Below are 72,089 nucleotides of genomic sequence, written 5' to 3'. Positions count from 1 at the left end.
GGGTCGCAGCGATGGCGTCCTAGCCTTCCTTGGCAGTTCGTTTCTGGGAAAGCGAAAATTGCATCTCGGGCGGGACTGCAGCAATGAGGGCATCTAGCGCTCGTCGATCCTTGTAGTAGTCGATGTCGCCGTACCGAACTGCTTCCCACATGTGGCGAACCAGGAGCGGTACCCTGATCACCGTAGCCCACTCGACGTAGTTGGTCTTGGTGAGGGTAGGCCACCCACCGCCGGGACCGATGTCCTTGACAATGTCCTAGACCCCACGGTGACCATGGTACCGATCCAAGGAGGGAGAATTGTGCCGCCTGTAGAGGCCGCGATCTCCGTCGACCCGACCGCCGCCATCCGGAGGACTATCGGCGCATCCTCGCCCATCTGGGCTGCCGTCGCGAGCGTTCTCGCCCGGAGCGCCATCGGCACGTCTGCGCCTATCTAGGCTGCCGTCGCGTGCGCCCCCACAGGGGGGCTGCCCATTGAGCCGCCTGCTCTTGCGCTGCCTCCCTTGCCAGCTTGAGCTCGTCGTTGGTGCTGCCGTCGCCGGAAACAGAGCTGCCGGCGCTACTGTCGTGCATAGCCTCGAGCTCCGCCGCCGCCGCACGTGCAGCATCCGCCGCCTCCACTGCTTCTACTTTCGTTCTCGCTGCTGCCAGTTCCGCCGCCGCCAGCCATGTTGCCCTCGCCGCTGTCGCTGCAGCCGCCGCTGCTGCTCGCTCGCGTTCTTGTGCCACGGCGACCTCGACCTCCTGCTGGCGCCACGCACTCAAAGTGACCAAGCGTAGGGACATGGTGTGCTAAAGAGGGGTTGCTGCGTGTGGAAGAGGCTATCTTAGACGAAAGGCTGCTCGTCCGAGCAGGAGAGGAAGCAACAATTGGAGCTCTTGCTTTCGACTGAGTATAGGGAGATGCACGGGAAGGAGATGAACAAGAGATGTTTAGGCTGCAAGATAACTTGGCTCCAAGACCAATTGTAAGCAATGGGACTCTTACTTTCATCGAGAGGATGACACTATGGGTTGGGACGATTTTCTGTTTATTTTTTCAAATACTACACAATGTCATACCCTTAGAAGGGTTGAGGACACATATTTATAGCCCTAGGGGCTGCACTACACACTACACTACATACTGCAGCACACATGTGTTGTCCTCTAGATACTAAAGTGCAGTTAAAAAGACCGCAACTGCTGTCCTACAACAGTCAAAAGTTTGCCGCTACTGCTGTTCTGCAGCAGTCTCTGCAGCAGTGCAGTCAAAAGACTGCAACTGCTGCTGTCCTGCAACAGTCAAGACTGCAGCTGCTGCTGTCCTGTTCACCATAAAACAGAGATGTTGTCCTCCACACGAAGACCACATGACTTATTTCATCATCAGGAGCCGAAGACGGAGCAACCGCAATCATGCCCCACGGGGCACTTTGTGCGCAGAAGATGCCACCGAGAATGACGACGGCATTGAGTCTCTCTCAAGGGACTTGGTCGGCGTCAACATTTCACCTGAAGTGCCTGCGCCAACATTTCTGGCACTGCCTGCTCTAACGTGGGAGTCACCACTCCCCCACGACGTTGAGCAAGGGGCGTAAGCAGCACCTGCCCTCCCACCCGTGGGTCGGGAGGAGCCAGATGCTCCCTAGAGAGACATGGGAGGAGACGGAGGAGAATTGTCTGTGTTCAACCCCATCCCCTTCCAACCACGTTTCGACACCAGTTACGACGCTTAGATGTACATTGGGCTGCCATTTCCCTCCGGGTGCCTGGACTTCGAGGAGGAAGATGACCCAAACTTTGCCCTAGACTTCTCCGGGCTAAGGGATCTCGAGTCCATGCTACAATTCTTGTACGCATGTGACGAGATGCTCTCCGAAAGCTCGGAGGGTTACAACTCCGGCAGTGAGGGCTATGATACGACTTTGGAGTGCTTCCACGTCGACTCAAGGCTCCCCGAGGAAGGTGATCACCTTGGCATGCTGCAAGAGGGCGACCAGCCTCCATCACACAACCCAGACAGGACCCAAACCCCACTGGGGAGCCATGAAGCCCACCTCGAGCAACTCCGAGAGTTGCACGGCAAGCTCGGGGAAGAACAGCAACGCCTGCAGCAACTGCGACAGACTTTGGAAGGAGAGGCTGCGGGCAAAGCCCTTGACGGAGGCGTGAGGGCGAAGGCACGCGATGTCCCGCGTCGCATTGAGGAAGATGCCGCCGCCGTCGAACCCCTCGTCCTCAACCGAGCAAGCCAAAGCCTAGCAGCGGCTGCGCTTTTACTCCGCACCATGCCGGAGCCCTCCACCACCGAGGGACGTCGCATCCACGGCGAACTTCGGGGGCTTCTGGAATGCGCCACGGTCCAGCAGGCTGAGAGTTCGGCCTCTCGGCTCCAGGGACCCGCTTCGAGCCTCCAGCCAGGGCCCTCTCGTTTCGAGAGGGAAGCCTCGTTGCATCTTGCACATACCAGGTAGAGGGCACCCATGGTGCATGACCGTCTCCGAGACAATCGCCAAACCCAGGCGGTCCATGACCGTCTCAGTGGACGCACGCGACAGTGCGAAACATTTGGCTACCGCCCCCGGCGGGGCGGACGCTATGATAGCCGGGAGGACCGAAGTCCTTCTCCCGAGCCACCAGGCCCTCAAGTCTTCAGCAAGGCCATCCACATGGTGCCATTCCCGCCTCGGTTCCGGGCCTCGACTACTATCACCAAGTACTCGGGAGAAACGAAGCTGGAGCTATGGCTTGTGGATTATCGACTCGCCTGCCAGCTCGGGGGGGGGGGGGGGACGAGTGATGACAATCTCATTATTCAGAACCTCCCTCCCTTTCTCTCCGACTCTACCCGAGCATGGCTCGTGCACCTCCCGCCGGCGCAAATCCACGACTAGGAAGACCTAGTCCGGGTCTTTGGAGGGAACTTCCAGGGCACGTACATTCGTCAAAGAAACTCTTAGGACCTCTGAAGCTGCCGATAGAAATCCGATGAAAGCCTCCACGATTACATCCATAGGTTCTTAAAACAGTGCACTGAGCTTCCTAACGTCACTGACTCCGACGTCATAGGGGCTTTCCTCTGCATTGAGTGTGGTTTGCCCTGTCATAATTTGTGTTGGGATTGTGGATTATTCTGACATGCCTGGGGTGGAATCTTCCTCCGAAGCCCATAGCTATCTCAGAATACATGTATGCCTCCTCCCTTCTCTGGCGAAAATCATTGTCAGCTCGGATGTATTCATCCATCTTCTGGAGGAGCTTTTTCAGAGTTTGCAGTGGCTTCCTAGCAAAATACTGCGCCGTCAATCCTGGCCGGAGCCCCTTGATCATAGCTTCGATGACAATCTCATTTGACACCGTTGGCGCATGGGCTGTGAGTCGTAGAAATCTTCAAACATATGCCTGCAAGTACTCTTCATGGTCTTGTGTACACTGGAACAAGGCTTGAGCAGTTACTGGCTTCGTCTGGAAACCCTGGAAGCTAGTTACCAGTATGTCCTTTAGCTTTTGCCATGATGTGATCGTTCTCGGGCGAAGGAAAGAATACCACGTCTGAGCTACACTCCTGACCTCCATGACAAAGGATTTCTCCATGACAGCCGTGTTGCCACCATATGAGGATATGGTTGCTTCATAACCCATGAGAAACTGCTTCGAATCCGAATGCCCATCGTACATGGGAAGTTGTGGTGGCTTGTAAGATGGTGGCTATGGGGTAGCCTGCAACTCTGCTGCTAGAGGGGAAGCATCATCAAAAGCTAAGTTACCATGATGAAAGTCATCATACCATTCATCATCATTGATTGGACTTTCTTGACGAAGCTCTCTGTGCTGAGGCCTTCGTCCTTGGTCATCTTGGGTGATGTGACACATTTCTTCAGCAGCTTCATCGATCTTCCTTTGAAGGTCGGCTAGTCGAACCATCTTCTCTCTTTTCCTCTGCACTTGTTTATGTATGGCTTCTAGGTCTCTGATTTCCTGGTCCAACTCCTCTTCCTGTGGTGTTGGGCTAGTAGCCTTCCTTTTCTGCATCCGAGCTTCTCTCAGCGAGAGTGTCTCTTGGTGTCCAGTGGCTGCAGGGCAGCCCCTGATGTTATTGCCTTCTTCAACGGCATGATGAAGGTGAATGCTTGCCAAAGGTTGTGGAAGTGAGTTCACTGGAGGTGGGCGCCAATGTTAGTCACTTGTTCTCGAATGATGTGGATCAAGAACAAGGCAACATAATTGTTAAGAATTAAGGACCTTCGTCCTCCAATACATTATTTCCTCTCGAATATAATGATCTTCAGACGAAGGTCATGGAGAACATATTTTCATCATTTAGTGCATGAATGAGAATATATGAAGATAATGAATGTAATCTATTACATCATTCACATTTATATTTCATAATGTACACATGAACATTAGCATAATTTATATTACATTGATACCTTCGGCTTGTTTGAAGGTGCTACTGTTCATCTATTTATAGGCACGTGACACAGTCTAGGTAAAAGTACATTTATGTCCTTGACATTTACTTATGACCATAACATAAATCATTGAGGACTAGCTAGCCTTTTTCCTTTCCGGTCAACATCATGTTTGGTCTTCATCACCATTTTAAGCTGAAGTTATTACTCTTCGGCTATAGCTTCGGCGTCCATTCTTATCATATTCGGATTATATCTTCACATCGTATGCCTTTGTCATGGGAGAAAACCTCCATCCTAAAGACAAAGTTCCATGTAATAATCCATATCATGATGAAAACATATGGTTAGTCATATTTTTTAGGACCTTCGGAAGAGGAAGGCCCCCAACACTATACTCAATTATTTAACACGACAAAGGATGGCAGGTTGTTTTGTTAAAAAGATAGGGTCTCTTATGAAATTTTTCTAGGTCGTCTGATCTTGTTCCGGTGGTTCAGATTAGATCAATCATTAAAGCGAATTGGAATACTATGCTAGCTGTTGGATCAGAGATCAACCGTCGAAATGTTTAAGACGCCCAATCAACCCTTGTTTGCCCATCCCTTGATCGACGACTGAGAAGAGCCCTAACCGAACCGGTATCCTAGTTTTAATCCTACCTGTCACTTTGTTGATCGATGACACAGGAGCGGCTTCCTTCTAACCACAGGGGAGTGGTGGTGCCACCCCCAGCCCACGGTGGAGACCTCGCCTGCGGACAACAGTCCGACCGCCCAGGACTCCCACATCAATTATCGAAGGCCCCACTCGCAATTTGGACAAGGGCGAAACAACGAGCGAAGAATCTCATTGGTGATTATGTAGCAAGGGCCCTCGACCATGGCGACCCGTGACCCACGACGGTCCTTCTACTTCGGTGAGCAATTCGCCGAGCGTTGAACTCCCTCGGCACCCGAACTCTCTAGAGAAATGCCCGCCAATCTTCACTAAGCACCCCGAGCCTAACTCCGAGGGCGCGACAGTGATCACTCACGAGATTGCCCTTGGCGACGACGCTTTCTCCCTCAGTTTCGCCCGACGAGCATGTTGGTGTTTTTGGTTGGGGGGCTCGACGAGCGAGGATGTACGCACACATATATAGCTGAGGGGGAGAAGGGATTCATATGACAAGCACCAACAGCTGGCGAGATCCACGGGCGCGAGCCGGTGCGATCCCCACGGTGTCGAACAACCCGAGCAGGAGTCATTGTGACGAAGGGGATAGTGTTGACTCTACGGTCCCACCGGACAGCCATAAGAAGAGCTCCAGCGCGCGTGGGTGGCCGACCGGTGGGACCCACATGTCGGCGCCAATCACAGAGAGGGTTGTGCGGTGGATCAACTGAGATGGGCCAAAAGGTGGTAGCAACAACCCATCTGGCTTCTTTCTCTTTCTTTCTTTTTTATTTTCATTTCCTATGTTCTATTTTCTATCTCAATTCCAAATTCAAATTTGATTCTGGTTTTTGAATTTCAACTTCAAGTAAGATGCACATTCAAAAACCCAGAATGATGCATGATATATATTTATATTAATTACTTTACCCATTTTCTTACACAAATGTTGTAACTATGCAAAACACATATTATTCGTTTTAGGAAAGCATTATTTTGAATGTGTAGTTACCTTACAAGTATATTCAAAAGTTCACATCAATTGGTTTTGAAAGAAAACATTTTCCAATGTCTAATCTTTATTAAGATATAATTTAACTAATATTATTTTGATTATTATTATTTTTATCTCTAAAGGATTTCCTTAAATCACAAGTTTAGGATTTTGGGTGTTATATAAACCTTATCTTGACTCCTAAAGGGCGGCATACCCTTAAGAGTCTTTTCTTTTGTTAGGGTAAGACTTGCAAAAGTACACTTCGTATTTAGGGTTTTCGAACTCATGTTAAAGTAGGTGAAGAGACTACGGAGTTTTGCTGCTTCTGTTCCTAGATCGTCCGTAAGTAGAAGGAGAAAAAATAAGTACGAACTGATGGAAGGTGTCTACCTTCCCGTAATGTAATAAGTAGAAGCACTCAGACCCTTATATTATAATAATCACTCGTTTTATATTGTACCTATTAATGTAAATTAAGTTATTGTAACTCTTTCCGCTTTTACTGCGATGTGGTGTAATGTGTGTGATATGGGATGTACGCTCTTGGGAGATGTTGGAGAAGATGCAGGAAGCAGGTCCTGTCGAGCTATTGGGTGCATCTGCATGACTGTCTAAGGTCCTTGGGACAAGGATAACTGTAAGTGGACCTAATATCGTGGAAGGTTCCGTCACAGGATTGGCTCGAGAAATTCAGTCCTACGTGGGCACATTGGGCAGAAAAGTGGTTGATCATTCCTTATCAAGGATCTTGGCTTCAGTTGTTTGGCCTACGTTCTTCCCGAGGACAGTGTGCTGTGATCGAGCTCTATCAGTTGCAACAACTACCTGACAAGGAACAGTCTATCCAAGATCAGCTGCCGGATGAGCTATAACTCTACTTAATAGGTTTCATTCAGTGGTTGTCTTGCCCACTGGTTTGCCTCCTCAGCGAGATTGTGACCACCACATTCCATTGTTGCCCGGAGCCCAACCTTTCCACCACTTGAGACCCTATCGGTATACCCCAGCCCTGAAATAAGAGATTGAGCAACAGGTGGCCGAAATGCTTTCTTTATGCATCATTCAGAAAAGTCATAGTGAATTTTCCTCACCTGTAATATTGATCAAGAAAAAAGATAATTCATATCGATTTTGTGTGGATTATAGGCATCTCAATGCCCTCACAGTGAAGACCCAGTTTCCTGTTCCTATCATAGATGAGCTACTCGATGAGTTGCATGGGGCTACCTAGTTCTCCACACTTGATCTTCGAGCTGGGTTCCATCCGATATGTATGGCGCCCCAGGATCAACACAAGACAACCTTCCAAACACATCATGGGCAGTTTGAATTCCGCGTCATGTCGTTTGGGTTGACAGGAGCACCTACGACCTTCCAAGGAGCAATGAACAAAACCTCGGCTTATCTTTTGAGGGACCGTGTATTGGTCTTCTTCAACGACATCCTTATATATAGTACTACTTGGGAAACACGTCTTCACCACCTTGAGTTGGTCCTGCAGCTGCTTTCTAGAGATTCTTGGCAAGTTAAGTTGTCGAAATGTTCCTTTGGACAACAACAGATTTAGTATTTGGGTCATGTGGTCAGCCAAGCAGGGGTGTCTACTGATCCTTCTAAGGTGGCCACGATTCAGTCTTTGCCAGCTCCTCACAATGGCAAAGAATTGAGAGGATTTTTGGTGTTAGCAGGATACTATAGGAAGTTTGTAAAGAACTTCGACCTAATTGCTAAACCTCTTACTAAATTACTCAAGAAATATTGTATTTGTGTGAACAACAGTTCAACAATCAGTCTTCCAAGCACTTAAAGAGGCCCTCTGTTTTGCACCGGTCTTAGCCCTTCCCAATTTCAACAAGCCTTTTTCAATTGAAACAGATACTTCGCAAAGGCATAGGTGCAGTCTTGCAACAAGATGGCCTTCCTTTAACATTTGTTAGCAAAGCTTTGTGACCTACTAATCTGGGACTTTCAACATATGAAAAGGAGTATTTAGCAATCTTACTGGCAATCACCCAGTGGCGTTCTTATTTGCAGCATGCAGAGTTTTTTATATATACAGACCAACGAAGCTTATCTCATTTAAATGAACAACGTCTCCACACACCTTGGCAGCAAAAGGTCTTCACTAAGCTCCTAGAACTGCAATAAAAAGTGATTTATAAGAAAGGAGTGGATAATAGTACAACAGACACTTTGTCCAGGAGACCACATTATGCTGAATTCTGTGCCTTGTCGGTGGGGTCTTCAGCCTGGTTGCAAGAAGTAGTGGATGGCTATCAGCAAGATACTTCTTCACTGGAGTTGTTGGCTGCTCTAACTATTGCTGAGCGCCCCTTACAGTTTGAACAATGGTGTTATCAGATATAACAACCGAATTTGGTTGGGGAATAATGTTGCTGACCAAAACTAAGTGCATGTTGCTTTACATTCTAGTGCTTTGGGGGGACACTCAGGCTTTCCGGTCACTTACAGCAGGATTAAACAACTGTTTTGTTGGCCTCGCATAAAGAAATTCATCAAGGATTTTGTTGCTGCTTGTGATGTCTTTCATAAGGCCAAACCATATCGGTCCAAGTACCTGGGCCTCTTATAGCCCTTGCTTGTTCCACTACAAGCTTGGCAGTCCATATCTCTTGATTTTGTGGAGGGCTTGCCGCGCTCACGGACCTACAATGACGTATTGGTCGTTGTGGAGCGACTGACGAAGTATGACCATTTTATATCGCTGCAACATCCTTCCACTGCGCTCAATGTCGCTCAACTTTTCATGGACGCAGTATACCGTTTGCATGGCACGCCAGAATCCATGGTGTCTGACTGTGATCGAGTGTTCGCCAGCACATTATGGAAGGAGCTCTTCAGGTTGTTAGGTGCATAATTGATGATGACCTCTTCATATCATTCGCAAACGGACAGTCAAACCAAGCGGATGAATGAAAGCTCCCTTGTGGGTTTTGGTGGTTTGGATGACAACCCAATTAAAGGACTAACATGTGTGCTAAGTGTTGAACAGATGCTTAATGCAAAGTTTATAGGGTTCAACATAAGTGAACAAGTGTGATAGTCCAAAGACTGGAATATCTATAGATAATGGACATCACAAGTAAGATGAACATTGCTTAAGTGAGACTCGGTGTGCGTAACTTGGAGACAACTGATCAAGCCAAGGATGGAGGCAAGAAGAGCTTTGAGGTATCGAGTGCACGGGAGAAGGTCAAAGAGGCCGAGGAACCCAAAGCCAGGGGTGAAGAAGAAGACTTGCAAAATCAAGGTTGATCAAGTTGAGAAGAGATATGGTGCATCGAGGATCATGACTTAAGGACATGACTTATAACTAATGAGGTAATACTGTGGTTGTGTGGTGTAAGTCACAAGGCTCAAGATGAAGCTCAAGAATCAAACAAGGTAACTAGAAGGAAGAGCAGTGTCAAAGCCAGAACCTAGAAGCAACCCGAAAGAGTTTAGTTCACTTTGATATTTAGTTTGGGTTGTTATTATGTTTGGATATATTCTATGGGACCTTTGCAGGGTGTGAGAGCTCAAATATGTCAATCTAGATCAAGTCAAGTTGACTTGATGGTTTAGAGTCCAACATCGACCTCAAACGTGCCAAAATAGGTAAAACGATGAAAAAGGTTAAGTATGTAAGGTTTGAGTGTTCATCTATGTTGCATACACCTCTTACTACAAGTTTGATGCTTTGGTTTGCTCTCTAACTCTTTCTGTAGAAAAAGTAACATTCTGAGCTCTTCTTGAGGAGAAACGGAAAAGCTAGGAGAAGAACGGGAAAGCGGTAAGTTTCTAGGACTAAGTCAATTGGATTATACTCTAAATGTGTTTGTTTAAGTCTCAGGAAAATCATCCCAAAAGTTGAAATCAAATAGAGAAAGAATGGAGGAAAAAGCACTTAGTGTGTTGTTGGTTGGTGCACAGGACAGTGAATAGGAACTGCCCGGTGCACATGACAGTGAATAGTAACTTGTCCGGTGCACATGATAGTGAATAGTAACCTGTCCGGTGCACATGCCGGTGAATTGTAACATATCTGGTGCAGACAGGACAGTGAATAGTAACTGTTGGGGGTAATGCTTCGTAGCCGAAGATCCTAAAGAAAGAGAACACCTTCGGAAGATCCTCTCAGGAGCAAGCGCCGAAGCTATTACTTATAGAGCTTCGGCATAATGATAGATCTCAAGACGAAGGGTCGGACCGACTTAAAGATGGATTGACTTAAAAACCCATGATGTTTTGTGTCATTATTGTAGTCGATTGTAAAGGACATAAATGTAATTTTACACAGGCTGCACCCTGTGCTTATAAATAGGTGAACAGTACCCCGACACTGTTCACGCGATCTTGTAATCGTTAACGCATTACATTGGAATTATTTTCTGTCAAAGGCAAATGTATAAACGTACCTAAATATTATGCTTCGACATTTAAGTTTATATTATGAAATATATGAATAATGAAATTTGTTGTTCCTATAATATTTAATATTTTATATTTTATCTTGTATTGATGAACGTTTAACCACGAAGGTATCGCCTTCGGGGTACTTTGTCTGTGCCCTTCGTTCGAAGTTCATTAAATCCATGGGGATATAGTGTTTCGGCGAACGAAGGGCATTGTCATTTAACATTTTCTGTGTTGCCTTGTTCTTAATTCATAGCATTCGAGAACAAGTCCCCAACATTGGCGCCCACCTCCGGTGAACTCACTTCCACTTGTTTGAGCTGATGGCTTCGTTCAACAACCAAGCTGGAGCTGCTTCGGCTCCAAAGCTGGTACTCCTGATAACAGGCGGTTCATGTTTAGAGCCAGCTAATAAGAAGCAGAAGAAGGAGGCACAGAGAAGGGTACAACATGTCGGGGTGCAAGGACCCTTCATCAAGTCAAGATGGTCCCACATCCCAATTACCTTCTCCCAAGAGGACCTTCAGCTCAAGGATTACCCTCACAATGATGCTATGGTTATTTCTTGTGTTCTCAAAGGATTTCTGGTCCACAATGTTCTGGTTGACACAGGCAGTGCAGCGGATATTATATTTGCTAAGGCCTTCAGACAGATGCAAGAGCCCGAAGATAAGATCCATGATGCTACACATCCCCTTTGTGGCTTCGGAGGAAGGCAGATTGTAGCACTCGGCAAGATCATGATGCCAGTAACCTTCAGATTTATCAACAATACAAGGTCTGAACAAGTTGTGTTTGATATTGTTGACATGGAATACCCTTACAACGCAATCATTGGTCGTGGGACTCTCAATGCTTTTGAAGCAATTCTTCACCCAACATATCTTTGCATGAAGATACCTTCGGATCAAGGACCTATTGCTATTCATGGAAGTCAAGAAGCTGCCAGAAAAGCCGAAGGAAACTGAACAGATTCAAAAGCAATCCACAATATAGATGGAGCCAAAGCTTGTGAGCAATACAAGTATAGAAGGGAGAAGGCTGCTTTGGCTGATCAGCCGAAGCCCATGCTTTTATGTGAAGATATAGCAGAGCAGAAGGTATTGCTGGGGTCTCAATTGTCTGAGGAGCAGGAGAAAACCTTAACAAGGTTTTTGTTTAACACTAAAGATGTCTTCGCATGGTCGGCCAATGATCTCTGTGGTGTGAACAGGGATGTCATTGAGCACTCGCTCAATGTTGATCCATCCTTCATACCCAGAAAGCAGAGACTTCGGAAGATGTCTGATGACAAAGCCGAAGGTGCTCGGAACGAAATGAAAAGACTTCTTAGTGCTGGCGTCATTAGAGAAGTAAAGTACCTAGAATGGTTAGCCAACACTGTCATGGTGAAGAAGGCCAATGGTAAATGGAGAATGTGCATTGACTTTACTGATCTCAATAAGGCTTGTCCGAAGGATGAATTTCCATTACCAAGAATAGATTCTCTAGTAGATGCAGCAGCTTCGTCAGAGCTCATGAGACTACTAGACTGTTATTCAGGCTACCATCAAATCTGGATGAAGAAAGAAGATGAGCCAAAAACTAGCTTCATAACCCCCAGTAGTACATATTGTTATCTTCGGATGCCTGAGGGGCTTAAGAACGCTGGAGGAAGCTTCAGCAGAATGACAGCGAAGGTCCTTCATTCTCAGATAGGCAGAAACGTGCTAACATATGTTGATGATATCATAGTAAAAAGCACGAAGCAAGAAAATCACATTGCTGATCTGTAGGAGACATTCGCTAATTTTAGGCAAGCTGGTCTGAAGCTGAATCTAGAAAAATGTGTCTTCAGAGTATAGAAGGGGAAATTCCTTGGTTGTTTGGTTTCAACAAAAGGAATCGAAGCTAATCCAAATAAAATCGAAGCTATCCTTCGGATGGAGCCGCCAAGCACAAAGAAAGGGGCTCAACGGCTAACAGGAAGATTGGCATCTTTGAATCGATTTATATCCAGATCAGCGGAAAGAAATTTACCATTCTTTGAAGTGCTGAAGTCAGCCGAAGTTTTTCAATGGGGATCAGCTCAACAAAGAGCCTTCGAAGAGCTAAAGCAGTATCTGATAGATTTAACAACCTTAACTCCACCAGCGCCAGGGGCTCCTCTGCTGCTGTATGTGGCAGCTTCGCACTCTGCAGTAAGTGCGGCGCTTGTTCAGGAGAAGCTTGAAGGACAATTGAAAAAGCAGGCTCCAGTATACTTCGTCTCCGAAGTTCTCAGTTTATCAAAGAAAAACTATACAGAATTAGAGAAGGTGCTGTATGCCGTCTTAATGGCCTCTAGGAAGCTTCGACATTATTTTCAAGCATACCATATAATTGTTCCTTCATCACAGCCTTTGAAGGATATTATGAGAAACAGAGAAGCTACTGGAAGGATTGGAAAGTGGGCTGCGGAACTCAACGAGTTCAGCATTGATTATGTGCATAGATCTTCGATTCAGTCCCAGGTGCTAGCAGACTTCATCGCTGATTGGATGCCACGGGCTCAGGAGGAAGAAGCAAGTAAAGATGTCGAAGCTTGGATAGTGTTCTGTGATGGCTCATGGGGAACCTTCGGGGCAGGTGCAGCTGCCGTTTTAATTGCACCTTCCAAGGTCAGAACATGCTATGCAGTAAAACTTGATTTCAGCTGCACAAATAATATTGCTGAATACGAAGGTTTGCTTTTGGGACTTCGGAAGTTGAAGGCAATGGGGATAAGAAGGGCGGTTCTCAAAACCGATTCCCAAGTTATTTCTGGACATGTTGACAAAAGTTGCAAAGCAAGAGATCCGAAGCTTGAGAAATATTTGGATACAGTTCGAAGGCTTGAAGCTTCCTTCGAAGGGTTTTCTGTCAAGAATATTCCACGAGGAGAAAATGAGCATGCTGATCTGCTAGCCAAGTCAGCAGCACATGGGCTGCCTTTACCTTCGGAAGTATTCTTTGAAACAATAAAAGCACCTTCGGTTGACCTTCTTGAAAGAGCAGTGCTCAATATATCTCCTGTTTATAGCGAAGATTGGAGAACTGAGATCATGTCTTTTCTCCAGGGCATTTTCCTTTCAGATGACGAAGCTTATCAAAAGAGAATAGCGGCAAGAGCCCGCCCATATGTAATAATAGAAGGGGAGTTATACAAGCATGGAGTCTGTTCTCCATTACTCAAATGTTTATCCAGAGCTGAAGATATAGAGCTGTCGGCGTTTCGAGACCGGGGGGGGTCCCTAAGCCGACGAGTGAGTGTGCCGCGTGCCCCAGCCCAGATGGGTCGAGCGCGTGGGCGAGCGCGAAGGGGGGAGAGCGAGGTGGCCGGAGACGGGTCGTGAGAGAGGTGGAAATCCCGCGGCCTTCGTGTTCGTCCCGCGCCCAGGTCGGGTGCGCTTGCAGTAGGGGGTTACAAGCGTCCACACGGGTGAGGGAAGCGAGCGGCCCCAAGAGAGCGCCTGTCGCGTCCTTGTCCCCGCGCGGCCAACCTTCTCTAAGAAGGCCCTGGTCCTTCCTTTTATAGGCGAAGGAGAGGATCCAGGTGTACAATGGGGGTGTAGCAGAGCGCTACGTGTCTAGCGGAGGGAGAGCTAGCGCCCTAAGTACATGCCAATGTGGCAGCCGGAGAGATCTTGGCACCCTGCTGGTGTGATGTCGTGGCTGTCGGAGGAGCAACGGAGCCTGGCGGAGGGACAGCTGTCGGAGCGGTTGAGTCCTTGCTGACGTCCCCCTGCTTCCGTAAGGGAGCTGAGAGCCGCCGTCGTCACAGGGCTAGCGGGGCGCCATCATTGCCTATCTGGCGGAGCGAGCCAGATGGGACACCGGTCTTGTTCTCTGCGGCCCGAGTCGGCTCAGGGCAGGGTGATGATGGCGCTTCCTGTTGACGTGGCGGGCCTGTGCCCTAGGTCGGGCGACGTGGAGGCTCCTCCGAAGCCGAGGTCGAGTCTGTCTTCCATGGCCGAGGCTGAGCTCGAGCCCCTGGTTCAGGCGAGGCGGAGATTGTTCGGCAGAGGCCTGGGCGGAGTCCGAGCCCTGGGGTCGGGCGAAGCGAAGTTCGTCGTCTTCTGGGGCTGAGCCCGAGTCCGAGCCCTGGGTCGGGCGGAGCGGAGTTCACCGTCTTCCGGGGCTTAGCCCGAGTCCGAGCCCTGGGTCGGGCGGAGCGGAGTTCGCCGTCTTCCGGGGCTTTGCCCGAGTCCGAGCCCTGGGTCGGGCGGAGCGGAGTTCGCCGTCTTCTGGGGCTTAGCCCGAGTCCGAGCCCTGGGTCGGGCGGAGCGGAGTTCGCCGTCAGCCCGAGTCCGAGCCCTGGGTCGGGCGGAGCGGAGTTCGCCGTCTTCCGGGGCTTAGCCCGAGTCCGAGCCCTGGGCCGGGCGGAGCGGAGTTCGCCGTCTTCCGGGGCTTAGCCCGAGTCCGAGCCCTGGGTCGGGCGGAGTGGAGTTTCCTATGGCGCCTTTGGCAGGGCCTGACTGCCTGTCAGTCTCACTCTATCAAGTGGCACTGCAGTCGGAGTGGCGCAGGCGGCACTGTCCTTCTATCAGACCGGTCAGTGGAGCGGCGAAGTGACGGCGGTCACTTCGGCTCTGCCGGGGGGCGCGCGTCAGGATAAAGGTGTCAGGCCACCTTTGCGTTAAATGCTCCTGCGACTCGGTCGGTCGGTGCGGCGATTTAGTCAGGGTTGCTTCTGAGAGAAGGCAAGGCCTCGGGCGAGCCGGAGATGTGTCCGCCGTTAAAAGGGGGGCCTCGGGCGAGACAGAAATCCATCGGGGTCGGCTGCCCTTGCCCGAGGCTAGGCTCGGGCGAGGCGTGATCGAGTCGCTCGTATGGACTGATCCCTGACTTAATCGCACCCATCAGGCCTTTGCAGCTTTATGCTGATGGGGGTTACCAGCTGAGAATTAGGCGTCTTGAGGGTACCCCTAATTATGGTCCCCGAGAGTAGCCCCCGAGCCTCGAAGGGAGTGTTATCACTCGCTTGGAGGCTTTCGTCGCACTTTTTTGCAAGGGGACCAGCCTTTCTCGGTTGCATTTTGTTCCGGTGGGTGCGCGCGAGCGCACCCGCCGGGTGTAGCCCCCGAGGCCTCGGACGAGTGGTTTCACTCCTTCGAGGTCTTAGTGCCTTGCGTAATGCTTCGACTGGTCTGGTTGTTCCCTCATGCGAACTGGCCGTAGCCCGGGTGCACGGTCGGGGCCCAAGTTCTCGGGCTGGTATGTTGACGCTGTCAACGGTTTGGCCGGAGCCGGGTTTGCGAGAGCAGCCCCCGAGCCTCCGCACAGGGCGTGAGGGCGATCAGGGACAGACTCGGCTTTTTTACATACGCCCCTACGTCGCCTTTCCGCAAGGAGGAGGGGGGGAGTGCGCCATGTTACCCTCGATGGGCACCGAACATGGTGTCTCCGGTGAGCTGCAAGCGGGTAATCCGAGTGGACGTCCGTGCCCCGTTCGTTGGGGGTTGGCTAGGGGCCCAGAGGCACGCCCAAAAGTACCTGCGGGTGATCTGCCGGACCCGGTCCCCTGGCGACGGGGTCCGAGGGCTCGATGCCTCCCTCCGATGGGATTCCGTTACAAGATCGCTCCCGCTGGTCTCGGAAATGTCCTAGGGTACCTCGGGAGCGCAGCCCGAGCCTTGGTTATGTATCGAACGTACCCCTGGTCATCCCTCGCTCGACGTCTGAGGCGACTGTGAACCCTTCGGGGGCCAGCCTTCGAACCCCTGATCAGTAATGGGCGCGGAGCCCGAGTAGCCTGAGGCGGCCGTGGAGCCCTTCGGGGGGCCGGCCTTCGAACCTCTGACCAGTAGTGGGTGTAGGGCCCACACGATCTGAGGCGACTGTTGAACCCCTCGGAGGGCCAGCCTTCGAACCTCTGATCAGTAGGGGGGGGGGCTCGGAGCCCGGTTCCTTCACAGGGAAGGATCCTTTTCGGGGTATCCCCCTTTCCCGGTCCCTGTTGCAAGAGATAGAGAAAGAGGAAAAAAGGAAAAGGATACGAAATCGAACGACGTGGCGTACCTTTTTTAGCGCGGTTATCACGGCGAAGGTGAAGCGTCGCCCGCTTCTCCTGCCAGAAGCGCCGCCTGTCCCGCCGCGGAGTTAATGCGACGGGGCGAGTGGTCGGTAGAGCGGTCGTTGCGCGTGCGCGAGCCGTTCGAGGAACGACCGTTTCGCTTCGCGTTTTTTGAATCCTGCGTCCGGTCCGGGCGGAGCGCTAGAAACGGTCTCGCCCCGGTCTTTATATACCCGGGAGAGGGTCTGGCGACGGTTCTTCGCTCCGCTTCCTGCCTCTTCCTTTAGGTTTTCGCAACCCGAGAGACTTTAGCCAGCGAAGAGGAAAACCGCCCTTCCTGCCCCTTGCGCCGCCATCCCTTCCGTTTTGGTGATGGCTGATCGGGTGACCATCATCTCACCGCGCGATCCGTGGCCCTTTTCCACGGTGACGGCGAGCGATCTGGAGGAGCTGGTCGGCGAGGGTTTGCTTCGCCCTCTCACCGATGAGCAGCGACCAGAATGGATTGCTCCCATGGGCGGAGTCGCTCCATCCCCTCCGCCGGGGTACGTCGTGAGCTTCGTCTCCTTCCACGAGCGGGGGTTCGGTGTGCCGATGGGTCGCTTTATGCGGGCAATCCTGTTCCACTATGGGGTGGAGTTGCACAACCTCACCCCCAACTCCATCTCACAGGCCGCTATCTTCGTAGCGGTGTGCGAAGGGTATTTGGGGATCACCCCCCATTGGGATTTGTGGACCCATCTCTTCTTCGCCGAGCTCTTCGCCTTGCCGACGGGGGAGAGGAAGGTCCGTGCAGCGGTGCGGGCCGGCGGCTGCACTCTCTTGCTGAGGCAGTCGCGGGCGTCGCAGTACATTCCTGCCATCCTCGCGTCCTCGAACAAGGGGTGGCAGCGCCGGTGGTTCTACCTCCGGAATGACGGTGAGTTGCTCCCGCCGTTCTCCCAGCGAGTAGTCACCGCCGCCACCGACGCCTGGCGTCACGGGACCCCGCACGAGAGACAGAAGAACCTCGAACCCCTTCTCTAGGCCCTGAAGGCGTTGCGGGAGGGGGGACTCACCGCTGCGGGAGTGGTTGCCGCCATCCACCGTCGGAGGGTGCTTCCCTTGGCGGAGCGGCGGCTGCCGCTTTGGGAGATGACCCCGGAGGCTGACTGGGAGGGGTCACGAATGTCCCCTGATCCTCTTCCCTTTGACGCCCTCCAATGGCGGGTGTCGGCTGCGATGGGGAAACCGGACTCCCACGCCTACTCCCAGCTTCGGATGCGCCCCGACCAGGGGTGCGTAACTCTGGTGAGCGTTCGCTCCTTCCTTCTTCATACATCGGGTTGCTCCTGGTTCTTATGATCGGGTTTCTTTCTCCCCTTCTTTAGGAGGTGGGGTGGCACAAGCCCTCCCTGCCACGGGTCCCGGAGGACGCGGTGGACCGAGCAGTGCGGCGGGTCACCGCGAAGGAGGAGAAGAAGAAGAAGGACACGGAGAAGGCCCGGGCCCGCGAGCGGAGGCGGGCTCGGGACGCCTTGGAGAAGCGCCGTCGCCAGCAGGAGAGGGAAGGACTCCCGAGGGAGCCGTCGCCGGAGACGCCCGACGACGACGATGACGATGATGATGATGAGGAGGACGACATGGCCGCCCGTCTCGGCCTCAGCCCCGGCTTGGGGTGTGGCCAGGAGCCGTCGAGCCAGCCCCCGAGTGGGCCGACTCCGTCAGTCCCCGGAGTTGGGGCATCGGGGGCCCGGCCCGAGGCACGGGGGCGACCCGAGAGGTCACCTGACCCCTCGGACGGAGGAGCTGAGGTGGCTCCGGAGGGCCAGGTCAGGGCGTCTGCTCCCCAGGGGCCGCCGCTCGTACCGGCAGCGCATGGGGGTCACCCTCAAGTCATCACGACCGCGCCCGGGCAATCTGCTCCCCGGGCGTCCAAAGCAAGGGTGGCGCCGAAGTTGCCGGCGAAGCGGACCTCGGCGGCTGTTTCGGGAGCTGGGATTCAAGAAACCTCCCCCCAGGCGCGGTGGATCATGGCCCGAAGTGGGTGAGTATCTCGGAATGTCTTCGTCTTGGCTTCCCATTCATATGTCTGGGCCGTGATTTTCCTTTTCTTCTCTCTTTTTTTTATCCAGCAAGCGAAGCCATGGCCAGACCGACCTGGCACCCCGGAAGGCCCTTAAGACGGCGCCGGACTGCGCGGCCAGCGCCGCCCCGGGCCTTGTCGTTCAGCCGACCCTTTCGTAGGGCGTTTCACCGCATGGGGCTCGGGCGTCGCCCGTCTCAGGGGAGCGGGTTCCCGAGGCTGGCTCTTCCGCCGAGGCGGCCATCGTGATAGGGGAGGCGGCTGATGCCGGCGTGGTCCCGAGCCCGCCTGTCGTGTCGGCCATGCTTGCGCCCGCCGCTACCGAAGCCGCCGCCGTCCCAGTCGGAGAGCGACCGGTTGCTGCCAGCGTCGGGATGGCTGATGCGTCGGCGCCCAGTGCCTTGGAAGAGGTGGGCGTGGACGCGCGATCCGCCCAGCCGGGCGGCAGCCTCATCGCTGTACGGCGGAGCCCCGAGGCCCGGCGCCAGTTGCTCCGATTCCGAACCCGCGAGGCCTCGGACCCTGTCTTCGTTCTCGACGATGAACAGGAGGACCAGTCCTGGGATGAGCTCCGCGAGCGTGCTGAAGCAACGGTGGGGTCGCTCCGGTCGTCGCTGGAGGTTCTCTGCAGGGACGTCCCCAAAATCCTCCAGGTAGCGGTTTCAGGCATACCTTTTCCTTTCTGTGAGCGAGACGTTCATCGTGACGCCCTGTTTCCTTCCCCCAGGATCTGACGGACCGGAGCGTCGCCAAGTCGTCGTTCATCCGCCGCGAGGTCGATGTCTGGGGCTCACTGCGATCCCTGAGGACCTCGCTCGCCGGGGCTACTGCGCGCCTTTCTCAGCAGGATGCCAAGGTAGCGGACCTCCAGTTGCTCTGCGCTGACCTGAGAGCCGAGGCGGCAGCAGCGCGCGCGGAGGCGCAACGGCAGCGGTCGGAGTTCGTCCAGGTCGTCGAGGAGCGGGACCAATCTCGGGGCCGGGCTGCCGAGGCCGAAAGCCGGGCTGAGGCCCTCGCGGCCGACCTAGCCGCAGCCCAGGTCGCGGCCTCGGAGCAGCGTGCCCGAGCCGGAGGTACGCCTTGGCCGTCCCTGGTTCTTGTTCTTGTCGGTTTCCTCTGCTTGTGCTTGAGGTCTTTCTTCTGGTTGTTCGCAGAGCTCGAGTCCGCCCTTGGCGAGTCCGCCAAGGCGCTCGCCGAGGCGCTTGCCGGAGCTGCCGAGCAGAGGGAGGCCGACCTCGCGGCCATGTCCGAGGCCGTCTCGGACGTTTATCGGATCCTTGGCTTCGGCGACGTCCCTTCAGGAAGCTCCCCTCAAAGCCGCCTTCAAGCCTTGGGTGATCACGCGCGCGGCAGAGTCCGCGAGGGCTACACCACGGCGTCAGGCGGGCCTTCGCCGTGCTCGCTTCCCATTACGTCGTGGACCTGGAACGGGTTAGTGAGGGGTATTGTCTCCCTGACGAAGACGAAGCTGCCCTGGCGGAAGTTCAGCGACTCGACGCGGTCGCCGCGGGTCCGAGCGCAGCGCTGGCGACCACCTTTGAGGCGGAGATCCTTCCCCCTGCGCCGTCGCCGGAAGCCAAGATGGACCTTACCGACGGCGGGGACGGAACTGAGGGCGCGACTCCTTCCCAAGGCGGCGCCTAACTCTTGTTGGAATAGTTTCTGTTGAATGTGTGTCTCACTGCGGCCGCTAGGGCCTGAACACTTTGTCTTTCTTGCATGAAGTCGTACTCTCCTTTCTTTCAATCTGCGTGTCCGGCCTAGCTTGTCAATAATAGGGTGGCTTCCCGAGTTGGGTCATTTTTCGTGGCAGGTGATGAGTGAGGTGTCCCCAACCCGGAGGCACAGGAGTTCCTCGGCTCAGTCGGCCTCGCCACTTACATGTACCCATGTTCGCTCCTCGGGACCCTACTTCTGACATAGCCGGGAGAACGCAAAAGCCCCTTTTTGATCGAAAATTTTTGATGCGGAGAAGTACACCCAATCTCGACGCAAAGGGGTTCCCCCTTTCTAGCCCCCGAGGGAGGGTCGGGCTCTGCCGAGGCGAGGCCGACCCTTCCTTGACGACTGAGGCGCAGAGGCTGCCTGACGGATCGGGCTCCAGCCCGAATATCCAGCGAGTGCTCAGTGACATCCCTCGATATGCCGGGCATGTCCGAGGGACTCCACGCAAAGACGTCGGCGTTTGCGCGGAGAAAGTCAACGAGCACTGCTCCCTATTTGGGGTCGAGCCCGGAACCGATCCGGATCTGCTTGGAGGTGTCGCCACTGGGGTCGAGAGGGACGGCCTTAACCGTCTCCGCTGGCTCGAAGTTGCCGGCATGACGCTTCACGTCTGGCACCTCTTTGGAGAGGTTCTCCAGGTCGACAATGAGGGCCTCGGACTCGGCGAGGGCCTCGGCGTACTCCACGCACTCCACGTCGCATTCGAACGCGTGTTTGTACGTGGGGCCGACGGTGATGACCCTGTTGGGGCCCGACATCTTGAGCTTTAGGTAGGTGTAGTTGGGGACGGCCATGAACTTCGCATAGCATGGCCTCCCCAGTACCGCGTGGTAGGTTCCTCGGAACCCGACCACCTCGAACGTCAAGGTCTCCCTTCGGAAGTTGGAGGGCGTTCCGAAGCAGACGGGAAGGTCGAGTCGTCCGAGGGGCTGAACGCGCTTCCCAGGGATGATCCCGTGGAAGGGCGCAGCGCCTGCTCGGACGGAGGACAGATCGACGCGCAGGAGCATGAGGGTCTCGGCGTAGATGATGTTGAGGCAGCTGCCCCCGTCCATCAGGACCTTGGTGAGCCTGACGTCGCCGATGATGGGGTCGACGACGAGCGGGTATTTTCCCAGGCTCGGCATGTGGTCGGGGTGGTCAGCTTGGTCGAAGGTGTTGGGCTTGTCGGACCAGTCTAGGTAGACTGGCGCCGCCACCTTCACCGAGCAGACCTCCCGGCGCTCTTGTTTGCGATGCCGAGCCGAGGCATTCGCCACGTGCCCACCGTAGATCATGAAGCAGTCGCGGACCTCGGGGAACTCTCCTGCTTGGTGATCTTCCTTTTTGTCGTCGTCGTGGGCCCTGCCACCCTCGGCGGGTGGCCCGGCCCTGTGGAAGTGGCGCCGAAGCATGACACACTCCTCGAGGGTGTGCTTGACGGGCCCCTGATGGTAGGGGCACGGCTCCTTGAGCATCTTGTCGAAGAGGTTAGCACCTCCGGGGGGCTTCCGAGGGTTCTTGTACTCGGCGGCGGCGACAAGGTCCACGTCGGCGGCGTCGCGTTTCGATTGCGACTTCTTCTTGCCTTTCTTCTTGGCGCCGCGCGGAGTAGATGCCTCGGGAGCCTCTTCCGATGGGCGGCCCTGGGGCTGCTTGTCCTTTCGGAAGATAGCCTCGACCGCCTCCTGGCCAGAGGCGAACTTGGTGGCGATGTCCATCAGCTCGCTCGCCCTGGTGGGGGTCTTGCGACCCAACTTACTCACCAGGTCACGGCAGGTGGTGTCGGCAAGGAACGCGCCGATGACATCCGAGTCGGTGATGTTGGGCAGCTCGGTGCGCTGCTTCGAGAATCGCCGGATGTAGTCCCGGAGTGACTCTCCCGGCTGTTGCCGGCAGCTTCGGAGGTCCCAGGAATTCCCGGGGCGCACGTACGTGCCCTGGAAATTGCCGGCGAAGGCTTGGACCAAGTCATCCCAGTTGGAGATCTGCCCCGGAGGCAGGTGCTCCAACCAGGCGCGAGCAGTGTCGGAGAGGAACAGGGGGAGGTTGTGGATGACGAGGTTGTCGTCGTCCGTTCCACCCAGTTGGCAGGCCAGGCGGTAGTCTGCGAGCCACAGTTCCGGTCTTGTTTCCCCCGAGTACTTCATGATAGTAGTCGGGGGTCGGAACCGGGTCGGGAACGGCGCCCGTCGGATGGCCCGACTCAAGGCCTGCGGACCGGGTGGTTCGGGCGAGGGACTCCGATCCTCCCCGCTGTCGTAGCGCCCCCTCGCCTGGGGTGGTAGCCTCGGCGCACCCTTTCGTCGAGGTGGGCCCGACGGTCGCGACGGTGGTGCTCGTTGCCGAGGTGGCCCGGGGCCGCAGGCGCGGTGTTGCGCATGCGCCCGGTGTAGACCGAGGCTTCCCGCATGAATCGGGAAGTCGCGGCGTGAGGTTCCGAGGGGTATCCCTGCCTTCGGGAGGCAGAGCTCTCGGCCCGTCGGGCCGCAGCGCCTTCCAGGAGATTCTTGAGCTCTCCCTGGATTCGCCGACCCTCAGTGGTTGATGGCTCCGGCATCGCACGGAGGAGCATCGCTGCGGCTGCCAGGTTCTGACCAACCCCGCTGGATGCGGGCGGCGGCCTGACCCTGACGTCGTTGGCGACACGGTGCTGGAAACCTTGGGGCAGGTGACGTATTTCTCCGGCCGGGGGTTGGCCCGCCCATACCTGCCCGACGTCCCGACGGATCGGCTCAAGCGCTCCCGCTCCCTCGTCGAGCCTGGCCTGCGCCCCGCGGACTTGCTCGAGCTGTGGGTCGTGACCCTCCGCCGGAACGGGGACCACAGCTAGCTCCCGCGGGATGTCGGCGCGAGGCACCGGCCTAGGAGGATCACCGTCCTCCGGCATGCCAAGATGGTTGCCTTCGGAGGGATCCCCTAGCTCGACGTGGAAACATTCGCGGCTTGGGCCGCAGTCCTCATCGTCAAGGCTGCGGCTACCGTCGGAACAGTCGGAGAGGCAGTAGTCACATGCGGTCATAAAGTCCCGCATGGCACTGGGGTTGCCAAATCCGGAGAAATCCCAACAGATGCTGGGATCGTCGTCTTCCTCGGACCCAGAGGGCCCGTAGGTCGAGACGTCCGTCAACCAGTCCCAAGGCGACCGCACACGAAACCCCAGAGGGGTTGCACTCGCCTCAACGAGAGCGCCCGCCAAAGCGAGGTCGCTAGGCGGGTTGAGGCCGAGTCGAAATGATGTAAGGTGGGCATTAGTCGGTACCTTTTGGTCGACGAGGAGCGTCATAGTCGCGTCGGGGACTGGTTGCACCGTCGTCTCAGATACGAGGGCGACGTCCTGCAAGCTCTCCGCGAGCGCGCTGGCGTCGTCCACTTGCTCAGGATTGGTGTGTCGCGGGGGGACGGCGCTCGCCTTCGTCTCGAACGCGAGGTTGACGCCCGGCGTGCCCTCCGTTGGGGCGCTGGGGACGTCGATTCGCTCGACAGCCGACGAAGCGCGGCCTCCCGCTTGGCCTTGGTTGCCCTGTGTCCTTCTCCGTTGGCGGGGGAGAGGACGGGGCGAGCTCAAATGTTGTTCTTCCACCATGCGGGGAAGACGTCGTCGATTCCGCCACCGGCGGGCGGGTTGTCGGCCGCCATTGTCGTTGTCGCGCGGCGGTGGAAGGAGTATCATGTCGTAGCTGCCGTCGAAGGACATGAACTCAACACCCCCGAAACGGAGCACCGTCCCGGGCCGGAGAGGTTGCTGGAGACTGCCCATCTGGAGCTTGACGGGGAGCTGTTCGTCAGCACGCAGCAGGCCCCTACCTGGCGCGCCAACTGTCGGCGTTTCGAGACCGGGGGGGGTCCCTAAGCCGATGAGTGAGTGTGCCGCGTGCCCCAGCCCAGATGGGTCGAGCGCGTGGGCGAGCGCGAAGGGGGGAGAGCGAGGTGGCCGGAGACGGGTCGTGAGAGAGGTGGAAATCCCGCGGCCTTCGTGTTCGTCCCGCGCCCAGGTCGGGTGCGCTTGCAGTAGGGGGTTACAAGCGTCCACGCGGGTGAGGGAAGCGAGCGGCCCCAAGAGAGCGCCTGTCGCGTCCTCGTCCCCGCGCGGCCAACCTTCTCTAAGAAGGCCCTGGTCCTTCCTTTTATAGGCGAAGGAGAGGATCCAGGTGTACAATGGGGGTGTAGCAGAGCGCTACGTGTCTAGCGGAGGGAGAGCTAGCGCCCTAAGTACATGCCAATGTGGCAGCCGGAGAGATCTTGGCACCCTGCTGGTGTGATGTCGTGGCTGTCGGAGGAGCAACGGAGCCTGGCGGAGGGACAGCTGTCGGAGCGGTTGAGTCCTTGCTGACGTCCCCCTGCTTCCGTAAGGGAGCTGAGAGCCGCCGTCGTCACAGGGCTAGCGGGGCGCCATCATTGCCTATCTGGCGGAGCGAGCCAGATGGGACACCGGTCTTGTTCTCTGCGGCCCGAGTCGGCTCGGGGCAGGGTGATGATGGCGCTTCCTGTTGACGTGGCGGGCCTGTGCCCTAGGTCGGGCGACGTGGAGGCTCCTCCGAAGCCGAGGTCGAGTCTGTCTTCCATGGTCGAGGCCGAGCCCGAGCCCCTGGTTCGGGCGAGGCGGAGATTGTTCGGCAGAGGCCTGGGCGGAGTCCGAGCCCTGGGGTCGGGCGAAGCGGAGTTCGTCGTCTTCTGGGGCTGAGCCCGAGTCCGAGCCCTGGGTCGGGCGGAGCGGAGTTCGCCGTCTTCCGGGGCTTTGCCCGAGTCCGAGCCCTGGGTCGGGCGGAGCGGAGTTCGCCGTCTTCCGGGGCTTAGCCCGAGTCCGAGCCCTGGGTCGGGCGGAGCGGAGTTCGCCGTCTTCCGGGGCTTAGCCCGAGTCCGAGCCCTGGGTCGGGCGGAGCGGAGTTCGCCGTCTTCCGGGGCTTAGCCCGAGTCCGAGCCCTGGGTCGGGCGGAGCGGAGTTTCCTATGGCGCCTTTGGCAGGGCCTGACTGCCTGTCAGTCTCACTCTATCAAGTGGCACTGCAGTCGGAGTGGCGCAGGCGGCGCTGTCTATCTGTCAGACCGGTCAGTGGAGCGGCGAAGTGACGGCGGTCACTTCGGCTCTGCCGGGGGGCGCGCGTCAGGATAAAGGTGTCAGGCCACCTTTGCGTTAAATGCTCCTGCGACTCGGTCGGTTGGTGCGGCGATTTAGTCAGGGTTGCTTCTGAGAGAAGGCAAGGCCTCGGGCGAGCCAGAGATGTGTCCGCCGTTAAAAGGGGGGCCTCGGGCGAGACGGAAATCCATCGGGGTCGGCTGCCCTTGCCCGAGGCTAGGCTCGGGCGAGGCGTGATCGAGTCGCTCGTATGGACTGATCCCTGACTTAATCGCACCCATCAGGCCTTTGCAGCTTTATGCTGATGGGGGTTACCAGCTGAGAATTAGGCGTCTTGAGGGTACCCCTAATTATGGTCCCCGACAAGAGCTGATGAAAGAAATACATGCAGGGTTGTGTGGATCTCACATCGGATCTAGGCCCCTGCTGGGTAAAGTCTTTCGTCAAGGATTTTATTGGCCGAAGGCAGCTTCGGATGCAGCAGAACTAGTCCAAAAATGCGAAGGTTGTCAAAAATGTGCAAGAGATCAGAGACAACCTTCGTCTCTAACTCAGTTAATACAGCCCACTTGGCCATTGCAAAGGTGGGGCCTTGATTTGCTAGGCCCACTTCCACCAACACAAGGGAATTTAAGATATGTTGTGGTGGCAGTAGAATATTTTTCTAAGTGGATTGAGGCGAAGCCCTTAGCCACAATAACTTCGGTTACTGTTCAAAAGTTTTTCTGGCAAAATATTGTGTGTCGCTTCGGAGTGCCGAAAGCTATCACTGTGGACAACGTAAACAGTTTGATGCCGAAGCTTTCAAAGAGTTTTGTGAACAAATTGGCACGAAGATCCATTTTGCATCGGTTCGGCATCCGGAGTCAAATGGACTTGTTGAAAGAGCTAATGGAATTATAATGACAGGAATAATGAAGTTAATCTTCAATCAACCTAGGGGGAAGTGGCCAGACGAATTAATCAAAGTGGTGTGGAGCCACAACACAACAATATCAAGGTCAACAGGTTTTACACCATTCAAATTGCTGTTTGGTGACGAAGCAATAACCCCAGAAGAAGCTAAAGCAGGATCAATAAGAACAATGGCTTCGTCAGAGGACGAAGTTGATTATTCTATGGCAAAGGATGCTATAGAAGGCATCAGGCTTCAGGCTGTGGAGAATATCAATAAATATCAAGTCGAAACAATAAAATGGCGTGACAGAAAAGTTCGGTTAAAAAATATTAAGCCAGGACACTTGGTACTTCGGAGAGTTGCCAACCCAGATACAGTAGGCAAGCTACAGTTGAAGTGGGAAGGACCTTTTCTGGTAGTATCTTCGTCAAGACCCGGATCCTACAGGTTGAAGGATATGGACGGCAACGACATTCCTAGATCTTGGAATGCGGATGAGCTTCGACGGTATTATGTGTAGCTTGATGTAATTTTTTTATTCTTTCCTATGACACCCTTTTCCTTTCCAAAGGGGGAGAAAGGTTTTTAATGGGGTCGTAGCATGTAATTTCTCTTTTTCTTATATCAGCTCTACAAGAGCAATATCCCCCAAAAATGTAAATGTAAAAACTGAGCATGCACCATCGAGTGCAAAGAGAAAAAGAAAAACAGGGAGAAGCTCGAAAGACATCCCTAAGCAGATGCAGGGCACGACGAAGCTACAAAAAGCCGTTCCTAACGGAGCACAGCGTAAGTTTTCTGCTCAAAAGTCGTTCCTAAGGAAATGCAGAGCTTACAACGAAAAGTCAATGCTGATTCCGCCGAAGTAAAAGGCGAAGCGCGAAAAGTCAATGCGATACCGCCAAAAGTAAAAGGCGAAGAAGTTCAAAAGACGTTCCTAAGGGAATGCAAAACTTACAGCGAAAAGTCAGCGCTGATACACCGAAAAATAAGCGGTGAAGCCGAAAAATAAACGGCAAAGATTTGTTATTCCTAAGGGAATAAGAGTTTTGATTGTGGTTTCGTATGTATCTTTGAACATTCATTTGCACGATACATTACATCATACATTTGCATTCATAAACATTCATTTAGACATACATAGGATCATCATCGTCATAACATACACACTTGCTTCGGCTTTAAAAGAGAAGGCTTCGGAAAAAAGGAAAAAAGAGGCAACTTTATGCTTCGCTGTGTACGAAAAGAAGGGAAGGTGTTTTTCGCCTTCGGCTCAAAAATGTTAACTTTGTCCACACCAAAGCACTTTATACATTGACGAAAAGGTAAGATTATATTACAAGGTATGGATAAAGTCCACGAAGTGAGATTTAATTACATCATACTTTATACAAGTTGTTACAGAAGTTTTTTGAGCTATTTCTACAGACTACTCGAGCTTCGTCAACATTCATGGAGCTTCGTCTTTTTACTCCGTAGCTTCAGCTTCAGCTTAGTCATCCTGTATGTAAGTATTATAAGCTAAATTCAAAATTCAAAGGAAAAGGTAAGCATAAGGTATGATTTTGTTACCGACTTAAGGTGGCTTCGAGCTTCGTCACCAGCTTTGCTTCGTCCACCCTTTGTCCACACTAATTTTATAAATCTATTTGCAATACTTCAGGCAAGGTTGGAAATATTATCTAAGTCTGCTGGTGACAAGCTGAAGTTGGGTCTATTGATAATCTTCCCGTGTTCACAGCCAGACTTCAGAAAGGCAACAACTGTGCCCCGAGAAGCTACCAGGGCGCAGAAGTCGCCATGCCCAGCTATAACTTCGTCAAGATCATTAATTTCACCTTCAATATGCTCGAAGGCACCAGGCAGGTCTTCAGCCGAAGGAGTAAACTTCTCGCTGCTGGCTCCAACAAAATAAAACACCTGTTTCAGCCGTTGAATGCATCGTTTGCTGAATTCCAAACATTTATTCTGAAGGATTGACAAAGATTCTTTCAGCTCTGAACTTTTTCGGACTTCGGCCTCAAGTTTTGCATCAAGCTTCAGCTTTTGTTGTTCGAAGTTTTCTGATTGAGAAAGAAGCTTCAAATTTAATTCTATTATTTTGGCTTCAGCATCCGCTAATAAGCCTTCGGTTGTTTGAAGTTCGAAGTCTTTCTTCTCGATAGCAACTGATTGTTCCTTTATCTTGTTTTCTAAGTTCTCAATTATAACTTCATGCTTTTTATCCTCTAAGTCCTGTTGCATTTTTAAAGCCTTCCTCAACAACATACTTTGCAAACGAATAACCTTCATTAGAAAACATCTATGTTATTAAAAATCATAAAAAGTTAGAGAAAAGTTGTTTACCTTGAAATTGGAATAAAATAAACTACCGACAATGTGTTGTCGTCGGTAGCGGCTGATATCTGCTTCGAGCTTCGGGAAACCGATACTCTTTGATAGAGTACCGATAACCTTTGCGCCGGTCTGATCTCGTATGCAGCCTAACCTTTCATCATCAATACCACCGAAGAGAAGCGCTCCCGGCCGATACCCGCAAGATATAGCGTATTCCTCTAGTTCTTCTTTTTCTGCTTTTGTCAGCTCTTGGCCAACTAAGTTTTGGAAGTTAAAAGCTTCATCTTCCGAAGTATTTTCGATCATTTCTTCCTTCTCGGGTTTTGCGGCCGTAGTCTCTTCGGTGGCTGCGACAGCTTCTTCCGCGACCATGTTTAGTAGCATTTTGTCTATATCAGCAGCCATGCCTTAAGTTTATATCTTTGGATTTAGCATCTTCGGCTCTGGCCTCTTCTGCGGCAGCTTCCGAAGGTACAACTTCAGTAGCTGTCATACTTCCAATAGCTGGCATCTTCGAAGCTGAGGCTCCTGGTGGTGTTGCTTCAATGACTTCTGTCACAGTAACGATTCTTTGCCTCTTTGGCCTAGGTGCTTTCGTTTTTGTGGGCTCCTTTTCCTTCTGAAAAAACTTCGTCAGATGTAGTCCCAGTGGACTTAGTTTGACAGGAAAAGTTTCAGTCATTACCTTTAAGATTTCCTCTACTTCAGCAGCAGAGGATGTCGCAGAAGTCCTTTCTTTTTCATCGATTGATTTTTGCTTCAGAGTCGAAGCCTTTCTTTTCTTCGGAGCAACTGCTTTTTTCCTCAGACTCTTGTTTTTTCTTCTTCGGTTGATCTTCATCGTCCTTATTCAGAGCACTGGCCACTCTCTTCCTTTTTTGGCCCTCGACACCCTTGTCCAGCCGCTCGTAGTCAGGATATTCAAAACCTATAGCATCCATCACTCGGTTTAGCCTTCATTTCGGACGAGTGCCGAAGGCCGCAGTCATCAATTGGTCCTCTTTTTTAGAATAATTTCCAAGTATTTCGTTGCACATTACTTCGATTGTATCTAGCCATTCTTGGCAGGGCACTTTGAAATGTTTCTTGAATTTGTAATGGTAGGGTAGCCGGATAAGTTCTCCTTCTTTCTTTTTTCCTTCAAGCTTCGGCATGACCCACTCTTTTATAGTTGGGAACACTTTGAAAGCCAAAAATTCCTGCACTAAGTCCCTAGTGCCAATGTGCTCTGTGATAACCCTAAATTCAGCCAACGCAATTTGGGTTGGACCCTCTGGTGTCATATTGCACGGGGGTCTGGTCTCTCCGAAGATCAACTCCAATGGACTCTGAACCAGCTTCTCCTTATCATCGTCAACTTTGACGTAGAACCATTCAGATTTCCAACCAGCTGGCCATTTGCTTCGGTAACTGATCACGCGAAATTTCGTAGCCTTGCGGTAGGCAAAATTGTAGCAGCCAAAGTTTTCATGTAACCCGTCTCCTCTAGCCTTGGTTTGGTAATGCAGCTCATGTACTCGGCAGAAACCTTCGGCAAATGGTTCCACCCCTTGGCTTCAAAGAGCCCAAATGTAAACGCTAAGCCTAACGATAGCGTTAGGAGTTAGCTGATGAAAGTAGATTCCAAACTTCTTCAGCACATCAGCAACCATTTTATTCAAAGGGAATCTCAAACCAGCTTTGAAGAAACTTTTAAAAACTACCACTTCATCTTTTCCTGGCTTTGGAGTAGTTTCCTCCCCACCAAAGCGAATTAGCTCTTTCTTTTCTTCATTAAATAGCCCAATTTCAGCATCTTAGGTAGGTCACCTTTGGAGATGGTGGATTTTCCGAAATCCAGATGGCTGGGTTTGCTCGGCACCGCGCTGCTATAATCATCTTCAAACCCGGTTTCCTCAACTTTAGCTTGCTCTGCTTCAGCGGCAGGGACGTCCTCCGATGTTACCAGCCCAGACCGCTTCATTGCTTCGGAAATCGGAACAGTCTCAGTAGCTTCGGTCTCATCTCTCTCACGATCAACCCTAGTAGTGGAGCGAACTCTGGCCATTTGATTATGACTGTCTTGAAATTTTTGTTGATTGACTTTTTTGATTTTGCCGAAGCTCTTCCTCTTGTGACGAAGTAGAATAAAAAACGAAGTCTCGTCTGAGCACGATGATTAAGCTTCGGCTATGACTAAAATTTTGGCAGCAAAACAGTGCAATAGCAATGAATGCTATGGTAACTTCACACCTACCCGTCTGTTTATATAGTGCCGCAGGTGGGAAGGTGAATCGTCAAGGTCTCCCGCACCGAACAAACAGTCACCCGCACTCATTGAACGGTGGGCCACTGGGTCAGAGAAGGTGAATCACTGAGGCGCGAGTAACTGCTGCAAGATGGGGCCACCGCGCGCGCGATGATTATTTTAATCGTTTCTCGCCAACGAGCTCAGGGAAGGTGTTTTTCGGATCTTCGGCGTCTCGAAGCCTAGAAGATTCTTTCACGGATCAAGCTCGTTACGAAAAATGATCTAGCACCGCGAAGGGGCTACTGTTGGGGGTATGCTTCGTAGCCGAAGATCCTAAAGAAAGAGAACACCTTCGAAAGATCCTCTCAGGAGCAAGTGCCGAAGCTATTACTTATAGAGCTTCGGCATAATGATAGATCTCAAGACGAAGGGTCGAACTGACTTAAAGATGGATTGACTTAAAAACCCATGATGTTTTGTGTCATTATTGTAGTCGATTGTAAAGGACATAAATGTAATTTTTGAAAGGGAAATGTGCCCTTAGGCCATTTCTAAGTATTTTGGTGATTGAGTGCCAACACAAGTGCTTAAATGTGAATCTATGCCCATGGATGAACAAAGTGCAAATCAAGAGCAAAGGTATGTTTCTAAGTCTTAGTACATTGGTTTTGTGTACTAATATACTTGTCTAAGTATCAGAAACAGAATGAAGAAGAAAAGAGAAGAGTTGGCTGTGTACAGCCAAGAGGCTGTTTCGGTCTGGGGCACCGGACTGTCCGGTGGTGCACCGGATAGTGTCCGGTGCGCCAGGCTGGCTCGAGCGAAGTGGTCGCTCTCGGGAATTCGTCGACGACGTACGGCTAAAATTCACCGGACTGTCCGGTGTGCACCGGACTGTCCGGTGAGCCAACGGTCGGCCGGGCCAACGGTCGGCCGCGCGATCTGCGCGGGACACGTGGCCGAGCCAACGGCTAGAAGGGGGCACCGGACTGTCCGGTGTGCACCGGACATGTCCGGTGCGCCAACGGCTCCCGCATCTGCAATGGTCGGCTGCGCTGTTTAAGGGAGGAAATCGGGCACCGGACAGTGTCCGGTGTGCACCGGACTGTCCGGTGCGCCCGACGACAGAAGGCACGGATGGCCTTCCAGAATTGTTCTCAACGGCTCCTAGCTACCTTGGGGCTATAAAAGGGACCCCTAGGCGCATGGAGGAGAACACCAAGTATTCCTACAACATTCCTAAGCACCAAGACATCGATTCCACGCATCTGGTTCATTGTGATAGCATCTAGAGCTCTTGTTGAGTTGTGAACTCATTGAGTTGTGTTGCGAGCTCTTGTTGCGACTTGTGTGCATGTTGTTGCTCTGATTTTGAGTCTTGTGTGCGTTGCTAGTTTCTCCCTTACTCCGTATTTCTTTGTGAATCTTAAGTGTAAGGGCGAGAGGCTCCAAGTTGTGGAGATTCCTCGCAAACGGGATATTGAAAGGCAAAGCAAAACACCGTGGTATTCAAGTTGGTCTTTGGACCGCTTGAGAGGGGTTGATTGCAACCCTCGTCCATTGGGACGCCACAACGTGGAGTAGGCAAGCGTTGGTCTTGGCCGAACCACGGGATAAACCACTGTGTGTCATCTCTGTGTGTGATCTCTTGTGGTATTGTGTTTTGTTGAGACTCCTTTCTAGCCACTTGGCAATTATTGTGCTAACACTTAACAAGTTTTGTGGCTATAAGGTTAAGTTTTCACAGGATCACCTATTCACCCCCCCTCTAGGTGCTCTCAATTGGTATCAGAGCCGTTCTCTTCAAGAAAGGGACTAACCGCCCGAAGAGATGGATCCTAAGGGCAAGGGGATGGTGATCAACGACAAGGAGAAGGAGACCTTCGTCAACGAGCTCAATAATGACAAGCCCACTGACTCAGGCTCGGGCCACAAAAGAAAAGACGGGAGGAAGAAGAAGACAAGGCGCATCAAGGAAATTGTCTACTACGACAGCGACGAATCTTCCTCCTCCCAAAAGGACGACGACAACGACTACAGGAAGACGGTCAATTCGAATTTTTCATTTGATTATTCTCGTATTCCACATAGTTCGAATTCGCATTTGCTTTCCATTCCTCTTGGCAAACCTCCACACTTTGATGGGGAGGACTACGGATTTTGGAGTCACAAAATGCGTAGTCATCTATTCTCTCTCCATCCAAGCATATGGGAGATTGTAGAGAATGGAATGAAGTTTGATAGCTCGGATAGCCCTATGTTTATTAATGAACAGATTCATAAAAATGCACAAGCTACTACTGTGTTGCTAGCCTCTTTGTGCAGGGACGAGTACAACAAGGTGAGTGGCTTGGACAACGCCAAGCAAATATGGGACACCCTCAAGATTTCTCACAAGGGAAACGACATCACCATGCTCACTAAAATGGAGTTGGTGGAGGGCGAACTTGGAAGGTTTGCAATGATAAGGGGCGAGGAGCCAACCCAAACATACAACCGGCTCAAGACCCTCATCAACAAAATAAGGAGCTATGGAAGCACGCGATGGACGGACCATGACGTCGTCCGACTATTACTAAGGTCCTTTACCATTCTTGATCCTCATTTGGTGAATAATATTTGTGAGAATCCCAGGTACACCAAAATGTCGCCCGAAGAAGTCCTAGGAAAATTCGTCAGCGGGCGAATGATGATTAAGGAAGCAAGGTACGTGGACGACGCCTTGAATGGACCGATCAATGAGCCGCAACCTCTTGCTCTCAAAGCAACAAGAAGCAAGGAGGCGCTACCTAGCAAGGTGGCACAAATTGAGGCGGCCGGACTTAATGATGAAGAGATGGCTCTCATCATCAAACGCTTCAAGTTGGTGCTTAAGGGTCACAAGGGGCAGCCAAGCAAGACCAAGACAAAAGGGAAGCGCTCATGCTTCAAATGCGGTAAGATTGGTCATTTTATTGCTAACTGTCCCGAAAATGAAAGTGACCAGGAACACGGGAGCAAGAGGGAAAAGAAGAAAAATTACAAGAAGGCCAAGGGCGAGGCACATCTAGGAAAGGAGTGGGACTCGGATTGTTCCTCCTCCGACTCTGACAATGAAGGACTCGCCGCCACCGCCTTCAACAAGTCATCCCTCTTCCCGAACGAGCGTCACACATGCCTCATGGCAAAGGAAAAGAAGGTATGTACTCGAGACGGTACTACTTATGATTCCTCTAGTGATGATGAATCTAGTGATGATGATGAGATAGATTACTCATGCTTATTCAAGGGATTGGATAGAAATAAAATTGATAAAATCAATGAATTGATTGATGCATTGAATGAGAAGGATAAACTCGTAGAGAAACAAGAGGATTTATTGTATGAAGTGCATGATAAATTTGTAGAAGCTCAAAGATCTCATGCTCTAGAAGTTAAAAGAAATGAAATGCTTTCTCGTGAATTATCTTCTTGCCATGAGACAATTTCTAAATTAAGGAGCATTAATGATGATATGAACGCTAAGTTAGAGATTGCTAGTAAATCTACCTCTTGTGTAGAAAATGCTATAACGTGCACTAGATGTAAAGATATTAACCTTGATGCTTATAGTGAACACCTAGCGTGCATTTCTAAACTAAATGAAGAGGTAGCTAGTCTTAATGCCCAACTTAAGACTAGCAAAAGTGATTTTGAAAAACTAAAATTTGCTAGGGATGCCTACACGGTTGGTAGACACCCCTCAATTAAGGATGGACTTGGCTTCAAGAGAGAAGCCAAGAACTTAACAAGCCATAAGACTCCCATTCCCGCCAAGGAGAAAGGGAAGGCCCCTATGGCTAGTAGTGTGCAAAAGAACCATGCTTTTATGTATCATGATAGGAGACAAACTAGAAATGCTTATAGGAATTATAATGCTTATGATGATTTTGACTCTCATGCCATGTTTGCGTCTAGTTCTTCCTATATGCATGGTAGAAATATGTCTAGGAGAAATGCTACTCATCATGTGCCTAGAAAGAATATTATTCATGCTCCTAGGAAAGTAGTGAATGAACATTCTACAATTTATTGTGCTTTAAATGCTTCCTTTGCTATTTGTAGAAAGGATAGGAAAATAGTTGCTAGGAAGTTAGGGGCAAAATGCAAGGGAGACAAAACTTGCATTTGGGTCCCTAAGGATATTTGCACTAACCTTGTAGGACCCAACATGAGTTGGGTACCTAAGACCCAAGCCTAAATTTGCCTTGCAGGTTTATGCATCCGGGGGTTCAAGCTGGATTATCGACAGCGGATGCACAAACCATATGACAGGAGAAAAGAAGATGTTCACCTCCTACGTCAAGAATAAGGATTCCCAAGATTCAATAATATTCGGTGATGGGAATCAAGGCAAGGTAAAAGGGTTAGGTAAAATTGCAATCTCAAATGAGCACTCTATATCTAATGTGTTTTTAGTAGAGTCTCTTGGATATAATTTGCTATCTGTTAGTCAATTATGCAATATGGGATATAATTGTCTTTTTACAAATGTAGATGTGTCTGTCTTTAGAAGAAGTGATGGTTCACTAGCCTTTAAGGGTGTATTAGACGGCAAGCTCTACTTAGTTGATTTTGCAAAAGAAGAGGCCGGTCTAGATGCATGCTTAATTGCTAAGACTAGCATGGGTTGGCTGTGGCATCGCCGCTTAGCACATGTGGGGATGAAGAATCTTCACAAGCTTCTAAAGGGAGAACACGTGATAGGTTTGACTAACGTTCAATTCGAAAAAGATAGACCTTGTGCAGCTTGTCAGGCAGGTAAACAGGTGGGAGGAGCGCATCACAGCAAGAATGTGATGACCACATCAAGACCCCTGGAGCTGCTACATATGGACCTCTTCGGACCCGTCGCCTATCTAAGCATAGGAGGAAGTAAGTATGGTTTAGTTATTGTTGATGACTTTTCCCGCTTCACTTGGGTGTTCTTTTTGCAGGATAAGTCTGAAACCCAAGGGACCCTCAAGCGCTTCCTCAGGAGAGCTCAAAATGAGTTTGAGCTCAAGGTGAAGAAGATAAGGAGCGACAACGGGTCCGAATTCAAGAACCTTCAAGTGGAGGAGTTCCTTGAGGAAGAAGGAATCAAGCACGAGTTCTCCGCTCCCTACACACCACAACAAAATGGTGTGGTAGAAAGGAAGAACAGGACGCTAATCGACATGGCGAGGACGATGCTTGGAGAATTCAAGACCCCCGAGCATTTTTGGTCGGAAGCCGTGAACACGGCTTGCCACGCCATCAACAGGGTCTACCTTCATCGCCTTCTCAAGAAGACTTCGTATGAGCTACTAACCGGTAACAAACCCAATGTATCTTACTTTCGTGTATTTGGGAGCAAGTGCTACATTCTAGTGAAGAAGGGTAGAAATTCTAAATTTGCTCCCAAAGCTGTAGAAGGGTTTTTGTTAGGTTATGACTCAAATACAAAGGCATATAGAGTCTTCAACAAATCATCGGGTTTGGTTGAAGTCTCTAGCGACGTTGTATTTGATGATACTAATAGCTCTCCAAGAGAGCAAGTTGTTGATTGTGATGATGTAGATGAAGAAGATGTTCCGACGGCCGCTATACGAACCATGGCGATTGGAGAAGTTCGGCCACAGGAACAAGATGAACGAGATCAACCTTCTTCCTCAACTATGGTGCATCCCCCAACTCAAGACGATGAACAGGTTCATCAACAGGAGGCGGGTGATCAAGGGGGAGCACAAGATGATCACGTGATGGAGGAAGAAGCGCAACCGGCACCTCCGACCCAAGTTCGAGCGATGATTCAAAGGGATCATCCCGTCGACCAAATTCTGGGTGACATTAGCAAGGGAGTAACTACTCGATCTCGATTAGTTAATTTTTGTGAGCATTACTCCTTTGTCTCTTCTATTGAGCCTTTCAGGGTAGAGGAGGCCTTGCTAGATCCGGATTGGGTATTGGCCATGCAAGAGGAGCTCAACAACTTCAAGCGCAATGAAGTTTGGACACTGGTGCCTCGTCCTAAGCAAAATGTTGTGGGAACCAAGTGGGTGTTTCGCAACAAACAGGACGAGCACGGGGTGGTGACGAGGAACAAGGCTCGACTTGTGGCAAAAGGTTATGCCCAAGTCGCAGGTTTGGACTTTGAGGAGACATTTGCTCCTGTGGCTAGGCTAGAATCAATTCGTATCTTGCTAGCATATGCCGCTCACCATTCTTTCAGGTTGTACCAAATGGATGTGAAGAGCGCCTTCCTCAACGGGCCAATCAAGGAGGAGGTGTACGTGGAGCAACCCCCTGGCTTCGAGGATGAACGGTACCCCGACCACGTGTGTAAGCTCTCTAAGGCGCTCTATGGACTTAAGCAAGCCCCAAGAGCATGGTATGAATGCCTTAGAGACTTTCTAATTGTTAATGCTTTCAAGGTTGGGAAAGCCGATCCAACTCTTTTTACTAAGACATGTGATGGTGATTTGTTTGTGTGCCAAATTTATGTCGATGACATAATATTTGGTTCTACTAACCAAAAGTCTTGTGAAGAGTTTAGCAGGGTGATGACACAGAAATTCGAGATGTCGATGATGGGCGAGTTGAACTACTTCCTTGGGTTCCAAGTGAAGCAACTCAAGGACGGCACCTTCATCTCCCAAACGAAGTACACGCAAGATCTGCTAAAGCGGTTTGGGATGAAGGACGCCAAGCCCGCAAAGACTCCGATGGGAACCGACGGACACACCGACCTCAACAAAGGAGGTAAGTCCGTTGATCAAAAAGCATACCGGTCAATGATAGGGTCTTTACTTTATTTATGTGCTAGTAGACCGGATATTATGCTTAGCGTATGCATGTGTGCTAGATTTCAATCCGATCCTAAGGAGTGTCACTTAGTGGCGGTGAAGAGAATTCTTAGATATTTGGTTGCTACGCCTTGCTTCGGGCTCTGGTATCCAAAGGGGTCTACCTTTGACTTGGTTGGATACTCAGATTCCGACTATGCTGGATGTAAGGTCGATAGGAAGAGTACATCGGGGACGTGCCAATTCTTAGGAAGGTCCCTGGTGTCGTGGAACTCTAAGAAACAAACTTCCGTTGCCCTATCCACCGCTGAGGCCGAGTATGTTGCCGCAGGACAGTGTTGCGCGCAACTACTTTGGATGAGGCAAACCCTCCGGGACTTTGGCTACAATCTGAGCAAAGTCCCACTCCTATGTGATAATGAGAGTGCTATCCGCATGGCGGAGAATCCTGTTGAGCACAGCCGCACAAAGCACATAGACATCCGGCATCACTTTTTGAGAGACCACCAGCAAAAGGGAGATATCGAAGTGTTTCATGTTAGCACCGAGAACCAGCTAGCCGATATCTTTACCAAGCCTCTAGATGAGAAGACCTTTTGCAGGCTGCGTAGTGAGCTAAATGTCTTAGATTCGCGGAACTTGGATTTAAGTGTAGCATACATGTGTTTATGCCTTATGATCATGTTCCTGTTTGCATTTTGTTGCTTATTGTGGTGCTCAAGTTGTACAAACATTCCCTGGACCTCACAAGTCCTTGTGTAAGTGATGCACATATTTAGGGGGAGTTGTGTTACAACTTGACCCTTTTGAGACTAACCATATGCTTGAGTTTGCGTTATTTAGTCCCGAAGGAGAATTGAAAGGGAAAAGGTGGACTTGGACCATGAAAGACTTCCACTGCACTCCGATGAGAGGGTAACTTATACCAAGTTCATCTTTAGACTCTTATTGCCTATTTGCTCTTAATTGAAGATTTTGGTGAGGCAATGGGGTTAAAAGGCCAAGATTGATCCCATTTTGGTGCTTGATGCCAAAGGGGGAGAAAATAAAGGCCAAAGCAATAGATGGATCAGCTACCACTTGAGAGATTTGAAAATAGTAGAGTAGAGCTCTTGGTTTGTCAAAACTCTTTTGTTGTCTCTTTTGTCAAAAGTTGGCCTCTTGTGGGGAGAAGTAGTTATTATGGGAAAAAGGGGGAGTTTTTGAAATCTTTGATCAATCTCTTTTGGAATGACTCTCCTTGTGCTTCAACATGTGTGTTTGACTTAGAGATAGAGATTTGAGTTTGATTTGCAAAAACAAACCAAGTGGTGGCAAAGGATGATCCATATATGCCAAAATTGAATAAAACTCAAATTCATTTTTATTTGAAGTGATATTGCACTTGTTCTAGTTGCTTTATGTTGTGTTGGCATAAATCACCAAAAAGGGGGAGATTGAAAGGGAAATGTGCCCTTAGGCCATTTCTAAGTATTTTGGTGATTGAGTGCCAACACAAGTGCTTAAATGTGAATCTATGCCCATGGATGAACAAAGTGCAAATCAAGAGCAAAGGTATGTTTCTAAGTCTTAGTACATTGGTTTTGTGTACTAATATACTTGTCTAAGTATCAGAAACAGAATGAAGAAGAAAAGAGAAGAGTTGGCTGTGTACAGCCAAGAGGCTGTTTCGGTCTGGGGCACCGGACTGTCCGGTGGTGCACCGGACAGTGTCCGGTGCGCCAGGCTGGCTCGAGCGAAGTGGTCGCTCTCGGGAATTCGCCGACGACGTACGGCTAAAATTCACCGGACTGTCCGGTGTGCACCGGACTGTCCGGTGAGCCAACGGTCGGCCGGGCCAACGGTCGGCCGCGCGATCTGCGCGGGACACGTGGCCGAGCCAACGGCTAGAAGGGGGCACCGGACTGTCCGGTGTGCACCGGACATGTCCGGTGCGCCAACGGCTCCCGCATCTGCAACGGTCGGCTGCGCTGTTTAAGGAAGGAAATCGGGCACCGGACAGTGTCCGGTGTGCACCGGACTGTCCGGTGCGCCCGACGACAGAAGGCAAGGATGGCCTTCCAGAATTGTTCTCAACGGCTCCTAGCTGCCTTGGGGCTATAAAAGGGACCCCTAGGCGCATGGAGGAGAACACCAAGTATTCCTACAACATTCCTAAGCACCAAGACATCGATTCCACGCATCTGGTTCATTGTGATAGCATCTAGAGCTCTTGTTGAGTTGTGAACTCATTGAGTTGTGTTGCGAGCTCTTGTTGCGACTTGTGTGCATGTTGTTGCTCTGATTTTGAGTCTTGTGTGCGTTGCTAGTTTCTCCCTTACTCCGTATTTCTTTGTGAATCTTAAGTGTAAGGGCGAGAAGCTCCAAGTTGTGGAGATTCCTCGCAAACGGGATATTGAAAGGCAAAGCAAAACACCGTGGTATTCAAGTTGGTCTTTGGACCGCTTGAGAGGGGTTGATTGCAACCCTCGTCCATTGGGACGCCACAATGTGGAGTAGGCAAGCGTTGGTCTTGGCCGAACCACGGGATAAACCACTGTGTCATCTCTGTGTGTGATCTCTTGTGGTATTGTGTTTTGTTGAGACTCCTTTCTAGCCACTTGGCAATTATTGTGCTAACACTTAACAAGTTTTGTGGCTATAAGGTTAAGTTTTCACAGGATCACCTATTCACCCCCCCTCTAGGTGCTCTCAATTTTACACAGGCTGCACCTAGTGCTTATAAATAGGTGAACAGTACCCGACACTGTTCACGCGATCTTGTAATCGTTAACGCATTACACTGGAATTATTTTCTGTCAGAGGCAAAGGTATAAACATACCTAAATATTATGCTTCGGCATTTAAGTTTATATTATGAAATATATGAATAATGAAATTTGTTGTTCCTATAATATTTAATATTTAATATTTTATCTTGTATTGATGAACGTTTAACCACGAAGGTATCGCCTTCGGGTACTTTGTCTGTGCCCTTCGTTCGAAGTTCATTAAATCCATGAGGATATAGTGTTTCAGCGAACGAAGGGCATTGTCATTTAACATTTTCTGTGTTGCCTTGTTCTTATTTCATAGCATTCGAGAACAAGTCCCCAACAGTAATATGTCTGGTGCACCAATGGCTAGCCCTTTCAGAGAAGGAAACTGTCAATCATATCCGTTACTGTGCACTGTTTGGTGGCGCGCCGGACAGTCCGGTGCACCCGCAAATAGGGAAGGCTGGGAGCTTCCAAATGAAGCTCCAACGGATCCTAGGCCCTTGGGACTATAAAAGGTACCTCTAGACGCCTCCAACAAGTGTACAAGAGCAGCCAACAAGTCCATACATCATTTGGATCATTTCTTTCTCTCCCTCTCTTGTGTATTGCTCTAGTTTGTGTAGAGGCGAAGTTATAAGCCTCTAGAGAGATGGGAAGTGCTGCTGAGAGCTAGAGCAAAATCTTGAGCACATTGTTACTCTGCTGGAGTGTTGTCGAGAAGATTATAATCAGCAACGACATCGTTGTAACTGACATAAACATAGTGGAAGGCTCTATCTGTCACACTAACAGATCTGAGCAAATGGAGGAAGGAGTTGAAATAGACTCCAAGCCAAGGTGTGGCTAACTCCAATGAGGACTAGGCAAGCATTTCAGGCTTGGCCGAACCTCGGGATAAATCCCTGTGCCTGTGTTCTCTGCTCTATGCTATGTCTTGTTTCTCTGCCTTATTTGCTTTTTATACTTGCACTTCAATACTTATATGTGGTAAAAGGTGTCTTCGAAGTGCAGGGTATTTTAAGACGAGAACTTCAATTCTGCTGCAACCTACTCAAAGGGTCTTTCATTCCACTGTGATCCAGTCTTCGAGTAGAGTAAGAATTCCCAGTTTTAAGTGTTAATTTTTATTCGCCTATTCACCCCCTCTAGGCGACATCTAGATCTTGTTCCCGGACAAAGGGAACTTTCAATTGGTATCAGATCTAGGCCTCTCAAGTGTGGGCTTAGCCGTCCCAAGATGACGATGTCGTCACAAGAGGTCACTCTAGAACTTCTTTTAGGCGATGGTTCTATTTATAAATCTTGGTTTGTCTCTATTTATAATGCTTTCATGCATATTGATCCTGATTTGAGATAGATTTTTAGTAGAAATGCTTATTTTGCATATTGATCCTGATGTCGTCACAAGGTTGAACTAAGATGTTTATCTCTCAATCACCATACTTGCAACATCTTAGTTGACTCTCTTTCTAGAGGTGCTTATTTGCCATCATGAGTAGTGATAGTGATTAATTTGTTGATGCTCATGATCTATGGACTAAAATTAAGTTGAAATTTTTTGAAGTCTATATGCACTGCTTCTGCTCCCTCTATTGCTGGTGGTACTAACTTGTCCAAGGTAGAAGAACAAGAAAAATGATGGCAACCAAACGATGAATCCACCTCACTGACAAGTTTGTCTTCCACTAGTTATAAATGTCTTATTGCTGACAATGATAGTAGAGATGAAAGCGATAATGAGGAGGTGAGGATGATAGCGAGGATGAGTCTTCATCACCACAAGGTACATTTTCCTATATTGCTTCCACTACTAATAATGACGAGGAAAATGAGACCGACGATGTGGAATAAGAGGAGATTCGCCGGTTCTAAACCCATCTCAACAAAGAAGACAAAGTGCTCTTGGTTAAGCTGTTGAGGAGGAACAAGGCAAGGCACTTCTCAGGCTAGAGGAGACTCTCATTAAAACCAACAACAACCTGGAGATAAGGACCAACGAACAAGAGGAGCTAAGGTGCTCTCATGATAATTTGGTCCAACGGTATGAATCTGTTTTATTTGAGCAAAGAAATAATGATGATGCATTATCTTATGTTGTTCAACTTAAAACTGAGAATTCCATGCTTAAGAGTCAAGTAGAAATGATAAACTTAGAAAAGCTTGCTCTAAGTGAAAAGTATGATATGTTGTCTTATTCTCATAATTAATTAGTTGATGACCATATCATGCTCGACATTGCTCATGAGGTAGTAATTACAAGTTTAAATTCATGTGAACCTCATTCTTGCACATGTGGTAAATTAGTTAAAGTATTATCATGTGTTGACCTCTACTGCCCCAAGAAAGACCAATCTTTGATTGAGCAACAAGTTGTAGGGTCAAAAATAAAATTGCTTGGGAACAAGAAAAGAAGACAATTGAGGAGAAGACACCATGCTCGACTTCCTCAAGATATCCACAGACCTGTGGTGAAGAATCTTGAGGAAGGAGAAACCACAAGGGTCATACTCCATGAGAAAGAAGTTCCTAGAGCAATAAGTGAAGCAATCAACATGAACAAAGAAAAAGGTAAAGATTCAATTAGTCATGTTGTTCGCACTGATCATCTCTCTATGTCATCCAAGAGCAAAAAGGGAAGAGGAAAACAGAGATGCTTTAGGTGTAAGGAATTAGGCCACTTCATTGCATCTTGTCCACACAAAGACAAGGATGAGGAGATTCTTTGGATGCAACGATAAGGACCATATGATCACTTCATGGCCGCTCATGAAGAATCAAAGACATGCACCCTCCAAGATGACCCTCACTAAGACAAAAGATGAACAACAAGCGTCAAGTCAGGTTGAGCGACTCTTCTGCTACATGTGTGGTGAGCAAGGTCATCTACGTAAGGTATGTAAGAAGGGTAAGGTTTCTAAGCAAGTAAATTTATTTCAATCTTATTCACTTAGGAGACCCAAATCATACACTTGTACTAGGTCAATAATGAGATCACCTAGATCTAGTACAAATGATATTTGGGTACCCAAGGCACTACTAAATGATCTATATGGACCCATCCCGAGATGGGTACCAAACTGTGCCAACTAGATCTTGCAGATGCGTCGAGATGGACTGGAAACCTTGGGAGAGCTTAAGATGGTTAATTCAACTCTATGCTTAAGTTGTTGATTTTATTGTCTATTTATTGACCCAAGGTTGAATTATTTGCAATACTAATCCCATGTTCATCTCGAGTTAAATAAGTTGTTGAGGTCCTTAATCAATATTGGTGAATGAAGTAAAGGACTTTGATGAGAATCTGCATCTTGCTCTCCAAAGGATGGTACCAATGTATCTTAAGTGCATTATTTTCAACCGGTACTGCTATTAAGTCAGATTGTCGTGCTATACCTATCCTTGGAGTAATTATACATTTAAGATTGCTTGTTGTACAATGTCATTCATTTGGTCTTCTGGCAATCCATGTTTTTCAATATAAAAATCATGCTTGCTTGATCATGGTTGTGTGCTTTATAGTGTATATCTCTTGAATCTTTCAAATTGGTAGGTTTTCATTTGACATATCTATCTGCAATGATTAGCTCTCTTGGTGTATGTGGCTTGTTGGGGGCCTTCGGCTTCCGAAGGTCCTCAAAAACATGATTTGACAATGTTTTCCAAGTGAAAAATGTAAACAGGTATCTTCGAATTCGGATCATGAGCATACAGAGCATGGTCAGGACGAAGCCTGAGCGAGACGAAAAGATGATTATGACGAAGGACAAGGTGATCACGAAGCTGTGCGCAGGAAAGCTTCGGCATGATAGTAGAAAAGGGGAACCGACTTAAAGATGAAAAGGCAAATTAGACCTCGAAGAATTACTATAGAGTTATTAGCAAATATAAAGGGCATGAATGTAATTTTACATGGGCTGCGTCCCTTGCCTATAAATAGATAAACAGTACTCCCGTACTGTTCACACTGACTTGGCATTCGCTTTTTGCATCACGCTCGTACCCTTGCTTTCCTTCAAACCGAAGGTACATCTATAATTTGTTATTGTGGATATGGTAATGCAAATAAAAATAAGTTGATGATAATGTTTATATTATTTTTTGTATTTCATATATGAATTCTTCCTCATCATTTATTGTGCTTACGAAGGTTTTTCCTTCACAACCTTCGTCCGGAATTCATTATATCCGAAGGGAAATAATGTCTCGAAGGATGAAGGACTTTAACATTTAACACTTTTCATGTTGCCTTGTTCTTAACTCTTAGCATTTGAGAACAAGTCCCCAACATTGGCGCCCACCTCCGGTGAACTCACTTCCACTTTTTGAGTTTCGAACACCTTCGGCAAGCATAGACCTTCGTCATGCCGCCAAAGAAAGCTTCAGCAATAGGGGCTGCAGCTCTGCAACCGCTGGACCCTAACCAGGAGACCCTCTCCCTTCGGGAGGCCCGAAGCCATAAGAGGAAGGCCACCAGTTCAACGCCTCAGGAGGACGAATTGGATCAAGAGATCAGAGATATGGAGATGCTCCATCAACAGGTGCAAAGGAAGAAGGAAAAGATGGCTAGGCTAGCTGACCTGCAAAGGCAGATAGACGAAGCCTCTGAAGAAGTTCGCCATCTTACTCAAGATGAGCAGAACTGAAGGCCCCAGCACAGAGAGCTTCATCAGGAGGGCTTCTTCAACGAAGATGACTGGTATGAGAATTTCCATCATGGAAATTTTGCTTTTGATGATGCTTCTCCTCTGTCAGCAGAACTGCAGGCTACACCTTGGCCTCCATCCTACAAGCCACCTCAACTACCCATGTACGACGGCCACTCAGATCTGAAGCAGTTTCTGATGAGCTACGAAGCAACAATATCTTCCTATGGTGGCAATACTGCAGTCATGGCGAAGTCTTTCGTCATGGCTGTCAAGAATGTTGCACAAACATGGTACTCCTCTCTTCGGCCAGGAACAATCACATCATGGCAGAAGCTGAAGGATATGTTGATCACCAGTTTTCAAGGGTTTCAAACGAAGCCGGTCACTGCTCAAGCCTTATTCCAGTGCACCCAAGATCACGAAGAATATCTTCAGGCGTATGTCCGAAGATTCTTACGCCTGAGGGCACAAGCACCAACAGTGCCCAATGAAATTGTCATTGAGGCCATGATTAAGGGGCTTCGGCCGGGACCTTCAGCCCAATACTTTGCCAGGAAACCCCCTCAGACTTTGGAGAAATTGCTTCAGAAGATGGATGAATACATCCGCGCTGACAATGACTTCCGACAGAGAAGGGAGGAAGCTTACAGATTCTCCGAAATAGCTAGGGGCTTCGAAGGGAGGTTTCATCCTAGACATGTCAGATCGATTCATTCCACTCAGAATGATGACAGGGGAAGCCAGCAGCAGAGGCCGCAATATTCCTCCCAGGCTTCCCAGGCTTCGGGGCAGCAGCAGAGTTATCCTCGGCTTCTAGCTCCAAGGGGCAGAGGTGCCAGGGGCTTCGGAGGAAGATTTGGGGATCAACCAAGGAAAATTTATTGCTTATTCTGTGGTGAGGACAAGGGCCACACCACCAGGATGTGCCATGTCACCATCCAGAAACAAAAAGAAATAGCAGAAGCTGCAGCCCAGCAGACCCAGCCGAAGCAAGTCATGCATACTGCTTCGTACCACTCGCTTATATCCCAGAGTATGTGGGTAACCACCCTGCAGCTTCTGTTGCTTCGGCAAGTCAATCTCAGGCATCTTGGCAACAGCTTCCACCTCCACCACCAATGCAACGAGGCCAGCAGCCAGAAGGGAGTCAGCATACTCAACACCAACGAGACTTCAGAGAAGAGTCCAAAGCTCGCACAGTCAATAGTACTGTGCCAGAATCGAAGCACATTTATTGACAAATATCCTACCTCGGCAGCAGTTTTTGCATTCAGTATCATTTTCTTTTTAATAAGGAACAATTATTGAAAGTCTAAGTATTTTTTGTCGTTTTCAATTTCTTGTAATAGCTTCGCCTTTGCTATAGTACAAGTATACCTTCTCCACAGAATAACGGAGTCCAAAAAGTTGCCGAAGCATAAGAACTTATGGTTACAGAGTGAATCTTCAAAATAACAAAAAGTCGTTCCTAAGGGAGCGCAGCGTAAGTTTTCTGCTCAAAAGTCGTTCTGAAGGGAATGCAGAGCTTACAGCGAAAAATAAACGCTGATTCCGCTGAAAGTAAAAGGCGAAGAAGCTCCTAAGGGAGGCTTACAACGAAAAATAAACGTTGATTCTGCTGAAAGTAAAAGGCGAAGAAGCTCCTAAGGGAGGCTTGCAGCGAAAAATAAACGCTGATTCCGCTGAAGTAAAAGGCGAAGAAGCTCCTAAGGGAGGCTTGCAGTGAAAAAACGTCGATCTTCGGCAAATATCATTTTGCATAACATCACATCATCACATCATTTGCATAGCATAACATCATACATCATATTGCATCAACGACGCAAGAAGGGGGTTTCAGTGTTGATATTCGAAGATTGTTTCGAAGAAATAGTGCCAGGGCACAAAAATAGTTATTGAAGAACTATACCTTCGTCAAACTCTGAAATGAAAAGATCCATTGATTATTGATTTTACTAGGATTGGTTACTGATTTTATGAAAACACGAATATTATTTACGAAGCATGAAAAGAAGGAAAGGTGTTTTTTCGCCGAAGGCTCAAAAACGATATGTATGTGAAGTTTCATGCATCGTAAAGAATAGAACCATAAATAGCTTATATATTACATTTAAAGGTACAAAATATTACACATGTTCCTCAACAAACATTACATTCTAAATGTTTTTACAATAACATCTAATCTTCCCTTAGAACTACTTCTGCAGCTTCGTTTAGTAGCTGATCAACAACTATATCCATGATGGCTTCGGGCATTTTTCTAATTTCGTCGTCCCCCTTCACGTGGGGGTCCACCGATGGCTCGACAGGCTCTGAGGGAGGAGAAAGTGCGGCTGTGTTACAAAGCGTAAACAAGTTCGAAATCAAAAAATTACAACAAAGAGCAAAAAACCACTAGTCAATACCTATTTGACCTTCGAGATCCGCACTTTTCTCAGCGGCCTATGCTACTTTTCTAGCGTCATGAATACCTTTCTCGCATTTTCGTATAATTTCTTGGGCCATCTCCCGGCCACCATTGTCCCAGATGTCGGTGAAAAATTTTCCACCGACCAGGCTCGCTTCGGCTGAGGGGTCTTTTATATCTTCAGAGGATAAGGCGGCTTCGGATTGTGCCAAGAATTTCACATGGTCACAACCTTTCCTCTCCAAAATAGTGGCAATCCCCCTAACACCCGAAAAGGCACATATGTCTCCACGACTATTCAAAATTTCTTCAAAAGCTTCAGCTTCATGGCTGATCCATCCAATTGGGCCTTCGGGGTCACCCCTTATGAAGTTCTCCTCACTTGAGAATGCGCCAACGCTGGCGAAGCTGGTTCTTATTTTCTTAACACATTCTATAGATTTTTCATAACACTTTTTCTTGGATGCACGAAGCTCTTCAACGTTTTTTTCTAAATGATTGGCCCATTGTTCACTAATTTCTCGTTTTGTTTCTTCAAGTGTGCACTCTTCTTTAGCTCTGACTAGCTGTTTCTGAAGATCCTCAATTTCGCGCTTCTGAGCCTCAGCTTGAGCTTTGAAAGCAGCTTCGTATTCTTTTATTTTATTTACTAACGAGTGTAATAATTTATCTTTTTCGAGACCTTCGTTCCTTAGTTCAATTACTTCGGAATGAAGGTTGCTCAAGGCTATGGTACACCCTTCGTCTTCGGCATCTTTTTGTGCCCTGAGGGCATTGCTAAGAATAAGACCCTGAAAAAAAATGTGTGTTAATAAATTTAAGCAAATGAAAATTTTTGGTTTCAAGAGATAATTCAAAGATCTCATTTTTTCACCTTTAAACTATTGTACGCTAAGCTGTCGGCCAGCTCATTCTTTGACAACACTAAGAGCCCGTCTTCTAGTGTTGGGAATCCGAAGCTTTTTCTCATCTCCCGACAGACAGAAATCTCCTTGCTATCAGGGAGACAATACAAGAAGTCTTCTTCTCCGTTGCCGTTGAATATCAATGCCCCCTTTGGATATTTCAGTTTTTGGGCATAGAACCGAGCCTCTTGCTTTTCTTTTTCACTCAACTCTTTCCCCGAAGCATGTCGTAAAATATAATTGGAAGCTTCGAAAAATGCTTCGGGGGCGACAGTGCCAGTTTCTTCAGTTAAAATTTGTTCTGCTGTTTATGTTTCTTTGGTTTCCAAGGATTCCACCTTGGCGGGCTTTGAAGGCCCAGCTTCAGCCTCAGCTTGGTGCTTTGAAGCTTCGGCACCAAAGGCTTCGATTTGCACTTCGGGAGTTTCGACAATTTTCTTCGGAGTAGTGCTTGAAGACTTTATTGTCTCCAATACATCCAGTATATCAACCATCCTTTTCCTTTTGGGGGTCAATGCTGGACCCTTTTGGCTTTTTGGTACTTCAACTTTTGCTGAAGGACTTAAAATTTCAGATGTCCTTGTTTCTTTAGCCTTCGGTTCTTCTATTTTCTCTATCTCCGGCATTATGACTGGCTCTTCAATATTTGGCAGGGGAGTTGGCTCCCTGGCTTCGGGGGCCGAAGAGGATTCACCGACAAACTCGGGCACTGTGGCCGGTTCAATATAGCGTGGCCGGTGCGTAAGAACCTTTATCTTCTTCCTCTTCGGCGCTGGCTCACTAAGAGCGGCTGAAGCAACTTCCTTCGCATAAGCCGTATCTTTCCTTTTTTGACCCCGTGTTGGGTAACGGTAGTCAGGATATATGAACCCAATGGCATCAAATACTCGGTTCAGCCTTTTCTTCTTCCGGCCTCCGAAGGTTGCGGACAGTGCAGTATCTTCTGCCTTCGAGTATGGCCCAAGCAGCTCATCGCTTATGGCCTCAATACTTTTCAGCTAGTCATCATCTGGCTCGACGAACTTATCTCCATATTTGAAGGTGAATTTTAACCTAACTAGTCCACCTTCGTTAGGTTCGCTGACGGTTTCCTTTGGCATTTCCCACTTTTCTGCAAGCGGCCATACTCTGAAGGCAATGTGTTCTTGGATCAAATCCCTTGTCCCGATGAAAGAGCAAACCACGCCGAAGGCCCTCTGGCATTCTTCGGCTGCTTCGTCAATTTCCACCTTCGGTTTCCGAAGGCCGAAGCGCTGCCAGATAGGGCGCATAATGATATCTTTAATATCTTCTCGCGCTTTCAAGTCGTTCTTCACATAGAACCATTCCTTCATCTAGTCCCCAGGCCATCTCTTCCGAAAAGTTGGCACGGGACAGCTTGACCTAGAGCGAGCACCGAAACTATAACAGCCAAAATTGTTGTGATATTGCTCCTTACGCCATGGTTTCGTCTCATACAATAACTCATGCATATTGCAGAAACTTTTTGCATTTGGCTCCAAACCTTGGCTCTTCATGGCCCATACGAAGATTCCCATCCTTATGGTTGCTTCGGGAGTAATTTGATGGAGGCAGATTTCAAATATCTTCAAAACTTCTACCACAAAACTGCTCAAAGGAAACCGAAGTCCAGCTTTAAAGAAGCTTCGGAATATCACGACGTCATTTTCCTTGGGAGTCGGACAAGTTTTCTCTCCTTCGTCAGCCCTCACAATAGATAAATCCCAAAAATATCTACCCCTCATATTGACAAGATGGCTTTGTTTAATGCTTGATTTTCCAAAAACTACATGGCTTGGTCGCCAAGGTCGATCTTCGGAATCTTCACCACCACTTTCCACATCATAGCTATCACTGTCACCAGTGTCTTCAGATAAACCCTCTAAAATCTCCCTAGTAATCTTCTCTGTATTTGTCTTTGCTATTTATTTAAGGAAACCAAGATTCATCTCTTCAGAAAGGCTTAACTTCGACTCAGCGAAAGCTTTCTTGTCTTTAGACATCTTCGAAAATGCTAAGAAAGTGCTCTCAAAGACGAAGCTTAAAAATTTAAAAAGCCAGGCAAGCGTTGGTGTGCAAAGAGCTAAAAATTAGGAAGGCAAGAGCCGACGGCAAGAAAGCGTGCTAAATGTGCTCGCGGTGCGTTCTTATTTATACGCCCAATACGTCGCAAGTGGCAGGGCCCCACTTGTCATTGACTATTGCTATTCTAGCAAAGGGAAGGTGTTTTTTCGGACCTTCGGCTTAAGGCCTTCGTCCATATCACAATCTGAATTTATTATTCTAGCAAATTAATATTGCGAGGGGCTACTGTTGGGGGCCTTTGGCTTCCGAAGGTCCTCAAAAACATGATTTGACAATGTTTTCCAAGTGAAAAATGTAAACAGGTATCTTCGGATTCAGATCATGAGCATACAGAGCATGGTCAGGACGAAGCCTGAGCGAGATGAAAAGATGATTATGACGAAGGACAAGGTGATCACGAAGCTGTGCGCAGGAAAGCTTCGGCATGACGGTAGAAAAGGGGAACCGACTTAAAGATGAAAAGGCAAATTAGACCTCGAAGAATTACTATAGAGTTATTAGCAAATATAAAGGGCATGAATGTAATTTTACATGGGCTACGTCCCTTGCCTATAAATAGATGAACAGTACTCCCGTACTGTTCACGCTGACTTGGCATTCGCTTTTTGCATCACGCTCGTACCCTTGCTTTCCTTCAAACCGAAGGTACATCTATAATTTGTTATTGTGGATATGGTAATGCAAATAAAAATAAGTTGATGATAATGTTTATATTATTTTTCGTATTTCATATATGAATTCTTCCTCATCATTTATTGTGCTTACGAAGGTTTTTCCTTCACAACCTTCGTCCGGAATTCATTATATCCGAAGGGAAATAATGTCTCGAAGGACGAAGGACTTTAACATTTAACACTTTTCATGTTGCCTTATTCTTAACTCTTAGCATTTGAGAACAAGTCCCCAACATGGCTAAACCTATATCTTTTTGTAAATCAGGATGTGTGGTTTTTAATGATTATGTAGTAACCTATGTGCAAGCATGATAGTTTTTGTTTAAGTCCATGATCACATGATTTTTGTGTCATAGTACTATGTGTACCATAAAGGGAAATCCTTGTTATGTCTCTAATCCACTCCCTTGAGCTGTGTCAAGGTGATCTTACGGAAGGAAGTGCATTAGCAAAAAGAAGCCATAAATTGGTAACAACATGTAATCCCACTTCATACTACCTGGAAGAATGGATCTCATTGCATTCAAGTAAAAGGCAAAGGTATGGAGAATGAAACTATGTAATTTGTTGAAAATCTTGAAGTTCCATCAATTGTGATCATAGCTATCTTCTTGCCTTTCAATTGGTAGTATCTTGGCTTAGATGATTTATGCTTTAATATGCTGACCCCCTTAAATTGGTGTACCTAAGAAAATTCCTTTGTGATCATGGTGTGCTTAGATATTGGTTTTGTATGTATGATCTTGTTTCTTTTAAAATGGTATATGTGTTGCAATGATCATCATGTGTGAAGCGTGCCTAGGTTGCTATCAAAATGTCATATATCTTGAGGCATGCATTGTTTCCACTAGGCATAAGTTGTATTATGTAATCTTTTCAATTGGCATCCTTTTGTGATGCAATTGATATAGTATGCCTAGATCAAGGTATGTTGTGATCCTCTCTTGTTTTGAGGATGCTAGAATGTGCAAGGTGCAAGTCATTCAAAGACTTGATGCACAACCTTAGGGGGAGCACACATAACTTGTGTATTTTGAGACTAACTGTTTCTTGAGTGATCCTATATAGTCTCAAGTAGTTGGTACCTAAAGTTCCATGGTAGTGTGCTCCAATTGGTATCTTTTGGTGATCACTTGAATAGAAGTTTCCTCTTGTGCCACGATACTATAACTTGTTCTAAGTTTGGTGTCTTAGCAGCAAGAAGAGGTCATGATAAAGGATCAGGCACAAGTGTGAAGGAGCTCCCTGTAGATAAAGCTTTCAAGGTGGAAATCTTAAATGGATGACAAAGGGAACTCCACCAACCTAGATGGAAAGGACACCATCGCATAGTAAAGGTACAAAAGGAGGTATTGACCTTTTTGCGTATTTGTACCTTAATTTCCTTCCAATGCTTGTGTTTCATATGTTCAATGTGTAAAGGGGAGTAATGTTAGTGTTGGTCACTTGTTCTCAAATGCTATAGATCAAGAACAAGGCAACACAATTGTTAATGGTTAAAGGCCTTCGTCCTTCGAAGCATTATTTTCTTTCGGATGTAATGATCTTCAGACGAAGGTCATGAAGGATGTACCTTCATCATCTCAGTATATAAGTATGAACATGAATATAAATATAAATAAGAATGTGAAAGAACATTAAAGAATGGAAGATAATGATCAAATCGTCACAATTTATTTATACTCATATCCACATATAAGAATTAACATTAATGATATTTATAATACATTGATACCTTCAGTTCGTCAGAAGGTGGGAATGCAAAGATGACGCGAGAGAGATTACAATCCAGCGTGAACAGTACGGTGTTACTGTTCATCTATTTATAGGCACGAGACGCAGCCCGGATAAGATTACATCCATGCCCCTGACTTTTACTCTTAATTATAATGCGAGTTATCAAGGACTAAGTAGTCTTTTCCCCCTTAGGTCGGTTTAGTCCTTCATCATTGCTATCATACCAAGCCGAAGCTCCTTTAGCCATAGCTTCGGCGTCCATCCATGTTGCCTTCGGGTTGTATCCTCATATCGCACACGCCTTTATCATGAGAGAACTTTCATCCCAAAGCTGAAGCTTCCTGTAATAGTATATGTCATACTGAAAACATATGGTTAGTTACGTTTTTTAGGAACTTCGGAAGAGGAAGGCCCCCAACAGTTAGTGTGTTGCATTTTCCCTGCTTAATACCCTATTGTCCCTTTACATCATCCTATGTTCTTGCTTGAATATGGTTTTGGTGTTTGATGTCAAAGGGGGAGAATTTGTGCATTAAAGCTTACCTCGACCTGAGAGGAAAGCTTATCTTAAGGGTAAAGATATCTTCAGGGTGAAGATTATTTTGTTTTGTGTGCTAAAGGACTCAAAGGGGTTTCCTTGAGTTCATGTGATCTTAAGGGGAAGAATGTGTTAGTTTTGTTAATAATGCTTATCATATGCTTCTTGTTGTATTATATGGTGATAATGCATAATTAGTGCTTATGTTGCTAATTGACGCTTTAATATTGATATCATCTTGTGTTTGGTATGTAGAGCGATCAATTGGTATCTATCGTGCTTGTTGTTTATCTTGTGATAGATATTCATGTTTTCTTGTATTTATGGTGCTTTACATTGGTATCTTGTGATAGATATCCATATGGTATAATTGGTGTTTAACTTTGATTTTGTACATTTGTGTGTCATGCGCATCACGATTTGATTCTTGACTCTTTACACCCCACGGATGCTAAGTTGTATTAATGCCTCGCACTTAGCCTAGGTATGTGCTATTTGGCATATGTGGCCTGTTGGGGGCCTTCGGCTTCCGAAGGTCCTCAAAAACAGGATTTAACAGTGTTTCTGGAGTATAATGTGTGAACAGGTATCTTCGGACTCGAGTCGATATCACAGTAGGAGAAGCCCAAAATAATACGAAGGTTGTTACAGTGCCGAAGATGTGAGCGGGAAAGCTTCGGCGTGGTAGCAGAAAAGGAAACCGACTTAAAGATGAAAGGGCTATTCAGACCTCGGTGGATTACTATAGAATTACTACCAAATGTAAAGGGCATGGATGTAATTTTATATGGGCTGTGTCCCGTGCCTATAAATAGATGAACAGTACCCCCGTACTGTTCACGCTGACTTGGCATTTGCTTTTGCATCACACTTGTACTTTCATCTCCTTCCAAACCGAAGGTACATTTGTAATTTGATGTCATTTCTATTTCTTTATAATAATAATGCAAAAATAAGTTGATAATAATATATGATTGTCTATGTTACCCTTCATATTTCATATGGTTCATTTGTCATCATTGTATGTTGTATTTATGAAGGTGCGCCCTTCATAACCTTCGTCCGAAAATCATTATATCCTAAGGGAGATAATGCTTCGAAGGATGAAGGACTTTATTGTTTAACATTTTCTGTGTTGCCTTGTTCTTAGCTCATAGCATTTGAGAACAAGTCCCCAACATTGGCGCCCACCTCCGGTGAACTCACTTCCACTCTTTGAGTTTTTGAACACCTTCGGCGATCATAAACCTTCGCTATGGCGCCGAAGAAAGCTTCAGCAACTGGGGCTGCAGCTCTGCAACCGCTGGACCCCAATCAGGAGAATGTCTCCCTTCGGGAGGCCCGAAGCCAGAAGAGGAAGGCTGTCAGCCCGACACCGCCAGAGGATGAGCTAGACCAAGAAATCAGAGACATGGAGATGCTTCATCAACAGGTGCAGAGGAAGAAGGAAAAGATGGCCAGGCTAGCTGAACTGCAAAGGCAGATAGACGAAGCCTCTGAAGAAGTTCGTCATCTTACCCAGGATGAGCCAAACCGAAGGCCTCAGCACCAAGACCTTCATCAGGAGGGTTTCCTCAACGAAGATGACTGGTATGACAATTTCCATCATGGAAATTTTGCTTTTGATGATGCTTCTCCTCTGTCCGCTGAGCTGCAGGCTACACCTTGGCCTTCGTCCTACAAGCCGCCCCAGCTTCCCATATTCGACGACCATTCAGACCCGAAGCAGTTTCTGATGAGCTACGAAGCAACAGTATCTTCGTATGGTGGCAATACTGCAGTCATGGCAAAATCTTTTGTTATGGCTGTTAGGAGTGTTGCTCAAACCTGGTATTCCTCCCTTCGACCAGGAATGATCACTTCATGGCAAAAGCTGAAGGACTTGTTGTTAACCAGCTTCCAAGGGTTTCAGACGAAGCCGGTCACTGCTCAAGCTCTATTCCAGTGCACCCAGGATCACGAAGAATACCTTCAGGCGTATGTCCGGAGGTTCCTGCGTTTAAGGGCACAGGCACCAACAGTGCCCAACGAAATTGTCATTGAGGCCATGATTAAGGGGCTTCGGCCAGGACCTTCAGCTCAGTACTTTGCTAGGAAGCCTCCTCAAACTTTGGAGAAGCTGCTTCAGAAGATGGACGAGTATATTCGGGCCGATAATGATTTTCGTCAAAGAAGGGAGGAGGCTTTCAGGTTTTCTGAAATGACCAGGGGCTTCGGAGGAAGATTCTATCCGAGGCACGTTAGGTCAATTCACAACTCTACTCAAAATGATGATAGGAGGAGCCAGCAGCAAAGGCCACAGTGCTCCTCACAGGCTTCGGGGCAACAACAAAGCTCCTTCCGACCGCCAGCTCCAAGAGGAAGAGGCGCCAGGGGCTTCGGCGGAAGATTTGGAGATCAACCAAGAAGAATTTTTTGCTTGTTCTGTGGTGAGAATAAGGGCCATACCACCAGGATGTGCCATGTTACCATCCAGAAGCAAAAGGAAATAGCCGAAGCTGCAGCACAGCAGGCTCAGCCGAAGCAGGTCATGCACACTGCTTTGTATCATTCGCCTTACATCCCAGAATATGTAGGCAACCACCCTGCAGTTTCTGTTGCTTCGGCGAGTCAACCTCAAGCTTCCTGGCAACAGCCTCCGCCTCCACCACCGCTGCAACAAGGCCAACAGCCAGAAGGGAGCCAATATGCTCCACACCAAAGGGACTTCAGAGAACAATCCGAAGCTCGTACAGTCAATAGCACTGTGCCAGAGTCGAAGCACATCTATTGACAAATATCCTATTTTGATAGCAGTTTTCTTCATTTCAGTTTTATTTTCTGTGTAATAAAGGACACTTTTTAAATTTCAAGTAATAGTTTTGTTGTCTGCCATAAGGAAAATATATCTTCTCCACAGGTTTAAGTTGTCGGAGCTTGAAGATTTGCAATAGCAAGGAGGACCTTCGAATTATCAAAAAATTATTTTAAAAAGACACGGTATGAATTCTTCGAAGCAACAAAAAGTCGTTCTAAGGAACGCAGAGTAAGTTTGCTGAAGTTACAAAAAGCCGTTCCAAAGGGAGCGCAGTGTAAGTTTTCTGCTCCAATGTCGTTCCAAAGGGAATGCAGAGCTTACAGCGAAAAATAAACGCTGATACCGCCTAAGTAAAAGGCGAAGCGCGAAAAGTCAACGCGAATACCGCTGAAAGTAAAAGGCGAAGAAGCTCCTAAGGGAGGCTTACAGCGAAAAATAAACGCTGATTCCGCTGAAGTAAAAGGCGAAGAAGCTCCTAAGAGAGGCTTACAGCGAAAAGTCAACGCTGATTTAAAAAGATTATGTGTTTTATCGCAGGGATGTGCGTGTATCTTCGGAATAAATACCATCTTACATAGCATAACATCATCACATCATTTCGCATGACATAAGCATCATACATCATGCTGCATATGGCACAAGAAGGGGACACAATATCGATCTTCAGAAGAATGTTTTGAAAACGGGGAAAATCATGCTAAGTCACAAGGAGATACACTATTGATCTTCGGAAGTGTAGCTTCAGAAAATGTCTTCACGAAGCTTGGATATTCTTCATCAGAACACTACGGATATTGTTGTGATAAATAAAAATTCTTCTTCACGAAGCATGAAAAGAAGGGAAGGTGTTTTTTCGTCAAAGACTCGAAAACGGTACGTATGTAAAATTTCATGCATCGTAAAGAATTGAACCATAAAAACAAGCATATTACATTCAGGGTTACAAGATGTTACACATAGTACATTTCAGAAGTTTTTACAATAGTACTTAATCTTCTCTCAGTACAACTTCCGCAGCTTCGTTCAGGAGCCGATTAACAACTTCATCCATGATAGCTTCAGCCATCTTTTTAATTTCGTCGTCTCCTTTCGGGTGAGGGCCCGGAGACGCTTTAGTAGGATCTGAAGGAGGACAGGATACGGCTACATTGCTATTACAAATTGCGAACGAAGTTTAAAACTAAAAATTACAACACAACAAAAACCATTAGTTAATACCTATTTGCCCTTCGGACTCTGCGCTTTTCTCAGCAGCCTCTGCTACTTCTCTAGCATCGTGAATGCCCTTTTCGCTTTTTTGGATAATTTCTCGGGCCATTTCTCGACCACCATTATCCCAGACATCGGTGAAAAATTTTCCTCCAACCATGCTAGCTTCAGCTGAAGGATCTCTTGCATCTTCGAAGGACAAAGTAGCTTCGGATTGCGCTAAAATCTTTACATGCTCGCAGCCCTTTTTCTCCAAAATGGTGGCAATCCCCCTGGCACCCGAGAAAGCACATATGTCTCCGCGGCTATTTAAAATTTCCTCAAAGGCCTCAGTTTCGTGATTGATCCATTCGATGGGACCTTCGGGGTTGCCTCTTGTAAAGTTTTCTTCGCTTGAGAATGCGCCGACGCTGGCGAAGCTAGCTTTCATCTTCTTAACACACTCCATAGATTTATCATAGCATCTTTTCTTGGACGAACGAAGCTCTTCAACAGTTCCTTCTAAATGATTTGCCCATTGGTCGCTAAGTTCTCGCTTCGTTTCTTCAAGTATGCGTTCCTCTTTAGCCATGGCCAGTTGTTTTCGAAGATCTTCAATTTCACGCTTCTGAGCTTCAGCTTGACCTTTAAAAGTAGCTTCGTCTTCTTTTATTCTATTTATCAATGAATGTAATATTTTATCTTTTTCAAGACCTTCGTTCCTTAGTTCAATTACTTCGGAACGAAGGTTGCTCAGGGCTATAGCGCATCCTTCGTCTTCGGCATCTTTTTGGGCCCTGAGGGCATTGCTAAGTATAAGGCCCTGCAAAGAAAAATGTGTGTGCGTCAATAAATTTAAGCAAATGAAAAATTTTGGTCTCAAGAAAAAAAAATACAAATATCTCATTTTTTGTACCTTTAAGCTATTGTATGCCAGGCTGTCGGCCAGTTCGTTTTTCGACAACACTGAGAGCCCGTCTTCTAGTGTTGGGAATCCGAAGCTCTTGCTCATCTCTCGACAGACAGAAATCTCCTTGCTGTCAGGGAGACAATACAAGAAGTCTTCTTCTCCGCTGCCGTTGAATATTAACGCCTCCTTTGGATACTTCAGTTTTTGGGCATAAAGCTGGGCCTCTTGCCTTTCTTTTTCTGATAATTTTTTCCCCGAAGCATGTCGAACAATATAATCAAGGACTTTGGGGGATGCTTCGGGGGCAATAGCACTGATTTCTTCAACAAGAATTGGCTTCGTCATTTTTTCTTCCTCGGTTTCCAAGGATTTTACCTTCGTGGGCTCTGAGGGCCCAGCTTCAGCCTCAGTTTCTTGCTCTGGAGCCTTAGTATCGAAAACTTCAGTTTTCGCTTCGGAAGTTTCAACAGTCTTCTTCGGAGTTGTGCTTGAGGACTTAATTGTCTCCAGAACATCTAGCACATTGGCCATTCTTTTTCTTTTCGGAGTTACCGCTGGACCCTTTTGGTTTTTTATTGTCTCGACATTTGCTGAAGGACTTAAAACTTCTGATATTTTTGATCCCTCGGTTGATCCTTTTGCTTCTTCCATTTTTTCTGTCGATGGCGCTTCGGCCATCTCTTTGGTTTCTGGTAACAGAATCTTTGGTTCTTCCAATTCTGTTCTTGTTGGCACTTCGGCCATTTCCGCGACTTCTGGCAGCAAGGTCAGCTCTTCAGCCTTGGTGGCCGAAGAGGTCTCTCCGGTGAACTCAGGCACCGAGGCTGGTTCAATATAACGTGGCCGATGTGTGAGGACCTTTATCCTTTTTCTTTTCGGTGCTGGCTCACTAGGAGCAGCTGCAGCTTCTTCTTTCGCAGAGGTCGTGCCTTTTCTTTTCTGCCCCCGAATGGGATAACGATAGTCAGGGTAGACGAACCCGATTGCGTCAAACACTCGGTTCAGTCTTTTCTTTTTCCGGCCTCCGAAGGCTGCTGACAATGCAGTATCTTCGGCCTTCGAGTAAGCCCCAAGTAGTTCATCACTTAAATTTTCAATGCTTTTTAGCCAGTCATCATCTGGCTCAACGAATTTATCTCCGAACTTGAAAGTATACTTCAGCCTGATAAGTCCACCTTCGTCAGCCTCCTTTATGGTCTCTTGCGGCATTTCCCATTTTTCCGCAAGTGGCCATACTCTGAAGGCAATATGCTCTTGGACCAAATCTCTCGTTCCAATAAAAGAACAAATAACTCCGAAGGCTCTCTGGCATTCTTCGGCAGCTTCATTCATTTCAACCTTCGGCCTCCGCAGGCCGAAGCTTTGCGAAATAGGGCGCATGATTATACCTTTAATATTTTCCCGTGTTTTCAGATCATTCTTCACATAAAACCATTCTGTCATCCAGTCGCCGGGCCATCTCTTCCGAAAGGTTGGCACAGGACAGCTTGACCCAGACCGAGAAACGAAACTGTAGCAGCCAAAATTATTATGATACTGTTCCTTACCCCAAGGTTTTGTCTCGTATGATAATTCGTGTATGTTGCAGAAACTTTTTGCATCAGGTTCTAGACCTTGGCTTCTCACGGCCCACACGAAGATATTCAGCCTTATAATTGCTTCGGGGGTAAGCTGGTGAAGATAGACTTCAAATATTTTCAGCACTTCTACGACAAAGTTGCTCAGGGGAAATCGAAGTCCAGCTTTCAAAAAGCTTCGGTACACTACGACTTCATTTTCTTCAGGGTTCGGACAAGTCTTTTCCCCTTCGTCGGCCCTCACAACGGACAAGTCCCGGAAATATCTTCCTCTCATGTTGACAAGATGATTTTCTTTGATACTTGATTTGCCGAAAACCGCATGGCTTGGTCGCCAAGGGCGATCTTCGGAGTCTTCACCACCACTATCCACATCATAACTATCGCTGTCATCAATATCTTCAGACAAACCTTCTAAAATCTCTTTGGTGATTTTTTCTGTATTGGTCTTCGACATTGCTATAAGAAACCCCAGATTCTTCTCTTCAGAGAGACTTAGCTTCATCTCGCCAGCAGCCTTCTTATCTTCAGACATCTTCGGAGACACTAAAAAACTGTTTTCAACGCCGAAGCTACAAAACTTAAAAAGCTAAGCAAATCTTGGTGCGCAAGAGCTAAAAATTGAGTGAGCGAGAGCAGATGGCAAAAAAGCGTACCAAATGAGCTCACGGTATGCCCTTATTTATACGCCCAGTGCGTTGAAAATTGAAAGACCCCGCCTGTCAGTGAATGTTGCTATTCTAGCAAAGGGAAGGTGTTTTTTCGGACCTTCGGCTTAAAGCCTTCGTCCATGTCACAATCTAAATTTATTATTTTAACAAATTAATATTGCGAGGGGCTACTGTTGGGGGCCTTCGGCTTCCGAAGGTCCTCAAAAACAGGATTTAACAGTGTTTCTGGAGTATAATGTGTGAACAGGTATCTTTGGACTCGAGTCGATATCACAGTAGGAGAAGCCCAAAATAATACGAAGGTTGTTACAGTGCCGAAGATGTGAGCGGGAAAGCTTCAGCGTGGTAGCAGAAAAGGAAACCGACTTAAAGATGAAAGGGCTATTCAGACCTCGGTGGATTACTATAGAATTACTACCAAATGTAAAGGGCATGGATGTAATTTTATATGGGCTGTGTCCCGTGCCTATAAATAGATGAACAGTACCCCCGTACTGTTCACGCTGACTTGGCATTTGCTTTTGCATCACACTTGTACTTTCATCTCCTTCCAAACCGAAGGTACATTTGTAATTTGATGTCATTTCTATTTCTTTATAATAATAATGCAAAAATAAGTTGATAATAATATATGATTGTCTATGTTACCCTTCATATTTCATATGGTTCATTTGTCATCATTGTATGTTGTATTTATGAAGGTGCGCCCTTCATAACCTTCGTCCGAAAATCATTATATCCTAAGGGAGATAATGCTTCGAAGGACGAAGGACTTTATTGTTTAACATTTTCTGTGTTGCCTTGTTCTTAGCTCATAGCATTTGAGAACAAGTCCCCAACATGGCCAAAGTTAAGATTTTCATGTAAGCACATATTTACGGGGGCATTCTATAGCTTAGAATTCAAAGTTGCGCTTTAAATCTTAATCTTGTGTAAGTTTTAATTGTGTTGCCATCAATCACCAAAAAGGGGGAGATTGAAAGATCTCTTGTGGGTTTGGTGGTTTGGATGACAACCCAATTAAAAAACCAACATGTGTGCTAAGTGTTGAACATGTGCTTAATGCAAAGCTTACAGGGTTCAACATAAGTGAACAAGTGTGATGGTCCAAAGACTGGAATATCTATAGATAATGGACATCACAAGTAAGATGGACATTGCTTAAGTGAGACTTGGTGTGCATAACTAGGAGACAACTGATCAAGCCAAGGATGGAGGCAAGATGAGCTTCGAGGTATCGAGTGCACGGAGAAGGTCAAAGAGGCCGAGGAACCCAAAGCCAGGGGTGAAGAAGAAGACTTGCAAAGTCAAGGTTGATCAAGTTGAGAAAAGATATGGTGCATCGAGGATCATGACTTATAACTAATGAGGTAATACTATGGTTATGTGGTGTAAATCACAAGGCTCAAGATGAAGCTCAAGAATTGAACAAGATCACTAGAAGGAAGAGCAGTGTCAAAGCCAGAACCTGGAAGCAGCCCAAAAGAGCATAGTTCGCTTTGATATTTAGTTTGGGTTGTTATTATGTTTGGATATATTCTATGTGACCTTTGCAGGGTGTTGGAGCTCAAATATGTCAATCTAGATCAAGTCAAGTTGACTTGATGGTTTAGAGTCCATCATCGACCTCAAATAAGCCAAAATGGGTAAAACGGTGAAAAGGTTAAGTATATAAGGTTTGAGTGTTCAACTATGTTGCATACACATCTTACTACAAGTTTGGTGCTTTGGTTTGCTCTCTAACTCTTTCTGTAGACAAACTGCCATTCTGAGTTCTGCTTGAGGAGAAACAGAAAAGCTAGGAGAAGAACGGGAAAGCGGTAAGTTTCAAGGACTAAGTCAATTGGATTATACTCTAAATGTGTTTGTTTAAGTCTCAGGAAAATCCTCCCAAAAGTTGAAGTCAAATGGAGAAAGAATGGAGGAAAAAGCACTTAGTGTGTTGTTGGATGGTGCACAGGGACAGTGAATAGTAACTGACCGGTGCACACGACAGTGAATATTAACCTGTTCGGTGCACAGGACAGTGAATAGTAACATGTCCGGTGCACATGACAATGAATAGTTGAGAGCACCTAGAGGGGGGGGTGAATAGGTGATCCTGTAAAAACTTGAAACTTAAAGCCACAAACTTGATTAAGTGTTAGCACAATGAAATCAAGTGGCTAAGGAGAGCTCTTGTGAACCACAATTGACACAGTGAGAACAAGCACAAGAGACACAGAGATTTATCCCGTGGTTCAGCCAAGTACAACACTTGCCTAGTCCACGTTGTGGCGTCCCAATGGACGAGAGTTGCACTCAACTCCTTTCAAGTGATCCAATGATCAACTTGAATACCACGGTGTTCTTTTTCCTTTACTCTTTCCCATTTGCGAGGAATCTCCACAACTTGGAGCCTCTCGCCCTTACAATGAGATGATCACAAAGAAGCACAGATGTAAGAGTGGGAAGAGCAACACACATAAGCCTCAAAGCACGAGCACAAACACGCACACAAGTCACAACTTGAGCTCTAAGATCACACACGGAGTTCTCAACTCAAGAGAAGCTCAAATTGCTATCACAACGAATCAAATGCGCTAGAGAGATGTCTTGGTGCTAAGAGATGATCAAAGAATGCCTTGGTATCCTCCTTCAAGCGCCTAGGGGTCCCTTTTATAGCCCCAAGGCAGCTAGGAGCCGTTGAGAGCAATCCAGGAAGGCTATCCTTGCCTTATGTCGAGTGGTGCACCGGACACTGTCCGGTGCAGATTTCTTTCCTATTCTGGCGCAGCCGATCGTTGACGATTTGGAGCCGTTGGCGCACCGGACACTGTCCGGTGCACACCGGACAGTCCGATGCCCCTATCAGACCGTTGGCTTGGCCACGCGTCACGCGCGGATTGCGCGGCCGACTGTTGGCTCACCGGACAGTCCGGTGCACCACCGGACAGTCCGGTGATTTTTAGCCGCACGCCGCCAACGAAATCCCGAGAGCAGCCTTTTCACCAGAGCCAGCCTGGCGCACTGGACACTGTCCGGTGCACCACCGGACAGTCCGGTGCACCCAGACTGAGCAGAGTCTTGGCTGCTCAAGCCAAGTCTTTTCCATTTGTCTTTTCTCTGATTCTAGCACTTAGACAAATATGTTAGTACACAAAAACCAATGTACTAAGTCTAGAATCATACCTTTGTGTTGATTTGCACTTCTTCCACAATTTGGCATAGTTTAACACATAACCATTTGTGTTGGACACTTAATCACCAAAATACTTAGAAATGGCTGATGGGCACATTTCCCTTTCAATCTCCCCCTTTTTGGTGATTTATGCCAACACAACAAAGAGCAACATATAGAAGTGCAACATCAATGCAAATGAGAACAAGAATTTGTTTTGATTCAAATTTGGCATATTTGGATCATCCTTTGCCACCACTTGGTTTGTTTTTGCAAATCAAACTCAATTTCCTATCTCTAAGTCAAATTCACTTGTTGAGGCATAGAGAGAGGTATTCCAAGAGAAATTGATCAAAGATTAAAAAACTCCCCCTTTTCCCCATAATCAAACAATCTCCCACACAAGAGACCAACTTTTGACAAGAAGAGACATTAAGAGAAGAGAATTTTGCCAAAACAAAAACTCTAACTCAACTATTTTCAAAATTCTCTAGTGGTAGCTGATCCATTTCTTGCTTTGGCCTTATTTTCTCCCCCTTTGGCATCAAACACCAAAACAGGATCAATCTTGGCCCTTTTAACCTCATTGCTTCACCAAAATTGTCAATTAAGAGCAAAAGGCAATAAGAGTATGGAGATGAACTTGGAGTAAGTTACCCTCTCATCGGAGTGCAGTGGAAGTCTTTCATGGTCCAAGTCCACCTTTCCCTTTCAATACACCTTTGAGACTAATTTAAGAACACTCAAGCACATGGTTAGTCTCAAAGAGTCAAGTTGTAGCATGCCTCCCCCTAAATATGTGCACACTTGCAAATGGACTTGTGAGGTCCAGGGAGTGCTTGTACAACTTGAGCATCATAAATAAACAACAAAATGCATAAGGAACATGATCAAGACATAAAACACATGTATGCTATAAATCAATCCAAGTTTCGCGAATCTAAGACATTTAGCTCACTACGTAGCCTGCAAAAGTTTGACTCATCTAGAGGCTTGGTAAAGATATCGACTAGCTGGTTCTCGGTGCTAACATAAAACACTTCGATATCTCCCTTTTGCTGGTGGTCTCTCAAAAAGTGATGTCGGATGTCTATCTGCTTTGTGCGGCTGTGTTCAACAGGATTATCCGCCATGCGGATAGCACTCTCATTATCACATAGGAGTGGGACTTTGCTCAGATTGTAGCCAAAGTCCCGGAGGGTTTGCCTCATCCAAAGTAGTTGCGCGCAACACTTTTCTGCAGCAACATACTCGGCCTCAGCGGTGGATAGGGCAACATAAGTTTGTTTCTTAGAACTCCAAGACACCAGGGACCTTCCTAAGAATTGGCACGTCCCTGATGTACTCTTCCTATCAACCTTACATCCAGCATAATCGGAGTATGAATATCCAATTAAGTCAAAGGTAGACCCCTTTGGATACCAGATCCCGAAGCAAGGCGTAGCGACTAAATATCTAAGAATTCGCTTCACGGCCACTAAGTGACACTCCCTTGGATCGGATTGAAATCTAGCACACATGCATACACTAAGCATAATATCCGGTCTACTAGCACATAAGTAAAGCAAGGAACCTATCATAGACCGGTATGCTTTTTGATCAACAGACTTACCTCTTTTGTTGAGGTCGACGTGTCCGTCAGTTCCCATTGGAGTCTTTGCGGGCTTGGCGTCCTTCATCCCAAACCGCTTGATCAAGTCTTGCGTGTACTTCGTTTGGGATATGAAAGTGCCATCCTTGAGTTGCTTCACTTGGAACCCAAGGAAGTAGTTCAACTCGCCCATCATCGACATTTCAAACTTTTGAGTCATCACCCTGCTAAACTCTTCACAAGACTTTTGGTTAGTAGAACCAAATATTATGTCATCGACATAAATTTGGCACACAAATAAATCGCCATCACACGTCTTAGTGAATAAAGTTGGATCGGCTTTCCTAACCTTGAAAGCATTAGCAATTAAAAAGTCTCTAAGGCATTCATACCATGCTCTTGGGGCTTGCTTAAGTCCATAGAGCGCCTTAGAGAGCTTACACACATGGTCGGGGTACCGTTTATCCTCAAAGCCAGGGGGTTGTTCTACGTACACCTCCTCCTTGATTGGCCCGTTGAGGAAAGCACTCTTCACATCCATTTGGAACAACCTGAAAGAATGGTGAGCAGCATAGGCTAACAATATGCGAATAGACTCTAGCCTAGCCACAGGAGCAAAAGTCTCCTCAAAGTCCAAACCTGCGACTTAGGCATAACCTTTTGCCACAAGTCTAGCCTTGTTCCTTGTCACCACTCCGTGCTCGTCTTGTTTGTTGCGGAACACCCACTTGGTTCCCACAACGTTTTGCTTTGGACGTGGCACCAGGGTCCAAACTTCATTCCGCTTGAAATTGTTGAGCTCCTCCTGCATGGCCAACACCCAGTCCGGATCTAGCAAGGCCTCTTCTACCCTGAAAGGCTCAATCGAAGAGACAAAAGAGTAATGCTCACAAAAATTAACTAATCTAGAGCGAGTAGTTACTCCCTTGCTAATATCACCCAATATCTGGTCGACGGGATGATTCCTTTGAATCATCGCTCGAACTTGAGTTGGAGGGGCATGTTGTGATTCTTCCTCCATAACATGATCATCTTGTGCTCCCCCTTGATCACACGCCTCTTCTTGATGAACCTGTTCATCGTCTTGAGTTGGGGGTTGCACCATTGTTGAGGAAGAAGGTTGATCTTGCTCTTGGTGTTCCTGTGGTCGCACATCTCCAATCGCCATGGTGCATATTGCGGTCGTTGGAACATCTTCTTCATCTACATCATCAAGATCAACTTGCTCTCTTGGAGAGCCATTAGTCTCATCAAATACAACGTTGCTAGAGACTTCAACCAAACCCGAAGATTTGTTGAAGACTCTATACGCCTTTGTATTTGAGTCATAACCTAACAAAAACCCTTCTACAGCTTTGGGAGCAAACTTAGAATTTCTACCTTTCTTCACTAGAATGTAACATTTGCTCCCAAAAACACGAAAGTATGACACATTGGGTTTGTTACCGGTTAGGAGTTCATACGACGTCTTCTTGAGGAGGCGATGAAGGTAGACCCGGTTTATGGTGTGGCAAGCCGTGTTCACGGCTTCCGACCAAAATCGCTCGGGCGTCTTGAACTCTCCAAGCATCGTCCTCGCCATGTCTATGAGCGTCTTGTTCTTCCTTTCTACCACACCATTTTGCTGTGGTGTGTATGGAGCGGAGAACTCGTGCTTGATTCCTTCCTCCTCAAGATACTCCTCCACTTGAAGGTTCTTGAACTCGGACCCGTTGTCGCTCCTTATCTTCTTCACCTTGAGCTCAAACTCATTTTGAGCTCTCCTTAGGAAGCGCTTGAGGGTCCCTTGGGTTTCTGTTTTATCCTGCAAAAAGAATACCCAAGTGAAGCGGGAAAAGTCATCAACTATAACAAGACCATACTTACTTCCTCCTATGCTTAGGTAGGCGACGGGTCCGAAGAGGTCCATATGAAGTAACTCCAGAGGTCTTGATGTGGTTATTACATTCTTGCTGTGATGAGCACTTCCCACCTGTTTACCTGCTTGACAAGCTGCACAAGGTCTATCTTTTTCGAAAGTTACATTTGTTAGTCCTAAAACATGTTCTCCCTTTAGAAGTTTGTGAAGGTTCTTCATACCCACATGTGCTAGACGACGATGCCACAGCCAGCCCATGCTAGTCTTAGCAATTAAACATGCATCTAGACCAGTCTCCTCCTTTGCAAAATCAACTAAATAGAGTTTGCCGTCTAGTACACCTTTAAAAGCTAATGAACCATCACTCCTTCTAAAGACAAACACATCTACATTTGTAAATAAGCAATTATTCCCCATATTACATAATTGACTAACGGAAAACAAATTAAATCCGAGCGATTCTACTAAAAACACATTAGAAATGGAATGCTCGGATGAAATTGCTATTTTTCCTAGTCCTTTAACCTTGCCTTGGTTCCCATCACCGAATATGATTGAATCTTGGGAATCCTTGTTCTTGACGTAGGAGGTGAACATCTTCTTCTCCCCCGTCATGTGGTTTGTGCATCCGCTGTCGATAATCTAGCTTGAGCCCCCGGATGCATAAACCTGCAAGGCAAATTTAGGCTTGGGTCTTAGGTACCCAACTCTTGTTGGGTCCTGCAAGGTTAGTGACAATAGCCTTAGGGACCCAAATGCAAGTTTTATCTCCCTTGCATTTTGTCCCTAATTTCCTAGCAATCACTTTCTTGTCCTTTCTACAAATTGCAAAGGAAGCATTGCAAGCATGATAAATTGTAGAAGGTTCATTACTTGCTTTCCTAGGTACATGAACAACATTTCTCCTAGGCATATGATGAATAACATTTTTCCTAGGCATATCATGCACAATAGAAGAACTAGAAGCAGACATAGCATATGAATCATAAGAATAATTCCTATAAGCATTTCTAGAGAATTTTCTATCACTATAAATGAAAGCATGATTCTTTTGAACACTATTAGCCATAGGGGCCTTCCCTTTCTCCTTGGCGGAGATGAGAGCCTTATGACTTGTTAAGTTCTTGGCTTCCCTCTTAAAGCCAAGTCCATCCTTAATTGAGGGGTGTCTACCGACAGTGTAGGCATCCCTTGCAAATTTTAGTTTATCAAATTCATTTTTGCTAGTCTTAAGTTGGGCATTAAGACTAGCCACTTCACCATTTAGTTTTGCAATAGAAGTAAGGTGTTCAACACATGCATCAACATTAAAGTCCTTACACCTATTGCAAATCACTACATGTTCTACACAAGAACTAGATCTATTTGCTACTTTTAGCTTAGCATTTAAATCATCATTAACACTTTTTAAACTATAAATAGTCTCATGGCAAGTAGATAATTCACAAGAAAGCATTTCATTCCTTTTAACTTCTAAAGCAAGAGATTTTTGGACATCTACAAATTTATCATGCTATTCATACAAAAGATCCTCTTGCTTTTCTAACAATCTATTCTTGTCATTCAAAGCATCAATTAATTCATTGATTTTATCAATTTTAGTTCTATCTAAACCTTTGAATAAACTTGCATAGTCTATTTCATCATCGCTAGATTCATCATCACTTGAAGAAGCACATGTAATAGTATTCCTAGTGCATACCTTCTTTTCCTTTGCCATGAGGCAGGTGTGATGCTCGTTGGGGAAGAGGGATGATTTGTTGAAGGCCGAGGCGGCAAGTCCTTCGTCGTCGGATGAAGAGCAATCCGAGTCCCACTCTTTGCCAAGGTGTGCCTCGCCCTTCGCTTTCTTGTAAGTTTTCTTCTTTTCCCTCTTCTTTTCTTGATCCTGGTCACTATCATTATCAGGACAGTTAGCAATAAAGTGACCAACCTTACCACACTTGAAGCAGGAGCGCTTCCCCTTCGTCTTGCTCTTGTTGGGATGCTCCTTGCGACCTTTGAGCGCCGTCTTGAAGCGCTTGATGATGAGGGCCATTTCATCTTCATTCAGCCCGGCCGCCTCAACTTGAGCCACCTTGCTAGGTAGCGCCTCCCTGCTACTTGTTGCTTTTAGAGCAATGGTTTGAGACTCGTGGATTGGGCCATTTAACGCCTCATCAACATATCTCGCCTCCTTGATCATCATTCTCCCGCTTACGAACTTTCCAAGTATCTCCTCGGGCGTCATCTTGTTGTACCTAGGATTTTCACGAATAGAGTTTACAAGATGCGGATCAAGGATGGCGAAGGACCTTAGCATAAGCCTGACGACATCGTGGTCCGTCCATCTCGTGCTTCCATAGCTCCTTATTTTGTTGACCAGGGTCTTGAGCCTGTTGTAGGTTTGAGTTGGCTCCTCCCCTCTGATCATCGCGAATCTTCCTAGTTCACCTTCCACCAACTCCATCTTGGTGAGTATGGTGACGTCGTTCCCCTCATGTGAGATCTTGAGGGTGTCCCAGATTTGCTTGGCGTTATCCAAGCCGCTCACCTTATGATATTCTTCCCTGCACAATGATGCTAACAACACAGTAGTAGCTTGTGTATTTTTATGAATTTGTTCATTGATAAATGTGGGACTATCCGTACTATCAAATTGCATTCCATTTTCTACTATCTCCCATATGCTTGGATGGAGAGAGAACAAGTGACTACGCATTTTGTGACTCCAAAATCTGTAGTCTTCTCCATCAAAGTGAGGAGGTTTACCAAGTGGAATGGAAAGTAAATGAGCATTGGAACTTTGAGGAATATGAGAATAATCGAAAGAAAACTTTGAGTTAACCGTTTTCTTTTTCTCCTCGTATTCGTCGTCTTTTTGGGAAGAGGAAGACTCGTCACTGTCGTAGTAGACTATCTTCTTGATCCGCCTCTTCTTCTTCCCGTCCTTCTTCTTTTGACTCGAGTCGAAGTCAGTGGCTTTGTCATCCCTCGGCTCTTGAAGATGGACTCCTTCTCCTTATCGTTGACCACCATCCCCTTTCCCTTAGGATCCATCTCTTCGGGCGATTAGTCCCTTTCGTGAAGAGAACGGCTTTGATACCAATTGAGAGCACCTAGAGGGGGGGGGGTGAATAGGTGATCCTGTAAAAACTTGAAACTTAAAGCCACAAACTTGATTAAGTGTTAGCACAATGAAATCAAGTGGCTAAGGAGAGCTCTTGTGAACCACAATTGACACAGTGAGAACAAGCACAAGAGACACATGGATTTATCCCGTGGTTCGGCCAAGTACAACACTTGCCTAGTCCACATTGTGGCGTCCCAATGGACGAGAGTTGCACTCAACTCCTTTCAAGTGATCCAATGATCAACTTGAATACCACGGTGTTCCTTTTCCTTTACTCTTTCCCGTTTGCGAGGAATCTCCACAACTTGGAGCCTCTCGCCCTTACAATGAGATGATCACAAAGAAGCACAGATGTAAGAGTGGGAAGAGCAACACACACAATCCTCAAAGCACGAGCACAAACACGCACACAAGTCACAACTTGAGCTCTAAGATCACACACGGAGTTCTCAACTCAAGAGGAGCTCAAATTGCTATCACAACGAATCAAATGCGCTAGAGAGATGTATTGGTGCTAAGAGATGATCAAAGAATGCCTTGGTATCCTCCTTCAAGCGCCTAGGGGTCCCTTTTATAGCCCCAAGGCAGCTAGGAGCCGTTGAGAGCAATCCAGGAAGGCTATCCTTGCCTTCTGTCGAGTGGTGCACCGGACAGTCCGGTGCACCACCGGACACTGTCCGGTGCAGATTTCTTTCCTATTCTGGCGCAGTCGACCGTTGACGATTTGGAGCCGTTGGCGCACCGGACACTGTCTGGTGCACACCGGATAGTCCGGTGCCCCCATCAGACCGTTGGCTCGGCCACGCGTCACGCGCGGATTGCGCGGCCGACCGTTGGCTCACCGGACAGTCCGGTGCACCACCGGATAGTTCGATGATTTTTAGCCGTACGCCGCCGACGAAATCCCGAGAGCAGCCTTTTCACCAGAGCCAGCCTGGCGCACCGGACACTGTCCGGTGCACCACCGGACAGTCCGGTGCACCCAGACTGAGCAGAGTCTTGGCTGCTCGAGTCAAGTCTTTTCCATTTGTCTTTTCTCTGATTCTAGCACTTAGACAAATATGTTAGTACACAAAAACCAATGTACTAAGTCTAGAATCATACCTTTATGTTGATTTGCACTTCTTCCACAATTTGGCATAGTTTAACACATAACCATTTGTATTGGACACTTAATCACCAAAATACTTAGAAATGGCCCATGGGCACATTTCCCTTTCAATAGTAACCTGTCCGGTGCATAGGCTAGTGAATAGTAACATGTTCAGTGCATACATGACAGTGAATAGTAACATGTCCGGCACATAGTCCAGTGAATAGTAACATGCCTGATGCATAAAGGACAGTGAATAGTAACATATTCGGTGCACCAACGGCTAGCCCTTTATGAGAAGAAAACTGTCAATCAGATCTGTTACTGTGCACTGTCCGGTGGTGCACCCGCAAACAAGGAAGGTTAGCAGCTTTCAAATGAAGCTCCAACGGCTCCTAGGCCCCTTGGGACTATAAAAGGGACCCCTAGACGCCTCCAACAAGTGTACAAGAGCAGCCAACAAGTCCATACATCATTTGGATCAATTCTTTCTCTCCCTCTCTTGTGTATCTTCATAGTTTGTGTAGAGGCGAAGTTATAAGCCTTTAGAGAGAGGGGAAGTGCTGCTGAGAGCTAGAGCAAAATCTTGAGCGCATTGTTACTCTGCCGGAGTGCTGTCGAGAAGATTGTAATTAGCCACGACAACATTGTAACTGATGTCAACATAGTGGAAGGCTCTATCTGTCGCACTGGCAGATATGAGCAAATGGAGGAAGGAGTTGAAATAGACTCCAAACTAAGGTGTGGCTAACTCTAACGAGGACTAGGCAAGCATTTCAGGCTTGGCCGAACCTCGTGATAAAA

This window comes from Zea mays, chromosome 5, assembly GCF_902167145.1.
Source record: "Zea mays cultivar B73 chromosome 5, Zm-B73-REFERENCE-NAM-5.0, whole genome shotgun sequence".
In the NCBI taxonomy this organism is placed as follows: Eukaryota; Viridiplantae; Streptophyta; class Magnoliopsida; order Poales; family Poaceae; genus Zea; species Zea mays.
The sequence above is the reverse complement of the archived record's forward strand: the minus strand, read 5'-3'. Positions refer to the sequence as shown.